General features: G+C 49.8%; 3 protein-coding genes across 3 annotated transcripts; 2 read left to right on the plus strand and 1 right to left on the minus strand.

Moving 5' to 3' along the window:
* The first annotated feature begins 8468 nt into the window (after positions 1-8468).
* On the plus strand, positions 8469-21533 carry LOC127225871 (serine hydrolase-like protein). Its single transcript, XM_051189495.1, has 12 exons — positions 8469-8532; positions 9440-9589; positions 9670-9783; positions 10145-10186; positions 10542-10561; positions 10872-10946; positions 12281-12390; positions 13365-13444; positions 16505-16539; positions 19208-19290; positions 20461-20554; positions 21189-21533. The coding sequence occupies exons 1-12, from the start codon at positions 8529-8531 to the stop codon at positions 21306-21308; spliced, it is 927 nt and encodes a 308-aa protein (XP_051045452.1). The 5' UTR covers positions 8469-8528; the 3' UTR covers positions 21309-21533.
* Positions 21534-21869: 336 nt separating this feature from the next.
* On the minus strand, positions 21870-23452 carry LOC127225627 (putative ribosomal RNA-processing protein 7 homolog B). Its single transcript, XM_051189109.1, has 3 exons — positions 23351-23452; positions 22838-23036; positions 21870-21955 (listed from the first exon to the last, which is right to left on the minus strand). The coding sequence occupies exons 1-3, from the start codon at positions 23450-23452 to the stop codon at positions 21870-21872; spliced, it is 387 nt and encodes a 128-aa protein (XP_051045066.1).
* A 13753-nt stretch (positions 23453-37205) lies between these two features.
* On the plus strand, positions 37206-57628 carry LOC127225870 (serine hydrolase-like protein). The gene is made up of 11 exons (XM_051189494.1): positions 37206-37401; positions 37482-37595; positions 37960-38001; positions 38357-38376; positions 38687-38761; positions 40126-40235; positions 41197-41276; positions 52599-52633; positions 55300-55382; positions 56554-56647; positions 57282-57628. The coding sequence occupies exons 1-11, from the start codon at positions 37215-37217 to the stop codon at positions 57399-57401; spliced, it is 960 nt and encodes a 319-aa protein (XP_051045451.1). The 5' UTR covers positions 37206-37214; the 3' UTR covers positions 57402-57628.
* Positions 57629-60948: the final 3320 nt, after the last annotated feature.

Consider the following 60948-nt stretch of genomic DNA (forward strand, 5'->3'; position numbering starts at 1 on the left):
CTGACCTGAGTAGGCCCAGCTGGAGTCCGGGAATCATGCCTTCTGCTTCTAATTTTCTGAATGAGTTTGGCTTCTAAACCTCCCTGTGCCTATGTTTTGTGGTCTGTGTACTGAGAATGGCAATAGTCCAACTACTGCGACTCCCCTGGCCCGGCTCTGAAGACTTAGAAAATACTGGCCAGGGTAATCTCCCCAGTTTCTGTTTCCAAGGGTTCAGGTCCCAAATGCCCAAAATATTTACTGCAAAGTCCAGTTTTGAGTTGCATGCTACTCTGGTGTCCTAAGACCCCGAGCCATCTTAAAGACTGTCTTCCAGGACCTCTCATTATCTCATTGAATGTAGCTTTAGTGAGTCTGGAATTCCCTATATCAGCCTGTCCTGAACTAATTGCAAATCACCTGCCTCTGCCTCCATAGGGTTAGGATTACAAATACACATTGTTGTACTTTGTTCTTATGCAATATATCTAGAGTCAGAAACCACTGCACAAATTTTCATTACAATGTTTGTTTCTGTGATTTATGGTTTATGAGACAAGGTCTCATGTAGTCAAAGCTGACATCGAATTCCTGATCCTTCCTATTTCTACCTCGTTGAGTAGAGCATGTAGCACCACAACTCTTATATCATAATCTATTGTTTTATATGTATATATGTATAGATGACATTCAAGGTATGAGGTTCATTAATGCTTGAAGTTTCAGGCACTTGGGATTATTAAAAAGGGTGCCATAGTGAAGAGGTATGGTAATCTCTTTACTCCAGTTTAACAGAAAGGGACTGATGATGGAGAGGAGTGAAGAACACAGTCCTAGGGCATACAGCCCCAAGTGGCAGGGGTCAACCAACTCCTTCCTGTTCTGGTCCAACACCAATTGGTACATCCAAAAACCCTACTCAGCTATATCTGTCACACAAGGGACCCGGTTGTCTTTCCTTCCACAGGGCATCTGGCAGTCTGTCTGTCTGTCCAGAGCCAGGACATAGGCCGGTAGCACGAACGCCCATGCATGCTGGAGCATACACAGATGAGGGTCTGAGGAAGTCCTGGGTTCATGGATGCAGGGGCAAATGTCTGCTTCTACCTTACAGGTCTGTTCTCAGAGTTGAGGCTGGCTGTGCCTTGGGGCCACATTGCTGTCAAAGTCTGGGGCTCCCAGAAGAACCCTCCAGTCCTCTGCCTGCATGGCTGGCTGGACAATGCCAACTCCTTTGACAGACTCATTCCTCTTCTTCCACAAGGTGGGGCTATGGGCTGAGGGACAGTGGAGGGGGTGGAAGCTGCCATGCAGCCCCTGCCTCTCCCTCCTCTCTCTGCTGCAGACTTTCATTATGTGGCCATGGATTTCGGAGGTCACGGGCTCTCCTCCCATTACAGCCCAGGGCTCCCGTATTACCACCTACATTTTGTGAGTGAGGTCCGAAGGGTAGCAGCAGGTGAGCGAGAGACAGAGTGGGAGTCATGTAGGAGTGAGTGTGTGTGTGTGTGTGTGTGTGTGTGTGTGTGTGTGTGTATCCTCTGCCACAACCCTCTCATCCAAGGAGGTAAGATGCAGTGTCTGGGAGACAGGAGTGCTGGGCAGTGGATACCTGGGGTCTGGCTCCAGATCTCCCAGCAACTGAGAAGAGCTTGCTTCCTCCACTAGGAGCTTCCCACAGTGGAGCTGAGCCCCTCAGCTGGTCTCCTGGGTGGGGTGCTGCAGGTACTTGGAGGGAGTCCAAGCCAGGAACAGGAAAAAGTTCAGAGTAAGGCAGGACTGTGCAAACATTCTCTTTGAATTTGTGTCTTTCAGCATTTAAATGGACTCGGTTCTCCCTCTTGGGCCACAGTTTTGGTGAGTCAGCTTTACACTGGCCCTGGGTTCTCTGGAGGGCTATAGGAGAGAGAGAAAATTTGACACAGTGGTACCTGGTACCTTTCCCTGCCCTTCTAAGGAGGAAGGGAGTCCTCAAGCACTTACCTTAGGGACTGGGCCTCTGGTCTCAGAGGAGTGTGCAGGGTGGCCTTACAAGGTTTTCAGGTGGAGGGACCTTTGTGGCCCAGGTAGAGGCTCCTAGTTGAATATGCTGAGTCCCAACCCCATGGTGGGAGAGGCGCTGGGGAGGGACAGAGCACAGGAAAGAGCTGGGGGAGGATTTGGAGCTGGAGAGGGGACACACAGACTTCAGTACTGTTCTCTTGCCTGGCAGGTGGCACTGTGGCCGGCATGGTGAGTACCTGGCTCTTCTGGGGTCACCTGGGACCTTTCTGGGGGCATGGGGAGGAGACTAGCAGGAGGTAAGATAGGAAGAACCCCTTCATGCAGTGGATGCAGTAGCCAGCACCCCTTAGTCAGAGGCAACTTCACGTGTCCACTGTGTCCTGGGCATGGCTCCCTATGGAGTTTCTGCGTGTCTCATCCAAGCTGGCTGCGGTCTGCAGCTAGGTCAGGGAGAAGCGCACCTGGGAGCAGCAGGCTCCAGCTCTGCTGAGGCCTCTGCCTTCACACACTCACTTGTGGCTCTCTTGTCACTTTCTAGTTTGCCTGCATCTTCCCCGAGATGGTGGACAAACTGATCTTGCTGGAATCAACGCCACTTGTCCTGGACTGTAATGTAGGGAGAGGCTTCCTGGAGACTGTCATGGGGTCCCCAGACTTTGGGGGGGTTGCCTTCAGCTCTGTCTCCTGTGGACATTAAGGAAGCATGAGAGTGTGGCAGAAGGGGACAATTAGAGGGCAGCATTCTGAAGCTTGTGACCCTGAGATTGTCAGGGGCAGGGCATGGGAACTCTTGGAAGGCCTGCTCTGTGGCCTGCATTCTGGAGAAGGCGGGTGGATCCAGCATAGACTGTGAAACTCAGAATGAGGATGAAGGGGCAGCCATGGGTGGAGGAAGTTCTGGGCCACAGGAAGCTCCTTGCCCTAACATCTAATCCATTCCTTTGTGCTGTGCACACGGAACCCACTGTGAGTGTGGCTGATAGAAAAATACCACCACCAGCATTCACAACAGCCAGTACTGACTCTGTATGTGAGACTAGGCTCTGTCCTTTACTTACTGTGTGACCCTAAGGGAGTTAGTTTCCTCCAGAGGACTTCAGTGTGTCCACTTCCATCTTCACTTTTCTTACTTACAAAATGGCCACACGTTCCTAGAGAACAACTCATTCTGTCTTTTTTGATGTAGGATTTTATTCTGTAGTCAAGTCTGGCCATGAACTTCTGGCAATCCTCTTGCCCCAACCACATAACTGTGTGGATTACTGTTCTTGTTTTTTGGTTGGGGTGTGTGTGTGTGTGTGTGTGTGTGTGTGTGTGTGTGTGTGTGTGTGTGTGTTTTCTGTTTTACTTAGAAAGGGTTGGTCTGTATGGCTGTATTGGAATAATGTCTGTAGATGATACTGGCCTCAAACTCATAGATATCCTCCTCCTGGTGCCTGACAAGTGCTGGAATTAAAGGTATGATAGAGCTGGCTGGCTGGACATCGTATTTTATCCCCATGTCTCCCATCCCTGTACATTGTAAACACTTAGTAATTTTCCATTGCAAGAAACATTAATGCATGGATTAGTGTGGAACCCTATACCCAGGCTTTGCCCTTTGGTCTCTGTAGTGTCCCACAGATGAAACAAGTACTTCGCCTTGGGACATCCTCCTGAGTGCTGCTGGGTGGCAGTGAGCCACCAAAAACAAGAACCTATGGTCTTCGCCACTGGGGACATGTGGAATGACAGATGGAATCTCAGACCCATCTACCTCAACTAGCAATGACAACATTGTTGAAGTCAAAGAAATACTCTACCCTTAGTGGAAACGTAGTATCACTTCTACAAAGCACTACCCTGTCTTTGTGCCGTGCAAGCCTGTGCTGGATGAGAAAGCACAATGAGCAGGATGACTACCAGGGTCTGATTCCCCTCAGAGGGACACCGAGGACAGGGGCAGGACCCAGGAAGGGGCTGGGACACCAGGTTTAGGGGGTCCGTATTCATCAGTTCTGCTAAATCCGTAGGAAAAACAGAACATGCTGACCTACAAACAGAGGAACATAGAACACATGTTGCAAGTGGAAGCTTCTCAGAATTCCTGGAGGGTGTCCAGCCCTGAGGAAATGTTACAGAGGTGGGTGCTGGCAGCAGGGGCAGGGCAGAGGAGGGCTGGGACAGCTGTGCCCTGGGTGGAAACTCTCCAAGTCAGGGAGAAGGTAGAGCCTTGTCCACTCCCCTGCTGCTTCCTCCCCTCCTTACAATGTCATTCACCCACTCCTACCCCTCTCCCCAGTCTTCCTTCCCTCTGGTTTGCACTCAGCACTGGCCTCCAGGACACTCCTCAGAAGCCCCTTGCTGTCACCGCCCCTCCGTACCATGCTTTACAGGGGTCTCTTTCTTGCCCCTCAGGTTCATGCTCTGTTGGCTCACCTCTGCCCTCTGGCTACCAACCTTAGCCTACTGAACAATTACCTGCAGTTCTCTCCCATCTCCTGCTGGAGCTGTCTGGTGGCTTCTACCGTGGACAATCCACACTGCCCTGTGTTAATGTCAGCCTCTAAATTCTGCACCCCTGGCCTGACTGGGAATGCCCTGGTCATCTTTGTAACCACTGCATCTTGCACTCTGCACAGTAGCACACGGATTCACTCCTTTGTTGTTGTCTAGAGGAAAGAACACACACACACACACACACACACACACACACACACACACACACACACAGAATACCAGGCAGACACGCTGATGCAGCAAATACCCCACTGGTTCAGAAGGACACACAGTTCATGTAGCCTCCCTTCCCTCCATCTCCCCTTCCTCCTCACTTCCATACTTCCTGGAGTTTGAACCAAAGCCCTCAAGCACTTTACCCCTGAGCCACATCCCTAGCCGTTTCTGTTGTTTGTTTGTTCTTTTTCCAGGGATTTAGGTATAATTCAGGCTGGCCTTGAACTCATAATATACCCATGACTGGCCTTGAATTCAGATCTTTCTGCCTCAGCCTCCTTAAGCTCTGGAATTAAAGATGGGCACACCACATCCAGCTGCCTGGTTTCCTTTCTTCCAAAACCCCCGGGCTTGATCAGGGCATGGTTCCCTTAGTGTCTTTCTGTCTCCCCAGGCTCCTGAATAAAAACAGCCACTTGAATAAAGAGTGTGGGGAACTCCTGCTACAGAGAGGAACCAGGAAGATGAGCACAGGTAAGGACTCACTGACGTTATTACTGAGGGAAGACATGGGGGGCTTCATGGGCCAAGCTGGTTCTTTGTGCCTGAAGTGTTTCCTTAACTCTTCCATTGCCTCTCACACGCCCTGTGAGAGCAGGGGAAACTGAGGCTGCACATTGCCGAGTGCCTCGTACAAGGTCACATAAGCGTTGTAGAAAACCACACTCTGTGTGAAGGCTGGCAGCCATTGGCACTAAACTTGGTGATCGTCATGGCCAGGGTTGAGAGCTGTGCCCATCGCTACCCACCACACTTGTTGTCAGCGAGGTCACAGAAGCTGCCCTCCCTGGGAGGCAGCTTTGCCACAGATCTCAGGCAGATGCTCTGTGTGAGAACAGATGAGACACTGGAGGCTCAGAGCTGATGTGGAAACCTTTGTTTAGAGAAGGTACCCATGGTGCTCTTAATCTGAGGAGCAGGACAAGGAGTGACTTTGCTGTGTGTGTCTGTGTGAGCACGTGCAATGGGCATGTGCAGGTCAGAGGTCAACATCAGGTGTAGTTCCCCAGCCACACTCCTCACAGCCATTTAGTATCTATTTTTTGAGATGGTCTCTAACTTTCCAGAGAGGCTAAGCTGGTGGCCAGCACACTCCAAAAATCCTCCAAGCCCTCTCTGCCTCTTGAGGGTGACATTGTAGGAATGTCACAACATGCCCAGTTGTTTGAAATGAGAAGTCTTAGGATTGGTTCAAGTCTTGTCACGAGGACTCTACAGAGACATTTGTCCACGCCAGGAGTGAATGTTTCATGATGTGTATTAGACTGGGTATCAGATACTCCCCCAGGGCCCAGTACAGAACATCCAGGCCCTCTGCCACTGACTGCCAGCTGTACTGACATCATTATGTACCTTTATTAACTGTATCATTTCTCCTAGGGAGGCTCCTGATCCTAGCATGCATATCACACCTGCCATGCATGTGACCTACAGTGTTCATCAGTAGCTGCCCACTCTTCTTATGAGTTATCATTGTTGTTTTGATGCAGCTATGGGAGATGAAACTTGGTTCACCTTTTTTAAGATACCCACATGGAGTATATTTGGGAAATATAATTAGCAATAGAGGTGAGGGAGTAGTAGCACACACCTTTAATCCAAGCACTCAGTAGACACAGGCAGAACAATTTTTGTGAGTTCAAGGCCACCCTGGGCTAAAAGAGATTGAATCAGTCAGTCTAAAAGAGAAAAAGAGCTAAAACCTTTGATCCCAGTATTTGGGATCACACACCTTTTAAAAATATTATTTATTGTCCTTTGGGTTTTGCTTGCTTGTATATCTACATGCAAATGTCATTTGCCCCACAACTGAAGCTACAGACTGCTGTGAACTACCATGTGTTATTGGTAATTGAGTCCTGGTCCTTTAGAAGAGCAGCCAGTACTCTTAACCAGTGATTCAACTCTCCAGCCTGGGATCACACACCTTTAATCCTAGCACTAGCAGGTGAGACAGGAGTGATATGGCTGGGAAGAGAAAGGAATACAAAATGGGAGGAGACAGGAGTTCAGGGCATTCAGTCTGAGGATTCATAGGGACAGGATTGCCCCTTTGGTCTAAGGATTTAGTAGAGATAAGACCTAGTTCTTGGCTGCTCTGCACTCTGATCTTTAGGCGAGCTCTATTTCTTACATGACAAACAAAATATCAGCACAGAAGGGCATGGCAGGAAGTGGTTTGTGTTATAGGGCCATAAGTACTGAATCCAAGGGGATCACAGGAATGGAAAGGGGAGAGGCAGGCAAGAAAAAAGACTGGATAATAATGGAATGTGAGGAAGAGCTGAGGATGAGGATGAAGCTGGAAGGAGGGAGGGAGGGTGACTGAGGTCTTGGCCATCAGGACAGACAGCAGCCAGCTGAGGCCATGGCTGTTGAAGGATCTGGTTGGCCCGAGGCAGTTTTGAGGTCAAAGGTACAGGAGATGCCAACCCAGGAGTCAGGCAGCTGGAGACTGGTGCCCAAGTGCAAGTGTCTGTGGCAAAGACACCAGCCTGCCTGGCAGGCACCACGACGATCTGTGCTCCTGCATAACTCAGTAAAGATCCATTTCCACAGGGAATGAAACCATTTCCTCAACTCATAGGTAGCACTGCTTGTACAGCACAGAAAAGCTCTCATGGGGCTGGGGGTGTAGCTCGATTGCTAGCCTGTGTGCCTGGCATGCATTAACCCTGGGTTTGATCCCCTGCTTTGCATAAACCAAGCAAGCCTGGGACCCCAGTATTGTGGAGGAAGAGGCAGAAGGCTCACAGTCATTCCCAGCTACATAGCAAGTTCCAACCCTGTCTCAAAGAACAAACAGAACAGAAAATTGTCATTGTCCCAGCTCCTAACTTCCCCAGGCTCAACTCACTCAGAAAAGTCCAGGCTCAAGTGCTGTGACTCCCTACTTCCCAGTCTCAACCTTCTCTACATAGTGCTCTGCCCAGCCGCCCTTACTCCTGCAGCCTGTGGTCCTCTATCCACAGGGTCTGTCCTGTCACCCCTTTGGGGAACTCCACACAATGATTTCCGTCAGTGTCTGGGTCTGTGGCTCACTGGTTAGGACAGTGAGCCCCTCTGTGCCTGGGATCACCTCCTGTTCCCTCCAGAGGTTGGCCTGAAAATTTTCAAGGGAGCACGAGGTGCGGATTTCTTCTTTACTGTAAAATGTGATGCTTGCATTTGCTCATTTGGGAGTGTTTTGTGGTTTGGGTTCCTAGGGTTTTCTTTCAGGGTGGATATGTCAGGGTTGAATCTTTCCTTACCTGGGAGTAAATTCCAAAGAGCCCACAATTACAATACATTCATTAATTCATTCAATACACTGTCAGGTGAAATTGAGGGGCTGCAGACACAGCAGACATGGATCACATAAAACACCATGGAAACACAGTCACTACACTTCTGGAAGGCAGAGGGGGATCCTCATGGCTCATTGATCTTCACGGGGCCACTTGGGACTGTTTTAACACCTGGTACTGTGTGGACCTGCCCAGGGAGATGTCCTGCCACCTAAGTGTCCTTCAGAGCCCTGTCTACTCTATCTAGCACAGCTCTGTCACAACACCCACCTTAGCAGGTCAGCCTGAGCCAGGAGCTGGGCTGTGCCAGAGTCCTTGGGAATCTCCTTGGCCAGAGACCTCAGGAAGGTGGGGCCTGGGTGGAGTAGGGCCAACCTGAAGGGCTGGCACAAATAGGTGGTGATGTGGGGGTGGAAATGGGACTACAAAGGAGTCACCTGCAGGGCTGGCCAAACCTGGAAGAAAAGTCAATGAGAAAGGATCCAGCCTCAAGTCCTTCCTGCGACCATCTGGACGTGGAGTGACAGCCACAGGGACACAGCAATGGGTGAAAATGCCCCTCAGGGCCTCCTAGATTGGAGTTGGAAGGGGGAGGCCCAGCGAGATCCCCCAAGCACCCACTCACTTTCTCTAGCCGGTGGAGCTGACACTCACCGCCCTCCCCACTGCCTGACCAGGGCCGGTCATCAGTGCCTGGATTCAGGAGAGCCAGTCCGTGGGATCCAAATGAGCCACAAGGCTGCTGTGTTCAGATAGCCCTTAGATGGGAGAAGGGAGCATATCACTATTGGGGGTAGCACTTTGGAGCCAGCAGAATGAAAAGGTCAGCTCTGGGACACACCTGACTTGAGTAGGCCAAGCTAGAGTCTGGGAATCACGCTGTCTAACTTAAATCATCTCTGAAAGAATTTGGTCATCTTCTGTATCTCCTTGTTTCTCAGGCAGGATGTGGGCAGTTAGTTTGTATGAAGACAGAGATAAAAAAAAAAAAAAAAAAAAAAAAAAAAAAAAAAAGCATTGGTCCCATTCATTGTATGGGGTTCATTAATACTTGAAGTTTCTCAGACACCAATGGTTGTTCTTAAAAGGATACCATAGTAAAGAGGTACTGTAAAATATTACTCCAGGTTAACAGAAAAGGATTGAGGATGGAGAGGTTTGAGGCAACCAGTCCAAGATCATACAGCCCCAAGTGGCAGGGTTCAACCAACTCCTTCCTGTTCTGGTCCAACACCAATTGGTACATCCAAAAACCCTACTCAGCTATATCTGTCACACAAGGGACCCGGTTGTCTTTCCTTCCACAGGGCATCTGGCAGTCTGTCTGTCTGTCCAGAGCCAGGACATAGGCTGGTAGCACGAACGCCCATGCATGCTGGAGCATACACAGATGAGGGTCTGAGGAAGTCCTCGGTTCATGGATGCAGGGGCAAATGTCTGCTTCTACCTTACAGGTCTGTTCTCAGAGTTGAGGCTGGCTGTGCCTTGGGGCCACATTGCTGTCAAAGTCTGGGGCTCCCAGAAGAACCCTCCAGTCCTCTGCCTGCATGGCTGGCTGGACAATGCCAACTCCTTTGACAGACTCATTCCTCTTCTTCCACAAGGTGGGGCTATGGGCTGAGGGACTGTGGAGGGGTGGAAGCTGCCATTCAGCCCCTGCCTCTCCCTCCTCTCTCTGCTGCAGACTTTCATTATGTGGCCATGGATTTCGGAGGTCACGGGCTCTCCTCCCATTACAGCCCAGGGCTCCCGTATTACCACCTACATTTTGTGAGTGAGGTCCGAAGGGTAGCAGCAGGTGAGCGAGAGACAGAGTGGGAGTCATGCAGGAGTTAGTGTGTGTGTGTGTGTGTGTGTGTGTGTGTGTGTGTGTGTGTGTGTGACTCTGCCACAACCCTCTCATCCTAGGAGGTAAGATGCAGTGTCTGGGAGACAGGAGTGCTGGGCAGTGGATACCTGGGGTCTGGCTCCAGTTCTCCCAGCAACTGAGAAGAGCTTGCTTCCTCCACTAGGAGCTTCCCACAGTGGAGCTGAGCCCCTCAGCTGGTCTCCTGGGTGGGGTGCTGCAGGTACTTGGAGGGAGTCCAAGCCAGGAACAGGAAAAAGTTTAGAGTAAGGCTGGACTGTGCAAACTTTCTCTTTGAATTTGTGTTTTCCAGCATTTAAATGGAATCGGTTTTCCTTCATGGGCCACAGTTTTGGTGAGTCAGCTTTACACTGGCCCTGGGTTCTCTGGAGGGCTATAGGAGAGAGAGAAAATTTGACACAGTGGTACCTGGTACCTTTCCCTGCCCTTCTAAGGAGGAAGGGAGTCCTCAAGCGCTTACCTTAGGGACTGGGCCTCTGGTCTCAGAGGAGTGTGCAGGGTGGCCTTACAAGGTTTTCAGGTGGAGGGACCTTTGTGGCCCAGGTAGAGGCTCCTAGTTGAATATGCTGAGTCCCAACCCCATGGTGGGAGAGGCGCTGGGGTAGGACAGAGCACAGGAAAGAGCTGGGGGAGGATTTGGAGCTGGAGAGGGGACACACAGACTTCAGTACTGTTCTCTTGCCTGGCAGGTGGCACTGTGGCCGGCATGGTGAGTACCTGGCTCTTCTGGGGTCACCTGGGACCTTTCAGGGGGCATGGGGAGGAGACCAGCAGGAGGTAAGATAGGAAGAACCCCTTCATGCAGTGGATGCAGTAGCCAGCACCCCTTAGTCAGAGGCAACTTCACGTGTCCACTGTGTCCTGGGCATGGCTCCCTATGGAGTTTCTGCGTGTCTCATCCAAGCTGGCTGCGGTCTGCAGCTAGGTCAGGGAGAAGCGCACCTGGGAGCAGCAGGCTCCAGCTCTGCTGAGGCCTCTGCCTTCACACACTCACTTGTGGCTCTCTTGTCACTTTCTAGTTTGCCTGCATCTTCCCCGAGATGGTGGACAAACTGATCTTGCTGGAATCAACGCCACTTGTCCTGGACTGTAATGTAGGGAGAGGCTTCCTGGAGACTGTCATGGGGTCCCCAGACTTTGGGGGGGTTGCCTTCAGCTCTGTCTCCTGTGGACATTAAGGAAGCATGAGAGTGTGGCAGAAGGGGACAATTAGAGGGCAGCATTCTGAAGCTTGTGACCCTGAGATTGTCAGGGGCAGGGCATGGGAACTCTTGGAAGCCCTGCTCTGTGGCCTGCATTCTGGAGAATGCGGGTGGATCCAGCATAGACTGTGAAACTCAGAATGAGGATGAAGGGGCAGCCATGGGTAGAGGAAGTTCTGGGCCACAGGAAGCTCCCTGCCCTAACATCTAATCCATTCCTTTGTGCTGTGCACACGGAACCCACTGTGAGTGTGGCTGATAGAAAAATACCACCACCAGCATTCACAACAGCCAGTACTGACTCTGTATGTGAGACTAGGCTCTGTCCTTTACCTACTGTGTGACCCTAAGGGAGTTAGTTTCCTCCAGAGGACTTCACTGTCCATTTACATCTTCTCGTTTACAGTGTGGCCACACCTTCCTGAAGGACAAGAACTCTATCTGTCTTTTTTGAGACAGGAGCTCATTCTGTAAACAAGTCTAGCCATGAAGTCCTGGCAATCCTCCTGCCCCAACCACTTAACCTCTTAACTAGAATTTATTTTTTGTTTGTTTTTTGAGACAGATTTTTCTGTGTGGCCTTTGCTCTCTTGGAACTAGTTCTGTAGAACAGAGTGGCCTCAATCTCATAGATATGCTCCTGCAGCTGCCTCCCAAGTGCTGGGTTTAAAAGTGTGCTACCGTTACCTGGCTGGAAATAGTTTTTACCCCCATGTCTCCAGTCCCTGTACATTGGAAGCACTCAGTAATTTTCCATTGCAAGAACCATTAGCTCATAGGTTAGTGTGGAACCCAGTAACCAGGCTTTGCCCTTTTGTCTCTGTAGTTTCCCACTGATGAAACAAGTATAGATCTTAGGGACATTATCCTGGGTGGTGCTGGGCGGCAGTGAGCCCGCAAGGGCCTGAACCTGTGGTCTTCTGGCATGGGGACATGGTATATCGCAGATGAATCTCAGGCCCATCTACTTTGCCTAGCAATGACAACATTGATTGAAGTCAGTGAAAAAGTCTGCCCTGAGTGGAAACGTAGTATCACTTCAACAAAGCACTGCCCTGTCTTTGTGCCATGCAAGCCTGTGCTGGATGAGAAAGCACCATGAGCAGGATGACTACCAGGGTCTGATTCCCCTCAGAGGGACACCGAGGACAGGGGGCAGGACACAGGAAGGGGCTGGGACCCCTGGTTTAGGGGGTCCGTATTCATCAGTTCTGCTAAATCCATAGGAACCAGAGAATATCCTGACCTACAAACAGAGGAACATAGAACACATGTTGCAAGTGGAAGCTTCCCAGAATTCCTTGAGGGTGTCCAACATGGAAGACTTGTTACAGAGGTGGGTGCTGGCAGCAGGGGCAGGGCAGAGGAGGGCTGGGACAGCTGTGCCCTGGGTGGAAACTCTCCAAGTCAGGGAGAAGGTAGAGCCTTGTCCACTCCCCATGCTGCTTCCTCCCCTCCTTACAATGTCATTCACCCACTCCTACCCCTCTCCCCAGTCTTCCTTCCCTCTGGTTTGCACTCAGCACCGGCCTCCAGGACACTCCTCAGAAGCCCCTTGCTGTCACCGCCCCTCCGTACCATGCTTTACAGGGGTCTCTTTCTTGCCCCTCAGGTTCATGCTCTGTTGGCTCACCTCTGCCCTCTGGCTACCAACCTTAGCCTACTGAACAATTACCTGCAGTTCTCTCCCATCTCCTGCTGGAGCTGTCTGGTGGCTTCTACCGTGGACAATCCACACTGCCCTGTGTTAATGTCAGCCTCTAAATTCTGCACCCCTGGCCTGACTGGGAATGCCCTGGTCATCTTTGTAACCACTGCATCTGGCACTCTGCACAGTAGCACAGGGATTCACTCCTTTGTTCTTGTCTAGAGGAAAGAACACACACACACACACACACACACACACACACACAGAATACCAGGCAGACACGCTGATGCAGCAAATACCCCACTGGTTCAGAAGGACACACAGTTCATGTAGCCTCCCTTCCCTCCATCTCCCCTTCCTCCTCACTTCCATACTTCCTGGAGTTTGAACCAAAGCCCGCAAGCACTTTACCCCTGAGCCACATCCCTAGCCGTTTCTGTTGTTTGTTTGTTCTTTTTCCAGGGATTTAGGTATAATTCAGGCTGGCCTTGAACTCATAATATACCCATGACTGGCCTTGAATTCAGATCTTTCTGCCTCAGCCTCCTTAAGCTCTGGAATTAAAGATGGGCACACCACATCCAGCTGCCTGGTTTCCTTTCTTCCAAAACCCCCGGGCTTGATCAAGGCATGGTTCCCTTAGTGTCTTTCTGTCTCCCCAGGCTCCTGAATAAAAATAGCCACTTGAATAAAGAGTGTGGGGAACTCCTGCTACAGAGAGGAACCAGGAAGATGGGCACAGGTAAGGACTCACTGACTTTATTACTGAGGGAAGACATGGGGGGCTTCATGGGCCAAGCTGGTTCTTTGTGCCTGAAGTGTTTCCTTGACTCTTCCATTGCCTCTCACACGCCCTGTGAGAGCAGGGGAAACTGAGGCTGCACATTGCCGAGTGCCTCGTACAAGGTCACATAAGCGTTGTAGAAAACCACACTCTGTGTGAAGGCTGGCAGCCATTGGCACTAAACTTGGTGGCCGTCATGGCGGTGCCCTGCTGGGCCTTTGGGAGTAGGTGCCGTGGCCCTGGCAGCCTCTCAGGTGATAGTCTCTTCTGCATTACTTCTCCCATGTTTTGTCAAGAAACCCTCACCAAGCTGGGAGTTGCATTCCCCATGAAGGCCAGTGTCCAGTGTCCAGTGAGCCAGTGTCCCCGTCTCAATGGAGCTGCCATCTGTAGAGGTGGCACAGCTCCCGAGGGCAGCACTTACAAATGCCTCTGTGGAGCAGACACCTCCTGGGCCTGGGCACGGAGGAGCCTTCAGAAAAAGTAAACTTAGGAGGAAAACAGGGGATAACAAAGCATTAGGCACATGTCTGTTGCTGAAGCAGAGAGGATGTAAGGGTTTGTTTTGGCTCTCAGTCACAGGGAACTGTCCACCTGGAAGGGATGGGTATGGCGGCAGGAGCAGGGGGCAGCTGGTCATATTGTGAGCACAGCAAGGAAGCAGGGAGAGATTAGTGCTGATTCCCAGTTCACAGTTGTTCAGTCACTGAACCCAGGCCACAGGGTAGAATTACCCAGAGTCAGGGTGGACCTCCCCACCTCAGTCTCATCTAGAAACTCCTCAGAGACAAGCCAGAGGTTTGTTTCCATGGAGATTGCAAAGCCTGTCAAGTTCACATTAACCAAACTCAGAAGTAAACCATGAGTGAGTGAGGAAAGCCCTGGAGCAGGGGCTTGGAGACTCTCTCAGGTGAGGTAAAAGCTTGTGTGGGGTGGTGTGATGAGACACATAGGGCCCCAGATTGGCACAAAAACCAGGATTCAGTTCCTGTTGGTGCTCTCTTAGTCACAATGGGACTCCCCGCAGTGTGTTAGGAAACAGACAAGTTCAATAGGATGTTGCTCTCACAGCCTGTCCAGCTCAATTGGGCTTGTGAAAATTAATTTCCGCAGAACCAAAAGAAGTATGTATCCCTTAACCTACCTGGGGCAAGTTGTGGAACCCTGTTGGCCAAGAGGAGGGCAGTAGGGAGTGCTGAGCACTTTAGCCAAGATACCCCCTGGCAGAGACAGGTTGTCATGTGGCAAACCGGTCCTGTGTTGCTAGAATTCCAAATGCTGAAAGAGGCCATCTGGCCTACACATTGCCCCTGTAGGTTAGGATATAAGAGCACAGTGTGGCCCACAGGGAGCAGGCCTGGAGAGTTCAGGTGCAGACTGCCTTTCAGATCTATCAGAGTTTACCCTGATCCTGTCCCTTCCCTACACACTTATGAAGGTGAGGGTCTAGGCTCTTGTGCCCCACAAAGATGGCTTGTACAGAAATGGCATTATCCCATGCAGACCAGGGAATCTGACAGTCCTGAGTTGCCTGAAATGTGGGCACAGATGCTGAGTGGTCACTAAGGAGACAGTGGCCATTGCTGAGAAGGTGATCCTCTGTGCTGGGGAGCAGGCAAGGGGTGGGAGCACTGTTGTGGGAGCACCCCTCTGTAGCATAATTAGCTTAGGAGAAGGTAGATTCAGATCCTGCTGGCTCTCTGGATACAGTGTTTGGAATGCATTGTTTTGGGCCTCTAGCTCCTGCTCTCTGTCTCCTTACCCCTCCCTCTCTCCATTCTCCTCCATTCTCACACAGATAAACAAGGACAAGGGCCTTCTGGAACTTCTGAATCCAGGAGGCAGGTTTAACTAGTCTGACAGGAGCGATCTCTGTGGGGAACTGTATTCAGGCTGTATATACCAGGGGCAAAGTGGGAGTTATGGTGAGCAGTTCCTGCACATACTGTCAATATCCACAGTGAGACCAGAGCAAGGCTGTGCCATTTCCCTTGAGTCTTAGGGGAACTTGGTGCGGACACTGTGCCTTTCCTCCATGGGTCTGAGGCTCTGGCTCCTTGAAAAATGGTCATGCCCCTGTCAACAGCACACATTTACTCAGGACCTCATCCACTCAGGCTTCCCTCTGCTCCCTACATGTGTGTGTGCATGCTTGGACACGTGAGCAAGCCATGAACCAATGTGGAGCTCAGAAGATAATCTATAGGGTTCAGTTCTCTGACCTCAACTCCACTTGTAGGCAGGTCTCTCCCAACCCTGAGTCTTGTAACCCTTCCATTTTACCTTGTTGGAGCAGGTCCCCACAGTTGGCTTTTCCATTCCCTGACAGCTCGTGGAAACTTCCAAGGCTTGTGAGTTCCTACATGACAGCTGAGGCTGCTCTGCCCACCACACACACTCCTGAACACAGTTCTCTGGAAATCATGGATGTGGCAGAGGGTAGGGCATGGCTAAACCTTTCTAGTTGGGTAGAGTTATCCATCAAACATGGTAGGGACCAAGTCTGACAAGGATACCAGGGGTCTCCATTACTCCCTGTTTTCTAGTGTTTAAACAACCAAATGAACAGTCTCTTTCTCTGAGATGAGAGTTGGAGACTAGAGTGCAGCCAGTGTCTTTAATCTTGGAGGCAGAGACAGGCAGATCTCTGTGAGTTGAGGCAAGCCTGGTGTACAGAGTGAGTTCCGGGCCATCAAGGGGCACATAGTGAGATGCTGTCTACAAACAACAGAAAGAGAGGGAAGGATGAGAGAACCTGATTGTCTCCATCATCATCCTTCGCTGTCCCTTGGGGTCTGAGCAGATGCCCATGTGCTGTGGTCAGATAGCCTTGACCATGCTATGCTGTGCTCTAGAAGAATCCCAGGACAGAAGGACAGGGCTGCCTGATGACAGGGTGGCTTTTGCCAGCCCAGATGGGAGCACTGTGTGAAAAGACTGGGACTTCCCTGGGAAGCCAGGTGAGTCCCTTCCTGTAACAGTTGTCACTGAAGCCACCATGCTTTGTGCTTTCCCCAGGTGTGGTGCTGAACAGGGACCGGAGGCTGGCTATGGTAAGTGCCACTGTCTTCCAGCTTCCTTCAGGATACATAGCAGAGATACAGAAGAGAGAGCCCCCATTGTAGATGCCGGGGTAGTATTAAATATATTGTTTTGTGGAACTGTCCCCAACACCTATAACCCAGCCTCTGTCACCCTCAGTAAACACTGAACCCATTAAAACACTAAGTCCTGCCCAGTCTCTCCAGCAACTCCTAATTTACTTTTCTATAACTGTGAAATCCACTGTTTGATTCTACTCTCATGAGGTACCTATGCTTATCCTTCTGTGCCTGGCTTCTTCTCCCTAGCATCATGCTTTCCAGATCCTTCCATGTGAAACACACATGCACTTTCACACCCGTGTGACACTAAAGACTAGCTGTTCCAACCTGGGGACTGTAATCCCCTGATGCTGAGAAAGAAGCAAGGAAGTCTCTGGGAGGATTTTTTTTTTAAAACATCTATTTGACATCTATTTATCATTTATTTAATATTATTTGTCTGTGTGTGTGAGTGTATGAGCAAGGGCCAGGTATGTCACTGTAGAAGTCAGGACAACTCTTGGGAGTGTGTCCTCCCTTCATATGAGTGTCATGGCTCACACTCAGTCAGCTTGGAGCATGCGTTTATCCACTGAGCCATCTTTCTGGCCCCACACCACCTTTTCCATGTCTAGCCCTCTGACGATAGACATTGGGGTTTCGTTTTGGCAATTGAAAACAAAGTTACTGTAGTATAAGTTAGAAGTGTCTGAGTCCTTGTTTCCTGAACTTGGATATGCTGGAAAAGAATTGCTGGGGCCCAGGGTAACTTGTGACTGATCTTTTAGAAGTTGCTAAACTGTTGTCTCCAGAGGCTGCACTGCTTTATCTTCCCACCAATGATGCACAAGTGTTCTATGTCTTCCCCAATCTGTCTGTCAAGTACAGGGAAGACAGGTGTACAGAATAGACCTTGTACACACGAGGCATGTGTTATACCAATGAGCTACATCCACAGATCCCTTTCTCCCATTTATGTCTGTCATCCATTTGTGCATGCATTCACACAGTTGCAGTGAAGGAAGCTGGTACTGGAGCAACAGGGTTAGAGAACATAGCCAGTCTCCCCTTGAAGAGGACTCCAGTGGGATCAGGATCAGCAGAGCACATTGACCTGGGTCCAGTTCTCACATCCTGTGTCCTATGCAAAATGCCTCAGAGCTCTGAGTTCCTTGGACTTTCCTCTTGGCTTAATCTTATTACAAAAAAAAAAAAAAAAAACCAGCTATATGGTTAGGAAATAAAATTGGCAGAAGTTAAATTTAAAAACAAAGAAAAAAGGAAAGAAAGGAAAGAAGGAGAAAACCGTGCCATGGTTTCACGCACCTATACTCCCAGCGCTTAGGAGGAGGAGTCAGGTGGATTTCTGTGAGTTTCAGGCCAGCCTGGCCTCCAAAGTGAGTTCCAGCACAGACAGGATTCTTACACAAAGAACCCCTGTTTTGAAAAACCACAAAATCAATAAACAAACAAATAATTAAAACCAGAAGTTAGGACACATTTAGCGGGACAGGCAGCTGACTAAAGGGGACAGGCAGGGGGCCTCACCGTGGTCAGCACACAGAAGACATAAGCTGCCATAGACACTCAGAAAAGCTTCAGGTCTCCAAGCATGGGCAAACACAGCATCCCCTACTCCTTGCCTGGCACAACTTTAAGTTAAGGTTCAGGCCTCATTGTAGCCTTGAGCCAGACAGTTCCAGTTCATGAGGAAAAGGAGGGAGATTAGAGGCCAAGGCCCGAGTCCCCTCCCTGACTGAGCGTGATGCCACCTCCTGTTAGCTGCTGGCTGTGGCCAGGGTTGAGAGCTGTGCCCATCGCTGCCCACCACACTTGTTGTCAGTGAGGTCACAGAAGCTGCCCTCCCTGGGAGGCAGCTTTGCCACAGATCTCAGGCAGATGCTCTGTGTGAGAATAGATGAGACACTGGAGGCTCAGAGCTGATGTGGAAACCTTTGTTTAGAGAAGGTACCCATGGTGCTCTTAATCTGAGGAGCAGGACAAGGAGTGACTTTGCTGTGTGTGTCTGTGTGAGCACGTGCAATGGGCATGTGCAGGTCAGAGGTCAACGTCAGGTGTAGTTCCCAGCCACACTCCTCACAGCCATTTAGTATCTATTTTTTGAGATGGTCTCTAACTTTCCAGAGAGGCTAAGCTGGTGGCCAGCACACTCCAAAGATCCTCCAAGCCCCCTCTGCCTCTTGAGGGTGACATTGTAGGAATGTCACAACATGCCCAGTTGTTTGAAATGAGAAGTCTTAGGATTGGTTCAAGTCTTGTCACGAGGACTCTACAGAGACATTTGTCCACGCCAGGAGTGAATGTTTCATGATGTGTATTAGACTGGGTATCAGATACTCCCCAGGGCCCAGTGCAGAACATCCAGGCCCTCTGCCACTGACCGCCAGCTGTACTGACATCATTATGTACCTTTATTAACTGTATCATTTCTCCTAGGGAGGCTGCAGTGTCCATCAGTAGCTGCCCAGGGCTGCAACCTCCGTTTTGGGCACTGCAGCATAGCCATGCTAAACAGCAAGGACAGCAGGGAGGGCTGGGTGGAGGCACAGTATGGAGGACTCACTCAGGTGCACATGGGACTTGGTAGCAAGGATTTCCCCTGGTTTTGTTTCTGCAGCCAGAACACAGCTTGGACTTCGTGAACAAGGAGATGCTTGTGCACTTTATCAGACACCTGCGGGCCAATGTGCTGATGATCATGTGAGTCTAGAACAATCACCCTTAATGACCCAGAGACCAGGAACAGTCGAGGGAATGTGGCACAAGGTGTCAGATCTCCCAGGGTGACACCACACCATAGTCCACTCAACCTTTCTCAGGAAGAATCTATGTCAACCGGAGCTGGGAGGAGGAAAGCAAAGCAAGGGGAAGCCTGGGGACAGGGGAAAGGCATGAGGATTGCAGGGCAACAGGGGGCAGGGGTGAGGACTGCAGGGAAGAAGGGTGAAGGAGTGAGGATTGTTGCACAGATCATCAGATCTTTCGGGAAAGTGCTTATGATTCCAGTTTCTCATGCTGATGAAGCAGAATGCACATCACAGAAAGGGCACAGGCAATCTTGGGAGCTTGTTAAGTCCCACTCTATTAAGGAAGATTGTCCTGTTTGAGGACACAGCATCAAGAAGGATGCAATTGGAGAGATGCAGGAGGGTTCATGCCCCAACCAGATCAGCCAAATTATGCCTGAAGACCAATGGGGTGACAGACATCACATGATTGTGTTCACATTGGGAAATGTGAAGTTTTCCTCACCTAGCAACACACAGTTAGAGTCTATCCTTATCCTTCCCTTGATGCTTGGTGGTGGGACAACAGCAGGAAAATAGGAGGAAATTTGAGACTCTACTATTGGCTGGTACTAGAAAGTTTCAAAGTTTAACTAATACCTTTTTTAAGTAAAATTTTTAACCTGTTGTGGAGTTGAGCATGTTAAAACTGTTAGAAGTTTTGGCAAATGGGAACTAAAAGGAGCTGGCTGGGCATGGTGTCTCACACCGGCAATTCAGAACTAGGGAGAGCATGGCAAGGCTGTGACAAGTTTGAGGCCAACCCAGGCTACACTGTGCTTCAAACAGGGGGGAGGGTTGTGATATGTACATTACTCCTCCAGAGGTTGTATTTTAAAGAAAAGCCTGGCCTTGAGAGCCAGTTCAGCTCTGAGCTCAGCTTGTGGGCCCCCACTTTGCACAGTACTGGAAGCTACTTCCCAGCAGGAACTCTGATTGTGCTCCCCTGGTACCAGCACTAAGAAGAAGCTGGCACTAAATGACTGAACTTCAGCGTCAATCTAGGCTCACAAAAGGGAGGCAGCCCAGGCTTGGGCTCTGTTGAGATTCAGCAATGAGAGACACCCCAACTTCTTGCTTCCAGCGCAACACAGGGGTACTATGATCTGAGAGAAGCCAACGATGAGATGAAGCCCCTGCTCATCATGGTGGACACACTAAGAACCATCCTAAAAGAGGTAAGGTGTGTGCCATGGGAAGATGACAGGATGGGCATGTCTTCTCCTTTGAACCCTATGTCATCGGAATTGGATTTTCATTCCCAAGTTAGAACCAAACCACTCCATAACCACTACCCACACCTGGGACACACAGAGTTCATGAACCTAACCCCTGGCCAGGCCTTCTGTGGGGCCCACCTCTTACAGGCAGCCCTGCACTTGCCTTCACTCATCCTGGAACCAGCACATTAGCAAGTGTGATGGCCATGGGGAAGGGGAGGCCAGTCCTGGAATTAGAGGTGTGTGTAGTCATCATCCACTTAAATCACCTGGGCCTGTGTCCTTTGCACACAGCCCGGGCATGCTACCAGGAAGGGGGTCACCTATTCAGGGCCTTCTGCAGTGGGAGCTGTCCTGAACCCTGGCTTTCATGGCGATGACAATGCTTCATCTCCATCAAAACTGCCAGAGACCCTGACTGTGACTCCTCTGTTCAGCACTGTAGTCACAGCTCAGATGCCTACATTCCTGGAAGGGCCTCCATATCCCCAGGCTGCTGGGAACAGAGGTTGTCCCTGACCCACTTGGAGGCAGTCATCTTTGGGAGAGTGTGCTGAGTGGGCAGCATCTCACCTCCTGCCCCTTTCAACAGCGGTTCCAGTATGTGGAAGTCCCAGGCAATCACTACATCCACATGAACGATCACCACCTTGTGGCTGGACTTGTCAGCTCCTTCCTCCAGAGCCAACCCAGGACAGCTTTGATGCTGTAGCTCTGTCTTTGGAGCTTGGTCACACTTTCTCTCCAGCCCCCTCAGCCCACACAAAGGTGGGTGGGTCTCACTGGGCTTGAAGACCAAGAGAGGCAGCAGAGAATCCTGTGTCAGAGCTTGGGGCAGGGGTAAATGTTTCTGATCTTTAATATCTGACTTCAAGAAGGGGACAGGTGAGCTGGTGACAATCACGGCCAGGACTGGGGAGGGGTCCCTGGAGCTGGTCCTGGTACCACTCAGTGTGGCAATAAAATCCTCTCCCATCTTCACTGCATTCCAAATGGCTCTGTTTCGGGGAGGGGCTTTATAGAGGGCAAAGTGTGGGAGCAGATGCTCAGTCAGCTTTCCCAGGTGTGTCTTTACAGGCTGGAGGAGGAAGGGCCAGCTCTCTGAAGGCCAAGTCCTGCTATGGCCTGCATCTCAGCCTGTGGGTACAGGGACAGAGCTGGGGACACAGAGGCAGTTCCTTGGCCTGTGATCTGCTTCCCAAAGCACAGTCCCTAGGGAGAAGTCCTGCTGGTAGTTGTGTTCTCAAAGCCTGCTCTCCAGAGACAAAACAGCTCAGTAGGGCCGGAATTTGCGTTGGGCACGCATTGGTTCAATCCTCTGCTTGTCCTCCTCAAACTTATTGTGCAGCTGTGCTAGATCTGGGGGTTGAAGGGACACAGGAGGGGTCACACAGAGTACCTGTGCATTAACTGCCTGGTACCCACTGAAGGGGACTCCATCCCTCATGTCTCAGGGCAGCTCTGCACATGCTCCTTCCCCACCCCATACCCCCTCTACTCCTGCTGTGCTCTGGGTCAATTAGGATCTTCCCAGGACACAGAACTGCACCCTTAACTGCAGCCACTCTACAGGCTGAGCAGGGAGGATAAAGTGTGAGGTTTTGAGAAGAAAATGTACCAGGGAGAAGAGAGGCCCAGAGAAAGCCGGACTCCTAACCATTCTTCTGCTCCCTGAGAAGCAGCAGTCCCAGGGACCCCTTCCCCTAGATGAAGCCTTGTCCTGGGGGCCCCAGAATCAGCAGGTAAACAATCGCCAAGTGCCCCAAGTCCAAGGTGGCACCTGCATCTGTAAGGTCGGCTTGGGATCTAGGACAGGGCAGGAGCGTGTGAGGTGTGGGGGACAGTGAGGCAGGTGTCAGTGCCAACAAAACTGGGGTCTGAAGGCAGCTGCTGAGTGCACCCCATGCTCGGGGGAGGACAGGGGCCCACAGAAGAGTCCAGTGAGCAGCATGCGTGCTGACAGCAGCAAGAGCATGTCCTCCCATGTGGGACACTCAAGCAGGCTGCCCTAATCCCCCCAACCCCACTATCCTGCCCTCTTCCTCTGTAGTCAGACACCTCTGGTTGGGAGCTGACAGATCTCTGCCCCAAGTGCTTCTGCCCCTGGGCAAATACTGTCTATGTCTGGGGAACAGTAGGGGCACTGTGGACAGGGACACAGACCTGAGCCTGTAGAGGATGTGCCTGAGGACACCCTACTCCCTGCCCCAGGCCTGTGGGGTGCCCTCAGCTGTGCCTTACGTTCCATCTTGGTCTCTCGGTGCTGCCAGGCATAGAAGTTGAGCAGCTCCTTGCGGGCACGCTTCCTCTTCTCCCTCTCCAGAACACGCAGGCTGGCCGCTTCTGTTCGAGGGAGCACAGGCCTGCGGCCCCTGCGGGTCACCTTCACCCAGCCCTCCTCATCAGGAACACCTTCCTCCTCCTTGGCCTTGGTCTCCTCCTGCATGGAAGAGACTTTGATGGGCAGGCTCAGCAGCAGCAGGATGCCTGACTGGCTAGAGGCCCACTGCCCCCCTCCTGCGGTCAACCACCTTGGGCACACACACTCTGCTGGCCCGGATGCCACACTGTAAGTGTTGAAGAACACACATATCAATGACACTTCCTCCACATGCAGACCATTTAGAGTCACGTCACACAGCCTGGTGGCCCAGGTTTCAGCTGAGCTAAAATAGGAGCCTGCACTCCCTATGGTAACCAAGGAAAGGCTGCCACCACCATTCTCTCACAGGCACCACAACCACCACAGAATACTTGTGGTGCCAGCTCCTCGTGGCCACGCACACTGATAAGCGGGGGCCCTACTACAGCCCCTACCTTGAGATCAGAGGGTAGAGCTAGCCACTTATTAACCATAGTGGTATAAATGTCTGTACAGACAGGAGACAGGAAGTTGAAGCTGGGCAGAGACAGGAGCTTGGCTCTTTTCAGTCTGGGGAGTCTGAGAGTTAAGAGGTGACTGTGCCTGGCCCTTTACTTCTGATCTTTCAGCTCTGCCCTAGATTTCTGACCCCACGTTTTTATTATTGGGACCAATTAGGGTCTTGCATGCTTCATCAAGTTTCAGTTCCAAGCTCCAACACAGTGGCTCACAATCACCCATAACACCAGATCCAGAGATGCACCCTTTTCTGACTTCCTTGGATATGAGACACACAAGTGGTGCTCAAACACACAAACGTAAAATCTTTAAAAATTGAATGGAAGGTCCCTGGTCAGAAGCAGTGAATAAATTTTAAATGGAAAAAGAAAGAAGAGAAAGAAAGAGCCTTTATATGTCTCCTCTAAAACCTCTCTGGCTCTGTAGCCTGGTGAGGGAAAAACAGCAAGCAGCTAAGTACCTGAAAACAACAGGAAAACTAGTTCCAGCTAATGGCGCTGCTTTTTTATACTTAGCCTAGGAACAAAGCAAAAACAAACACACAAAAACCACCACCAACCAGTGTGGGTACAACCCTGGCTGTCATGGATCCGGAGCTAGTAGCCCAGGCTGGTTTCAGGGCCTGTGCCTGCCTCTGCCTCCCCAGTGAGGGGTTAAAGGTATGCACCAGCATGCCTGCCCTGGAATTTTAAATTTTTACAAATTGTAGGGAGCTCAAATATACTTTTCCCAGATGGGCATGGCTGTAATCTCAGCCGAAGCAGGAGGATACCTGGGTGTTCCAGACCATGTAAGGTTACAGTGAGACCCTGTGTCAAACCTTTTACTTTGAGCCAGAAGTCTCACTTAGCCTAAAGGGGCCTGAACACCGATACTCCTGCCTCCATTTCCCCGAGTGCTGGGATAAATGTGTGCACCACCAGGTGATTTATGTACTTTGCTTCATGCTGCTAGATAAGCACCTTAACCAGTGAGCTTATCTCAGCCCAGTTTCTAGTGTTCAACCTCCAGGTTCACTGCCCTGTTCCTCTTTTCCCTCCTTTGCCTGTCATCTTTTCTCATCTGTTTGTTTATTTTCTAGCAGGGTATTGTGTGTGTTTGGTATGTGTGTGTTGTTTGGAGTCTGTTCTGGAACTCACTGTAGACCAGGCTGGCCTGGAACTCACAAAGAGCTGCCTGCCTCTGCCTCCCACCAGCTTTGTTATCTTAATTCTAAAGGGCTTTACTGGTTAAAACTTCCAAATTCCATTCAAGTGTTACAAATGGATGTTCCTCTCTTGCCTGCCACTTCCCAAATGACCACTCAGAGGCTTAATATGAATGATAATGTTTGGCCGATGGTTGGGGAATATCGCTAACTAACTCCTATATTTAAATTAACCCATTTTCATTAATCTAAGTATTGCCATGTGGTTGTGGTGTTACCAGGGGGTTGGCATGTTGTTCCTTGGGTGACTGGATGGTATGTCCAGGCTCCCCCCTTCTGCTACTCTATCTCTGCTTGCATTTCCTGCCTGGCTTTTTCCTGTCTTGCCACAGGCCAAAGCAGCTTTATTCATCCACCAATGAGATCCACACATGCTCACAGCACACACAGAGGCATCCCACATTTCCCCCTTTTTATGTCTAACCAAAAAGGAGAAAGGTTTAACTTTAACATAGTAAAATTACAAAACAAAACAGTTACCAATGGAAATTACAGTTACTATATTTAGTCTATTTGTAATTCACAAAATTAGGGAAAATATTCCATCATTCCTTCTATCTTTGTGAGTCTACAGTTTCACATCTAATTTATCATTTGTCAAAACTGAGGAAAACTATAATTATACTTATATAGCCTTCAACTCCATCAGAGACTCCAGAAGTATATACTATTACTACAGTAAACAGGAAATGCATTACAAACACCTTCCAGAATACTGGAGAGGACAGAGACATCTGGCTGCCAGGACAGTCACCCAAAGTCCTTCTGCAACACTGGGGCATCCGTCTTTAGCCTATAGTCCTTGAGTATTAGCAGACTTTTCAGTGGAGCAGGAAATTTGAAGGACTGTCCCACCTATATTGGCAATGTTCATCGAACACTTTCCTCTGTGTCCTGCAGAATGTCTGGCAATTTGTTCTGTGAAGCAGGAACCTGAAGGACCACCATGCCCTGTTTTGGCAATGTTTAGTGGCCATTTTTCTGTGGGTCCCGCTTGTCTCTCAAGCAGTCCAGGCGAGAGCTGTTTCTTGCCCAAATGGCTAGCTTTGCCACACTGACAGTAAACTCTATAACGAGTTTCTCTGATGCTCATCATCCTCTGTTGTAGGGAGCCGTTAGATGTAGGGAGCCATTACAAGATGGCGCCTGCATCTGGCAGGCACCAAATGGTGAACAAGCTAGTGGGCAGGCGCTGTGTAACCTTCCATCCCTTGGGCTCCGCCTCTCCCGTGGCATCATATGTTCCAAGGAGCTGCAGCCAGTCAGGGGGTGACACGTCCAAGGCGGCGGTTGCCATCCTATATAAGGGATGGGTTTTTGAGAGTTTGGGGTCTTCGTTCTGTAAGCTTATGCTCTCCCTCTCAAGAGGCATTAAAGCTTTACTGCAGAAGGATCCTGAGTGTGCTGCATCGTTCTTGCTGGCAAGACAGTAGCGCGGGACAACTGGTGCCAAAACCTGGGAATCTGAGACCTCGCCATCGTCAGCACCATCGGAGACCCCTTGACTACAAGGAGGATTCAGAACTGCAGGCAGATACGCTCGGAGAGATATGTCTTTTCTGGACCTTGGTTTGGGAATATCTCCACCGTGGGAAGGTAGTGTTGAGGCTTTTGTGATTTTACTAGGGACCCTTTTGTGCATTCTTGCCATTATGTTTTGTTATCACTGTTACCGTAAACTAGGCAAAGATCTTGACTGCAAATGGGCAGACGGAGACTTGAGACTAGGGACAAAGGCGATTTGGAAGCTTGTTAAGAATTGCCTCGAAGATGAAGCCTGTAAGGGTGCCATAGCAGAAGGTAGGAGCACCCTTGAAGAGGTTCAGGATAGCATGTCAGAAACAGAGCGTAGTGAGAGGTTGGGCACGCGCAAGAAAAAATCCGTCCCTAAGAAGGAAAAAGGTCCCCCCCCCCGTAAGTCTGAAGACAAGGGGGTGTATTTGCCAGACCACAGGGATCCTCCCCCTGTTGTTACATCAAAGGGAGGAGCTAGCTTATACCCTGTACGTGAGCTTGAAGCCTTAAATTTAGATAGCTCCGATGACTCCAAGGAGTCAGGAGATGAGGTTTTAGATACTGAGGAAGAGGCCGAATTTGAAGAAGAGGCTGCTAGATATGAGGAAGAAAGATACCACCCGGATGGTTATGGACAAAACAGCAAAAGGTCTCAGGGACCGCGGCGTCAACCAGTCCTCTCGCAGGCTGTCCCTTCGGCGCCCCCTGCCTATGAGATGCGTCCGAACTCGTACTCTTTTCTCCCAGATAGGGTAAAAAGAAAGTTGCACCTCACTTACCCTGTCTTTGAAGGCGCTGAAGGAGGACGGGTTCATGCACCGGTGGAATATAATCAGATAAGAGCTGGCAGAATCAGTTAGAAAATATGGGGTTACAGCTAACTTTACTCTTGCACAACTAGATAGACTGGCCATGACAGCTATGACGCCAGCCTACTGGCAGACGGTCGCAAAGGCGGCACTTGTCAGCATGGGTCAATACTTGGAATAGAAAGCACTCTGGCATGAGGCCGCCCAAGAGCAGGCCAGATCTAATGTGATGGCCTTGACTCCTGAACAGCAACAATGGACATTTGACCTACTAACAGGCCAGGGTCATTTTGCAACTGATCAAACAAACTACCATTGGGGCACCTATCAACAAATCGCCAGTTCGGCCATTAGGGCCTGGAAGATGCTCTCCAAGAAAGGAGGGATTGATAAACAGCTCACTAAAATTATTCAAGGGACCCAAGAGCCATTTTCTGACTTTGTGGCCAGAATGACCGAGGCTGCCGGTCGTATTTTTGGTGATTCAGAACAAGCCATGCTTCTAATTGAACAGCTAATTTTTGAACAGGCCACCCAAGAATGTCGTGCAGCTATAGCCCCGAGGAAGAATAAGGGATTACAAGATTGGCTTAGGGTCTGTAGAGAACTTGGAGGACCCTCACTAATGCAGGGTTAGCTGCTGCCATCCTACAGTCTCAGAAGCGCCCCCTTAAGGGGCCTGACAAAAGAACTTGCTTTAGATGTGGAAAAGCAGGACACCTAAGAAAAGACTAAAATGTCAGAGAGGGAGAGAGATCCACCGACTCTTTGCACTCGTTGTGGCAAAGGCTATCATAAGGCCACCCAGTGCCGCTCGGTGAGAGATATAAAGGGCAGGATTCTCCCTCCCATGGAAACACCAACAAGCGAGATTCCAAAAACAGAGCAATGGGCCCTCGGTCCCGGGGCCCACTAAAATACGGGAACAGATCCGCCAGGGTGATGGACGAGCCCCCCCCCACCCAAGACAGAACAAGAATGGACCTGCGTGCTGCCTCTGACTTCTTATTAATGCCTCAGATGGGTATACAGCCCGTCCCTGTCCAAACCCCCGAACCATTGCCGAAAGGGAGTATAGGTCTCCTTCTCGGTAGAGGGTCGCTCACATTACGAGGTCTGATTGTTCACCCAGGCATCATTGACAGCCAGCACTCTCCTGAGATCCAGGTGTTATGCTCTAGTCCAAATGGGGTCTTTTCTATCAGTCAATGAGATAGAATAGCTCAATTACTACTCCTCCCAGGCAGCCCCTATCAAGGGTTGAGGAATAGGCGGATGGGCTCTTCAGGACAGGACTCAGCCTACCTAGTTGTTCAACTCCATGATTGGCCAAAATTGTCTCTATGGGTTAATGGCAAGAAATTTGAAGGTATTTTGGATACAGGGGCAGATAAGAGTATAATTTCCTCTCACTGGTGGCCAAAATCTTGGCCTGTTATAGAATCATCACATTCTTTACAGGGATTGGGCTACCGTTCTCACCCCACTATTAGCTCTTCTACACTCACCTGGAAATCAATGGAGGGCCATCAAGGACAGTTTGCCCCATATGTGCTCCCTCTCCCTGTTAACTTATGGGGACGAGACATAATGCAAGGTATGGGGCTTATTTTATCTAATAAATATTCACCACAAACTATTAACATCATGAAGAAAATGGGATATGAGTCAGGAAAAGGATTAGGACGTCTAGAACAAGGGCAGATAGACCCCATTTCCCCAGATCCAAATCAAGGAAGACAAGGCCTGGGTTTTTCCTAGGCACCATTGGGGCAGCACGGCCTATACCATGGAAGACAGAGGATCTGGTATGGGTTCTCCAATGGCCATTAACCTCTGAAAAACTAGAGGCTGTAACCAATCTTGTTGCAGAACAATTGGCCTTAGGGCACATAGAACCATCAACCTCCCCTTGGAATACTCCAATTTTTGTTATTAAAAAGAAATCAGGGAAATGGTGTTTGCTCCATGATTTAAGAGCCATTAATGAGCAAATGTATCCTTTTGGTGCGGTGCAGCGAGGCCTTCCCGTGCTTTCTGCTTTACCCAGGAATTGGAATTTGATAATACTAGATATCAAAGACTGTTTTTTCTCTATTCCCCTGTATCTTCCTGACAGGTCGTGTTTCACGCTCACTGTCCCCTCCATTAATCATATGGAACCTGACAGATGGTTCCAATGGAAGGTGTTACCTCAAGGCATGGCAAATAGCCCTACCATATGTCAATTATATGTACAGGAGGCTCTTAGACCTATCAGAGAACAATATCCAAGTTTAATTGTGATTCATCATATGGACGATGTGCTCATGTGCCATAAGGATTTAAGGATTCTTCGAGAGGCTTACCCTTTGCTGCTTAAAACATTACAAGTTTGGGGTCTCCAGATTGCCACGGAAAAGGTCCAGATTGCGGATATCGGACATTTCCTAGGTTCTGTGGTTCTCCCAGACAAGATTCTTCTGCAAAAATTAGAGATTTATAGGGAGAACCTGCACACCTTAAATGATTTCCAAAAATTATTGGGAGACATAAATTGGCTGCCGCCGTTTTTAAAGATTCCCTCTGCCGAATTAAAGCCTCTATTTGATGTTTTGGAAGGGGACACCCATATCACCTCCCCTAGATCATTGACACCCGCAGCGGAGACGGCCCTCCGTTTAATGGAGGAAGCCATTAAAGAAGCACAGTTGAGTTGCATTGATTTACTTTATCCATTCTCCCTTTGTGTGTTTAAAACAAAAAGATTACCTACCGCAGTATTATGGCAAAATGGGCCTTTGTTATGGATCCACCCACATGCATCTCCTCAGAAGATTATTGATTGGTACCCTGCAGCGATAGCTCAGCTTGCCCTTAGGGGCTTGAAGGCCGCTGTCAGCCATTTTGGCAGACATTGTTCCCTACAATTCTTTTCAAGTGCAGACATTGGCCGCTACCTCTGATGATTGGGCCATATTAGTTACCACCTTTTTAGGAAAGATTGATACCCCTAAACACCCTCTGTTGCAATTTGCTGCATCTCACCCTGTTGTGTTTCCCTGGGTAACCTCTCCCATTCTGTTAAAAAAAATAGGCCAGTGGTATTCACAGATGGCTCCAAGACTGGCCTGGGAGCTTATGTTGTGGGCTCCCAGGTGGTCTCACGGCAATATGCCGAGACTTCCCCTCAGGTAGTAGAATGTTTAGTAGTTTTAGATGTTTTTGAAAAATTTCCAGGTCCTCTTAATATTGTTTCTGATTCCTCCTATGTGGTTAATGCTGTAAACTTATTGGAGACGACTGGTGTCATTAGACCCACTAGCAGAGTGACATCTTTATTCCAGAAATTACAAGATTGCTTGCTAACCAGACAGGCTCCCATGTATATTACACATATTAGGGCTCATTCGGGACTTCCTGGCCCGATGAGCCAAGGCAATGATTTGGCAGATAAAGCCACAAGACTGGCTGCAGCGGTTTTTGTCCCCCCCCCTCCCCCGCTACAGGCCGCTAAAGCTTTCCATGACAATTTTCATGTTACCTCTGAGACTCTATGCAGGCGCTTCTCTCTCACCAGGAAAGAGGCACGTGATATTGTTTCTCAATGTCATAATTGTTGTCAGTTTCTCCCTGTACGCCATACTGGTGTAAATCCAAGAGGGATTTTGCCATTACAAGTATGGCAGATGGATGTCACTCATGTTTCTTTCTTTGGGAAACTTCAATACGGGCATGTGTCAATAGACACCCGCTCCGGCGTTCTCCATGCAACACCACTCACTGGAGAAAAGACCTCCCATGTAATTCAACATTGTCTTGAGGCATGGAGTGCCTGGGGAAAGCCTAAATGCTTAAAAACTGACAATGGACCTGCTTATACTTCTCAGAAATTTAAACAATTTTGTGCACAAATGCAAGTCACACATATTACAGGCTTGCCATACAACCCTCAAGGGCAGGGCATCATTGAGCGAGCACATCGCACGCTCAAATCATATTTAATTAAACAAAGAGGGGGAATAATAAAGGATTTGCCCCCCGTACCACGAGTCGCCATAGCAGTGGTACTCTTCACCATAAATTTTTTGAATTCAGATGAGCATGATCAGACCGCAGCAGAACGGCATTGCTCAGACCCACATCAACCTAAGGAATTGGTGAAATGGAAAGATGTGTTAACCAATGAATGGAAAGGCCCGGATCCTATTCTAATAAGATCCAGGGGAGCTGTTTGTGTTTTCCCACAGAATGAAGAAAATCCCTTCTGGGTTCCTGAAAGACTCGCCAGGACAGTCCTGGAGCAGAAGGATACAGCAGACCAGACATATGAAAGGGGGGAGCGAGCTGCTCCTCCTAATGTCACTGATGATGATCGAGATCTCAGCTGTCCAGGGGGAACCACGTTGGGGAATCATGTCAACGTTTCCACTTCCGATGCCGGTGATGTATAATGCACAAGTTTTTCCCCGATTCTTTGCCACCAATAAAGAGCTGGGCTTAGCTTTCCTGCCTAAGGATGAACAAATTCAGGAGCTTTGTGAAGGGCTTGTTCTCTTTCTCCCCCAATATGGGTATGGGAACTAATTTCACATCCTTGGATCCCATGCGATCCAACCTTAACCCTTTTGACCAATGGCTGCTCTGTGGCATTAATGGAAGCTGCACGGATCTTACATCTACGGCAATGCTTAAAGGGGGCAAAAGTGAAAAGGGGCAGTTGGAGTTTGACTGGAAAGGGTCTCTTGGGAGCAGCCTCCAGTCGGGTCACAACTCTGGGTCATTTAGTTGGACTGCCTCTGATATAAAGTATCATTCCTTCAAACATACAGATTATGATGCTACACCAGTGTGTGTCTGGCCTTCTTTTATTTGGATTGTGAGCAATAATACTATTAATAATACTGAGCTTGATTTAGATTGCAAATTAGGGGGCTGTTACTATACTTTGTGCTGGGATGCTGATAAATTTCCTTTAGCTGTAATAACTCGCATGCCACGCTTTGTGCCCGTCCCGGTGGATACACCTAGCAGTATGAAGCTTTTTAGAGAAAAAAGAGATTTTGGGATCTCTGCAATTATTGTTGGTATAGTGGCCGCCACAGCAGTTACTGCAGCCATTACGGCTTCTGCCCTTGCATTGTCCACTTCAGTACAAACTGCACAGACCATTAATGGTCTGTCGGCCACTGTCTCTGAAGCCTTGGATAGACAGGCCTCGGCAAACACTCAGATATAGGGAGGCCTGATGTTGGTGAACCAACGTATTGACCTCGTACAGGAGCAATTAGATACTAGGCTGCGAGCACAAGCTCCCTGGCCTGTGCGTCACCTCCATCCAATATGAGAATTTCACCAAAGCGGCTAATTTGTCTAAAAGCCTTTCTCAGTTTATGTTGCAGAATTGGATCTTTGAATTTGAGCAGACGCTACGTGAATTGAGAGCCGCTATTATTCAGATTAATTCCACGCGCCTGGATCTGTCATTGACGGAGGGATTGTCATCATGGATTGCTTCAGCTGTCTCCTATTTTAAGGAATGGGTGGGGGTGGGATTGTTTGGTGCAGCCATCTGCTGCGGATTGGTGTTGCTTCTCTGGCTGGTCTGTAGGCTCAGGGCTCAAACTAAGAGAGACAAGGTGGTTATCGCCCAGGCACTTGTGGCTTTAGAATAAGGGGCTTCCACTGACATTTGGCTAACTATGCTTAAGCAATAGGCCGCCGGCCAAACAGCTCTTGCACACCCGGAGCCTAGGCTCATTGCACAGGATAGAGTGTCTGGCTTGAGCAGCCCATGAGGGATGTCGAGCAGGGCATCGCACAGAGAGTTGCCCTGTATGCAGGCTTCTCTGGGAGGCACGTTGTCCTGCATAAGGGTTGCCTGCCCTAGTCTCCCTTTCCCAGAAAAACGGCAGAGGACAGGTCGAGAGTGCTTTGAGTCAAGCTAACAGCCTAATGGCGACTCTCGTACACAGTCTTAATGTTTGATTGGGAAGGTACAACCTCTGCCTCTATCCCTCAATATATGGGTGACCTATTTGCTTGTAAATTTGAAGCCTTTTCATTAATTAATAAAAAAGGGGGAGATGTAGGGAGCCGTTAGATGTAGGGAGCCGTTACAAGATGGCGCCTGCATCCGGCAGGCACCAAATGGTGAACAAGCTAGTGGGCAGGCGCTGGGTAACTTTCCATCCCTTGGGCTCCGCCTCTCCCGTGGCATCATATGTTCCGAGGAGCTGCAGCCAGTCAGGGGGTGACACGTCCAAGGCGGCGGTTGCCATCCTATATAAGGGATGGGTTTTTGAGAGTTTGGGGTCTTCGTTCTATAAGCTTATGCTCTCCCTCTCAAGAGGCATTAAAGCTTTACTGCAGAAGGATCCTGAGTGTGCTGCATCGTTCTTGCTGGCAAGACAATAGCGCAGGACACTCTGTGAAGTAATTGGTGCTGCCAGGAACCAATGTGTCTCGCTTCAAGAAAAGTCTAAGTTATTAACACATTTGTAATGCCATATGCTCTATGTTTTGAAGCATTTGAAGATTACATGTCTATCTGAAATATACCTCCGTATTACCTTAAAAACATGACTAACATGACTATAAGTTTGATAGATATGAGTGACTATTAGCTGGTACTTCTTAATTATCCTGAATAGCTTTTAAGGACTAAAAATTCACATTGCATAATTAAGCAAGAATTTAAGCTAAAATAGAAATAGATGTGCTGTATAAGGACAATAACCTTAAATTTGCATCAATATACAAAAATCCTTTAAACAAGAATAGAAACATATATACAGTATGAGAAAATTAACTTTAAATTTTTATCATTGTATCAAAATTCATGCCAGGGCAAAAATATGAGATATGTGTGTGTGTGTGTGTGTGTGTGTGTGTGTGTGTGTGTGTGTGTGTCTATTTCTCCTTTATTCCTATATTCCCCTGAATATACCAAACATCCATGACTCACCAAAAAACCAACAACCATCCATGCCACCCAACTCTTGGGAATGTGGGCATCATTTTCTCCAGGCTGCTTCCTGTTGTCTGCGAGCAAAGGCATTTTTAGGGTCCCTGAGAAAATTGAGATAATGACCACGCCCTAAAAGACCAGTTTTAACCCTTGTTGATGGATATCACCTATCAAGGTTCAGGACGTCTCTCTTGGTCAAATTTGATCCATCTTAACCTGGAAGGAAGGAATCCACCCCCTTGTTTCCTTGGAAACAAAAGGAAAACCACTTCTGCAAAGCAATGCATATTTTACATTCCATTTTACAAATACCATTTTCACTTATATTTTGAAGTGAAGGCATTTTAAAAATATTTAAGTGGGTATATTTTAGTAGTCTTTCTTTTAATCCTATGTCTCTCAGCAGCTGTTGTTCGCTTGTCAGCAGTCAAATAATTCAAGACCATAATACTACACAGGGTCTGCACTCCCTGTGCATTTCCCATTTCTGTGTTGCTTATTTATTTAATTTCTCCCAGTAAAGGCTTTATTATATTATTTTAACTATATATTTATTTCTATGGCTGTCTATAGCAATATTCTTTCTTTCTTAAGCCTGCACATATTATAAAACACTGGAATCTGTTTAGAGGTTCTTCTGTTAATCTTTTAGGCTTTTTGTTTGTATGAGCAAAAGCTAAATTCACCACAAACCTTAAAGCTGATTAGTTATTCCATTCCCCTGAAGCTTAAGCACCAGGTGAGAACATTCACCACACCCCCTGCACAGTTGCTACTGCTTGTGTGAGTCCCTAGAGAGAGTCTGAGGCAGCCTGACCTTAACCTTTCTCAGCCAATCCCTCCTGTGTGCAAGGCCCTCTGGTAAACGGTAGGGGAAAATAGTTTTTGAACAACCATCCTAGTTTTAAGAAGCTGGTATGTGGTGGTGGTGCATGCCTGTAATTCTAGCACTAGGCAGACAGAGAGAGATCTCTGGGAGTTGAGGTCAGCCTGGTCAACACAGAGAAACCCTGACCCAAAAAACAGATCCACCTCTCCCCAGTCGACATCGAGAAGTACCCTGATTCTCACACAGAGGTGAAATCAGAACTAGGGCAGAGAGACATGTCAGAGCTTGTGGTAGTAATGGGGTGGAAAGGAGGATGTGATGATGCTTTGGTTTATTTTGTTGTTGTTGTTGTTTTGTTTTGTTTTAATTAACGTGCATTAGTCTTTTGCCTGAAGCAGTCCCCTGGAACTGGAGTTATAGACATTTGTGAGCTGCCCTGTGGGTGCTGGGAGTTGAACCAGGGTCCTGTGGAGGAAAGTACTTTTTACTGCTGAGCCATTTTCCCAGCCCCTTATGATGATACTTTGTTTATGATTTAACAAATAAAGCTTGCCTGAAGATCAGAGTGTGGAGCTAGCCACACCAGTTGGCCATAGAGGACAGGCAGTGGTGGCACACACCTTTAATCTCAGCACTAGGGAGACAGAGGCAGACAAATCTCTGTCAGTTCAATGTCACCCTTTGCTACAGGATATTGAATCAGTGTAAAAGAGCTTTGATGCCAGCACGAGGGGTGGAGACAGGAGTGATATGGCTGGGCAGAGAAAGGAATACAAGGTGGGAGGAGACAGGAGCTCGGGGCATTCAGTCAGAGGTTTCATAGAGACAGCACTTAGTCTGAGGATCCCTAGGAAAAGGAGCACCATAATCCCTATGGTTCTCTCTAGGCCAAGGTGGAGAGGCCCTAGGTGATGGGCATGGCTTAGAGATGCTGCTTGTCCTGGGCTAAACTGGGACTATGGTGGAGGCCAGAAGGGGTGGGGCTGGACGACTGTCAGTGGACCTGGAGTTTCTGAGTCCTTCCTGTTCCTGTGACCTCCTGGACGAGGAATGACAGACGCACCAACAGAGCAATGGGTGAAAATGCCCCTCAGAGCCATCGTAGATCGGTGTGGGAAGGGGGAGGCCCAGCGAGATCCCCCAAGCACCCACTCACTTTCTCTAGCCGGTGGAGCTGACACTCACCGCCCTCCCCACTGCCTGACCAGGCCCAGGCATCAGAGCCTGGATTCAGGAGAGCCAGTCCGTGGGATCCAAATGAGTCACAAGGCTGCTGTGTTCAGATAGCCCATAGATTAGAGGAATGTGCTTATTGCTATTTGGGGTTGCACTTCGGGGCCAGCAGCATGAGAAGGTCAGCTCTGGGACACACCTGACCTGAGTAGGCCCAGCTGGAGTCCGGGAATCATGCCTTCTGCTTCTAATTTTCTGAATGAGTTTGGCTTCTAAACCTCCCTGTGCCTATGTTTTGTGGTCTGTGTACTGAGAATGGCAATAGTCCAACTACTGCGACTCCCCTGGCCCGGCTCTGAAGACTTAGAAAATACTGGCCAGGGTAATCTCCCCAGTTTCTGTTTCCAAGGGTTCAGGTCCCAAATGCCCAAAATATTTACTGCAAAGTCCAGTTTTGAGTTGCATGCTACTCTGGTGTCCTAAGACCCCGAGCCATCTTAAAGACTGTCTTCCAGGACCTCTCATTATCTCATTGAATGTAGCTTTAGTGAGTCTGGAATTCCCTATATCAGCCTGTCCTGAACTGATTGCAAATCACCTGCCTCTGCCTCCATAGGGTTAGGATTACAAATACACATTGTTGTACTTTGTTCTTATGCAATATATCTAGAGTCAGAAACCACTGCACAAATTTTCATTACAATGTTTGTTTCTGTGATTTATGGTTTATGAGACAAGGTCTCATGTAGTCAAAGCTGACATCGAATTCCTGATCCTTCCTATTTCTACCTCGTTGAGTAGAGCATGTAGCACCACAACTCTTATATCATAATCTATTGTTTTATATGTATATATGTATAGATGACATTCAAGGTATGAGGTTCATTAATGCTTGAAGTTTCAGGCACTTGGGATTATTAAAAAGGGTGCCATAGTGAAGAGGTATGGTAATCTCTTTATTCCAGTTTAACAGAAAGGGACTGATGATGGAGAGGAGTGAAGAACACAGTCCTAGGGCATACAGCCCCAAGTGGCAGGGGTCAACCAACTCCTTCCTGTTCTGGTCCAACACCAATTGGTACATCCAAAAACCCTACTCAGCTATATCTGTCACCAAAGGGACCCGGTTGTCTTTCCTTCCACAGGGCATCTGGCAGTCTATCTGTCTGTCCAGAGCCAGGACATAGGCCGGTAGCACGAACGCCCATGCATGCTGGAGCATACACAGATGAGGGTCTGAGGAAGTCCTGGGTTCATGGATGCAGGGGCAAATGTCTGCTTCTACCTTACAGGTCTGTTCTCAGAGTTGAGGCTGGCTGTGCCTTGGGGCCACATTGCTGTCAAAGTCTGGGGCTCCCAGAAGAACCCTCCAGTCCTCTGCCTGCATGGCTGGCTGGACAATGCCAACTCCTTTGACAGACTCATTCCTCTTCTTCCACAAGGTGGGGCTATGGGCTGAGGGACTGTGGAGGGGTGGAAGCTGCCATGCAGCCCCTGCCTCTCCCTCCTCTCTCTGCTGCAGACTTTCATTATGTGGCCATGGATTTCGGAGGTCACGGGCTCTCCTCCCATTACAGCCCAGGGCTCCCGTATTACCACCTACATTTTGTGAGTGAGGTCCGAAGGGTAGCAGCAGGTGAGCGAGAGACAGAGTGGGAGTCATGTAGGAGTGAGTGTGTGTGTGTGTGTGTGTGTGTGTGTGTGTGTGTGTGTGTGTGTGTATCCTCTGCCACAACCCTCTCATCCAAGGAGGTAAGATGCAGTGTCTGGGAGACAGGAGTGCTGGGCAGTGGATACCTGGGGTCTGGCTCCAGATCTCCCAGCAACTGAGAAGAGCTTGCTTCCTCCACTAGGAGCTTCCCACAGTGGAGCTGAGCCCCTCAGCTGGTCTCCTGGGTGGGGTGCTGCAGGTACTTGGAGGGAGTCCAAGCCAGGAACAGGAAAAAGTTCAGAGTAAGGCAGGACTGTGCAAACATTCTCTTTGAATTTGTGTCTTTCAGCAGTTAAATGGACTCGGTTCTCCCTCTTGGGCCACAGTTTTGGTGAGTCAGCTTTACACTGGCCCTGGGTTCTCTGGAGGGCTATAGGAGAGAGAGAAAATTTGACACAGTGGTACCTGGTACCTTTCCCTGCCCTTCTAAGGAGGAAGGGAGTCCTCAAGCACTTACCTTAGGGACTGGGCCTCTGGTCTCAGAGGAGTGTGCAGGGTGGCCTTACAAGGTTTTCAGGTGGAGGGACCTTTGTGGCCCAGGTAGGGGCTCCTAGTTGAATATGCTGAGTCCCAACCCCATGGTGGGAGAGGCGCTGGGGAGGGACAGAGCACAGGAAAGAGCTGGGGGAGGATTTGGAGCTGGAGAGGGGACACACAGACTTCAGTACTGTTCTCTTGCCTGGCAGGTGGCACTGTGGCCGGCATGGTGAGTACCTGGCTCTTCTGGGGTCACCTGGGACCTTTCTGGGGGCATGGGGAGGAGACCAGCAGGAGGTAAGATAGGAAGAACCCCTTCATGCAGTGGATGCAGTAGCCAGCACCCCTTAGTCAGAGGCAACTTCACGTGTCCACTGTGTCCTGGGCATGGCTCCCTATGGAGTTTCTGCGTGTCTCATCCAAGCTGGCTGCGGTCTGCAGCTAGGTCAGGGAGAAGCGCACCTGGGAGCAGCAGGCTCCAGCTCTGCTGAGGCCTCTGCCTTCACACACTCACTTGTGGCTCTCTTGTCACTTTCTAGTTTGCCTGCATCTTCCCCGAGATGGTGGACAAACTGATCTTGCTGGAATCAACGCCACTTGTCCTGGACTGTAATGTAGGGAGAGGCTTCCTGGAGACTGTCATGGGGTCCCCAGACTTTGGGGGGTTGCCTTCAGCTCTGTCTCCTGTGGACATTAAGGAAGCATGAGAGTGTGGCAGAAGGGGACAATTAGAGGGCAGCATTCTGAAGCTTGTGACCCTGAGATTGTCAGGGGCAGGGCATGGGAACTCTTGGAAGGCCTGCTCTGTGGCCTGCATTCTGGAGAATGCGGGTGGATCCAGCATAGACTGTGAAACTCAGAATGAGGATGAAGGGGCAGCCATGGGTGGAGGAAGTTCTGGGCCACAGGAAGCTCCCTGCCCTAACATCTAATCCATTCCTTTGTGCTGTGCACACGGAACCCACTGTGAGTGTGGCTGATAGAAAAATACCACCACCAGCATTCACAACAGCCAGTACTGACTCTGTATGTGAATCTAGGCTCTGTCCTTTACCTACTGTGTGACCCTAAGGGAGTTAGTTTCCTCCAGAGGACTTCAGTGTGTCAACTTCCATCTTCACTTTTCTATCTTACAAAATGGCCACACCTTCCTAGAGAACAACTCATTCTGTCTTTTTTGATGTAGGATTTCATTCTGTAGTCAAGTCTGGCCATGAACTTCTGGCAATCCTCTTGCCCCAACCACATAACTGTGTGGATTACTGTTCTTGTTTTTTGGTTGGTGTGTGTGTGTGTGTGTGTTTTCTGTTTTACTTAGAAAGGGTTGGTCTGTATGGCTGTATTGGAATAATGTCTGTAGATGATACTGGCCTCAAACTCATAGATATCCTCCTCCTGATGCCTGCCAAGTGCTGGAATTAAAGGTATGATAGAGCTGGCTGGCTGGACATCGTATTTTATCCCCATGTCTCCAATCCCTGTACATTGTAAACACTTAGTAATTTTCCATTGCAAGAAACATTAATGCATGGATTAGTGTGGAACCCTATACCCAGGCTTTGCCCTTTGGTCTCTGTAGTGTCCCACAGATGAAACAAGTACTTCGCCTTGGGACATCCTCCTGAGTGCTGCTGGGTGGCAGTGAGCCACCAAAAACAAGAACCTATGGTCTTCGCCACTGGGGACATGTGGTATGACAGATGGAATTTCAGACCCATCTACCTCAACTAGCAATGACAACATTGTTGAAGTCAAATAAATACTCTACCCTTAGTGGAAACGTAGTATCACTTCTACAAAGCACTACCCTGTCTTTGTGCCGTGCAAGCCTGTGCTGGATGAGAAAGCACAATGAGCAGGATGACTACCAGGGTCTGATTCCCCTCAGAGGGGCACCGAGGGCAGGGGCAGGACCCAGGAAGGGGCTGGGACCCCTGGTTTAGGGGGTCCGTATTCATCAGTTCTGCTAAATCCGTAGGAAAAACAGAACATGCTGACCTACAAACAGAGGAACATAGAACACATGTTGCAAGTGGAAGCTTCTCAGAATTCCTGGAGGGTGTCCAACATGGAAGACTTGTTACAGAGGTGGGTGCTGGCAGCAGGGGCAGGGCAGAGGAGGGCTGGGACAGCTGTGCCCTGGGTGGAAACTCTCCAAGTCAGGGAGAAGGTAGAGCCTTGTCCACTCCCCCATGCTGCTTCCTCCCCTCCTTACAATGTCATTCACCCACTCCTACCCCTCTCCCCAGTCTTCCTTCCCTCTGGTTTGCACTCAGCACCGGCCTCCAGGACACTCCTCAGAAGCCCCTTGCTGTCACCGCCCCTCTGTACCATGCTTTACAGGGGTCTCTTTCTTGCCCCTCAGGTTCATGCTCTGTTGGCTCACCTCTGCCCTCTGGCTACCAACCTTAGCCTACTGAACAATTACCTGCAGTTCTCTCCCATCTCCTGCTGGAGCTGTCTGGTGGCTTCTACCGTGGACAACCCACACTGCCCTGTGTTAATGTCAGCCTCTAAATTCTGCACCCCTGGCCTGACTGGGAATGCCCTGGTCATCTTTGTAACCACTGCATCTGGCACTCTGCACAGTAGCACAGGGATTCACTCCTTTGTTGTTGTCTAGAGGAAAGAACACACACACACACACACACAGAATACCAGGCAGACACGCTGATGCAGCAAAAACCCCACTGGTTCAGAAGGACACACAGTTCATGTAGCCTCCCTTCCCTCCATCTCCCCTTCCTCCTCACTTCCATACTTCCTGGAGTTTGAACCAAAGCCCTCAAGCACTTTACCCCTGAGCCACATCCCTAGCCGTTTCTGTTGTTTGTTTGTTCTTTTTCCAGGGATTTAGGTATAATTCAGGCTGGCCTTGAACTCATAATATACCCATGACTGGCCTTGAATTCAGATCTTTCTGCCTCAGCCTCCTTAAGCTCTGGAATTAAAGATGGGCACACCACATCCAGCTGCCTGGTTTCCTTTCTTCCAAAACCCCCGGGCTTGATCAAGGCATGGTTCCCTTAGTGTCTTTCTGTCTCCCCAGGCTCCTGAATAAAAATAGCCACTTGAATAAAGAGTGTGGGGAACTCCTGCTACAGAGAGGAACCAGGAAGATGGGCACAGGTAAGGACTCACTGACTTTATTACTGAGGGAAGACATGGGGGGCTTCATGGGCCAAGCTGGTTCTTTGTGCCTGAAGTGTTTCCTTAACTCTTCCATTGCCTCTCACACGCCCTGTGAGAGCAGGGGAAACTGAGGCTGCACATTGCCGAGTGCCTCGTACAAGGTCACATAAGCGTTGTAGAAAACCACACTCTGTGTGAAGGCTGGCAGCCATTGGCACTAAACTTGGTGATCGTCATGGCCAGGGTTGAGAGCTGTGCCCATCGCTGCCCACCACACTTGTTGTCAGCGAGGTCACAGAAGCTGCCCTCCCTGGGAGGCAGCTTTGCCACAGATCTCAGGCAGATGCTCTGTGTGAGAACAGATGAGACACTGGAGGCTCAGAGCTGATGTGGAAACCTTTGTTTAGAGAAGGTACCCATGGTGCTCTTAATCTGAGGAGCAGGACAAGGAGTGACTTTGCTGTGTGTGTCTGTGTGAGCACGTGCAATGGGCATGTGCAGGTCAGAGGTCAACGTCAGGTGTAGTTCCCAGCCACACTCCTCACAGCCATTTAGTATCTATTTTTTGAGATGGTCTCTAACTTTCCAGAGAGGCTAAGCTGGTGGCCAGCACACTCCAAAGATCCTCCAAGCCCTCTCTGCCTCTTGAGGGTGACATTGTAGGAATGTCACAACATGCCCAGTTGTTTGAAATGAGAAGTCTTAGGATTGGTTCAAGTCTTGTCACGAGGACTCTACAGAGACATTTGTCCACGCCAGGAGTGAATGTTTCATGATGTGTATTAGACTGGGTATCAGATACTCCCCAGGGCCCAGTACAGAACATCCAGGCCCTCTGCCACTGACTGCCAGCTGTACTGACATCATTATGTACCTTTATTAACTGTATCATTTCTCCTAGGGAGGCTCCTGATCCTAGCATGCATATCACACCTGCCATGCATGTGACCTACAGTGTTCATCAGTAGCTGCCCACTCTTCTTATGAGTTATCATTGTTGTTTTGATGCAGCTATGGGAGATGAAACTTGGTTCACCTTTTTTAAGATACCCACATGGAGTATATTTGGGAAATATAATTAGCAATAGAGGTGAGGGAGTAGTAGCACACACCTTTAATCCAAGCACTCAGTAGACACAGGCAGAACAATTTTTGTGAGTTCAAGGCCACCCTGGGCTAAAAGAGATTGAATCAGTCAGTCTAAAAGAGAAAAAGAGCTAAAACCTTTGATCCCAGTATTTGGGATCACACACCTTTTAAAAATATTATTTATTGTCCTCTGGGTTTTGCTTGCTTGTATATCTACATGCAAATGTCATTTGCCCCACAACTGAAGCTACAGACTGCTGTGAACTACCATGTGTTATTGGTAATTGAGTCCTGGTCCTTTAGAAGAGCAGCCAGTACTCTTAACCAGTGATTCAACTCTCCAGCCTGGGATCACACACCTTTAATCCTAGCACTAGCAGGTGAGACAGGAGTGATATGGCTGGGCAGAGAAAGGAATACAAAATGGGAGGAGACAGGAGTTCAGGGCATTCAGTCTGAGGATTCATAGGGACAGGATTGCCCCTTTGGTCTAAGGATTTAGTAGAGATAAGACCTAGTTCTTGGCTGCTCTGCACTCTGATCTTTAGGCGAGTTCTATTTCTTACATGACAAACAAAATATCAGCACAGAAGGGCATGGCAGGAAGTGGTTTGTGCTATAGGGCCATAAGTACTGAATCCAAGGGGATCACAGGAATGGAAAGGGGAGAGGCAGGCAAGAAAAAAGACTGGATAATAATGGAATGTGAGGAAGAGCTGAGGATGAGGATGAGGCTGGAAGGAGCGAGGGAGGGTGACTGACGTCTTGGCCATCAGGACAGACAGCAGCCGGCTGAGGCCATGTCTGTTGAAGGATCTGGTTGGCCCGAGGCAGTTTTGAGGTCAAAGGTACAGGAGATGCCAACCCAGGAGTCAGGCAGCTGGAGACTGGTGCCCAAGTGCAAGTGTCTGTGGCAAAGACACCAGCCTGCCTGGCAGGCACCACGACGATCTGTGCTCCTGTATAACTCAGTAAAGATCCATTTCCACAGGGAATGAAACCATTTCCTCAACTCATAGGTAGCACTGCTTGTACAGCACAGAAAAGCTCTCATGGGGCTGGGGGTGTAGCTCGATTGCTAGCCTGTGTGCCTGGCATGCATTAACCCTGGGTTTGATCCCCTGCTTTGCATAAACCAAGCAAGCCTGGGACCCCAGTATTGTGGAGGAAGAGGCAGAAGGCTCACAGTCATTTCCAGCTACATAGCAAGTTCCAACCCTGTCTCAAAGAACAAACAGAACAGAAAATTGTCATTGTCCCAGCTCCTAACTTTCCCAGGCTCAACTCACTCAGAAAAGTCCAGGCTCAAGTGCTGTGACTCCCTACTTCCCAGTCTCAACCTTCTCTACACAGTGCTCTGCCCAGCCGCCCTTATCTCCTGCAGCCTGTGGTCCTCTATCCACAGGGTCTGTCCTGTCACCCCTTTGGGGAACTCCACACAATGATTTCCCTCAGTGTCTGGGTCTGTGGCTCACTGGTTAGGACAGTGAGCCCCTCTGTGCCAGGGATCACCTCCTGTTCCCTCCAGAGGTTGGCCTGAAAATTTTCAAGGGAGCACGAGGTGCGGATTTCTTATTTACTGTAAATTGTGATGCTTGCATTTGCTCATTTGGGAGTGTTTTGTGGTTTGGGTTCCTAGGGTTTTCTTTCAGGGTGGATATGTCAGGGTTGAATCTTTCCTTACCTGGGAGTAAATTCCACAGAGCCCACAATTACAATACATTCATTAATTCATTCAATACACTGTCAGGTGAAATTGAGGGGCTGCAGACACAGCAGACATGGATCACATAAAACACCATGGAAACACAGTCACTACACTTCTGGAAGGCAGAGGGGGATCCTCAGGGCTCATTGATCTTCACGGGGCCACTTGGGACTGTTTTAACACCTGGTACTGTGTGGACCTGCCCAGGGAGATGTCCTGCCACCTAAGTGTCCTTCAGAGCCCTGTCTACTCTATCTAGCACAGCTCTGTCACAACACCCACCTTAGCAGGTCAGCCTGAGCCAGGAGCTGGGCTGTGCCAGAGTCCTTGGGGATCTCCTTGGCCAGAGACCTCAGGAAGGTGGGGCCTGGGTGGAGTAGGGCCAACCTGAAGGGCTGGCACAAGTAGGTGGGATGTGGGGGTGGAAATGGGACTACAAAGGAGTCACCTGCAGGGCTGGCCAAACCTGGAAGAAAAGTCAATGAGAAAGGATCCAGCCTCAAGTCCTTCCTGCGACCATCTGGACGTGGAGTGACAGCCACAGGGACACAGCAATGGGTGAAAATGCCCCTCAGGGCCTCCTAGATCGGAGTGGGAAGGGGGAGGCCCAGCGAGATCCCCCAAGCACCCACTCACTTTCTCTAGCCGGTGGAGCTGACACTCACCGCCCTCCCCACTGCCTGACCAGGGCCGGTCATCAGTGCCTGGATTCAGGAGAGCCAGTCCGTGGGATCCAAATGAGCCACAAGGCTGCTGTGTTCAGATAGCCCTTAGATGGGAGAAGTGAGCATATCACTATTGGGGGTAGCACTTTGGAGCCAGCAGAATGAAAAGGTCAGCTCTGGGACACACCTGACTTGAGTAGGCCAAGCTAGAGTCTGGGAATCACGCTGTCTAACTTAAATCATCTCTGAAAGAATTTGGTCATCTTCTGTATCTCCTTGTTTCTCAGGCAGGATGTGGGCAGTTAGTTTGTATGAAGACAGAGATAAAAAAAAAAAAAAAAAAAGCATTGGTCCCATTCATTGTATGGGGTTCATTAATACTTGAAGTTTCTCAGACACCAATGGTTGTTCCTAAAAGGATACCATAGTAAAGAGGTACTGTAAAATATTACTCCAGGTTAACAGAAAAGGATTGAGGATGGAGAGGTTTGAGGCAACCAGTCCAAGATCATACAGCCCCAAGTGGCAGGGTTCAACCTTCTCCTTCCTGTTCTGGTCCAACACCAATTGGTACATCCAAAAACCCTACTCAGCTATATCTGTCACCCAAGGGACCCGGTTGTCTTTCCTTCCACAGGGCATCTGGCAGTCTGTCTGTCTGTCCAGAGCCAGGACATAGGCCGGTAGCATGAACGCCCATGCATGCTGGAGCATACACAGATGAGGGTCTGAGGAAGTCCTGGGTTCATGGATGCAGGGGCAAATGTCTGCTTCTACCTTACAGGTCTGTTCTCAGAGTTGAGGCTGGCCGTGCCTTGGGGCCACATTGCTGTCAAAGTCTGGGGCTCCCAGAAGAACCCTCCAGTCCTCTGCCTGCATGGCTGGCTGGACAATGCCAACTCCTTTGACAGACTCATTCCTCTTCTTCCACAAGGTGGGGCTATGGGCTGAGGGACTGTGGAGGGGTGGAAGCTGCCATGCAGCCCCTGCCTCTCCCTCCTCTCTCTGCTGCAGACTTTCATTATGTGGCCATGGATTTCGGAGGTCACGGGCTCTCCTCCCATTACAGCCCAGGGCTCCCGTATTACCACCTACATTTTGTGAGTGAGGTCAGAAGGGTAGCAGCAGGTGAGCAAGAGACAGAGTGGGAGTCATGCAGGAGTTAGTGTGTGTGTGTGTGTGTGTGTGTGTGTGTGTGTGTGTGTGACTCTGCCACAACCCTCTCATCCTAGGAGGTAAGATGCAGTGTCTGGGAGACAGGAGTGCTGGGCAGTGGATACCTGGGGTCTGGCTCCAGTTCTCCCAGCAACTGAGAAGAGCTTGCTTCCTCCACTAGGAGCTTCCCACAGTGGAGCTGAGCCCCTCAGCTGGTCTCCTGGGTGGGGTGCTGCAGGTACTTGGAGGGAGTCCAAGCCAGGAACAGGAAAAAGTTTAGAGTAAGGCTGGACTGTGCAAACTTTCTCTTTGAATTTGTGTTTTCCAGCATTTAAATGGAATCGGTTTTCCTTCATGGGCCACAGTTTTGGTGAGTCAGCTTTACACTGGCCCTGGGTTCTCTGGAGGGCTATAGGAGAGAGAGAAAATTTGACACAGTGGTACCTGGTACCTTTCCCTGCCCTTCTAAGGAGGAAGGGAGTCCTCAAGCACTTACCTTAGGGACTGGGCCTCTGGTCTCAGAGGAGTGTGCAGGGTGGCCTTACAAGGTTTTCAGGTGGAGGGACCTTTGTGGCCCAGGTAGGGGCTCCTAGTTGAATATGCTGAGTCCCAACCCCATGGTGGGAGAGGCGCTGGGGAGGGACAGAGCACAGGAAAGAGCTGGGGGAGGATTTGGAGCTGGAGAGGGGACACACAGACTTCAGTACTGTTCTCTTGCCTGGCAGGTGGCACTGTGGCCGGCATGGTGAGTACCTGGCTCTTCTGGGGTCACCTGGGACCTTTCTGGGGGCATGGGGAGGAGACCAGCAGGAGGTAAGATAGGAAGAACCCCTTCATGCAGTGGATGCAGTAGCCAGCACCCCTTAGTCAGAGGCAACTTCACGTGTCCACTGTGTCCTGGGCATGGCTCCCTATGGAGTTTCTGCGTGTCTCATCCAAGCTGGCTGCGGTCTGCAGCTAGGTCAGGGAGAAGCGCACCTGGGAGCAGCAGGCTCCAGCTCTGCTGAGGCCTCTGCCTTCACACACTCACTTGTGGCTCTCTTGTCACTTTCTAGTTTGCCTGCATCTTCCCGAGATGGTGGACAAACTGATCTTGCTGGAATCAACGCCACTTGTCCTGGACTGTAATGTAGGGAGAGGCTTCCTGGAGACTGTCATGGGGTCCCCAGACTTTGGGGGGTTGCCTTCAGCTCTGTCTCCTGTGGACATTAAGGAAGCATGAGAGTGTGGCAGAAGGGGACAATTAGAGGGCAGCATTCTGAAGCTTGTGACCCTGAGATTGTCAGGGGCAGGGCATGGGAACTCTTGGAAGCCCTGCTCTGTGGCCTGCATTCTGGAGAATGCGGCTGGATCCAGCATAGACTGTGAAACTCAGAATGAGGATGAAGGGGCAGCCATGGGTGGAGGAAGTTCTGGGCCACAGGAAGCTCCCTGCCCTAACATCTAATCCATTCCTTTGTGCTGTGCACACGGAACCCACTGTGAGTGTGGCTGATAGAAAAATACCACCACCAGCATTCACAACAGCCAGTACTGACTCTGTATGTGAGACTAGGCTCTGTCCTTTACCTACTGTGTGACCCTAAGGGAGTTAGTTTCCTCCAGAGGACTTCACTGTCCATTTACATCTTCTCGTTTACAGTGTGGCCACACCTTCCTGAAGGACAAGAACTCTATCTGTCTTTTTTGAGACAGGAGCTCATTCTGTAAACAAGTCTAGCCATGAAGTCCTGGCAATCCTCCTGCCCCAACCTCTTAACCTCTTAACTAGAATTTGTTTTTTGTTTGTTTGTTTTTTGAGACAGGTTTTTCTGTGTGGCCTTTGCTCTCTTGGAACTAGTTCTGTAGAACAGAGTGGCCTCAATCTCATAGATATGCTCCTGCAGCTGCCTCCCAAGTGCTGGGTTTAAAAGTGTGCTTCCGTTACCTGGCTGGAAATAGTTTTTACCCCCATGTCTCCAGTCCCTGTACATTGGAAGCACTCAGTAATTTTCCATTGCAAGAAACATTAGCTCATAGGTTATTGTGGAACCCAGTAACCAGGCTTTGCCCTTTTGTCTCTGTAGTTTCCCACTGATGAAACAAGTATAGATCTTTGGGACATTCTCCTGGGTGGTGCTGGGCGGCAGTGAGCCCGCAAGGGCCTGAACCTGTGGTCTTCTGGCATGGGGACATGGTGTATCGCAGATGAATCTCAGGCCCATCTACTTTGCCTAGCAATGACAACATTGATTGAAGTCAGTGAAAAAGTCTGCCCTGAGTGGAAACGTAGTATCACTTCAACAAAGCACTGCCCTGTCTTTGTGCCATGCAAGCCTGTGCTGGATGAGAAAGCACCATGAGCAGGATGACTACCAGGGTCTGATTCCCCTCAGAGGGACACCGAGGACAGGGGGCAGGACCCAGGAAGGGGCTGGGACCCCTGGTTTAGGGGGTCCGTATTCATCAGTTCTGCTAAATCCATAGGAACCAGAGAATATCCTGACCTACAAACAGAGGAACATAGAACACATGTTGCAAGTGGAAGCTTCCCAGAATTCCTTGAGGGTGTCCAACATGGAAGACTTGTTACAGAGGTGGGTGCTGGCAGCAGGGGCAGGGCAGAGGAGGGCTGGGACAGCTGTGCCCTGGGTGGAAACTCTCCAAGTCAGGGAGAAGGTAGAGCCTTGTCCACTCCCCCTGCTGCTTCCTCCCCTCCTTACAATGTCATTCACCCACTCCTACCCCTCTCCCCAGTCTTCCTTCCCTCTGGTTTGCACTCAGCACCGGCCTCCAGGACACTCCTCAGAAGCCCCTTGCTGTCACCGCCCCCTCCGTACCATGCTTTACAGGGGTCTCTTTCTTGCCCCTCAGGTTCATGCTCTGTTGGCTCACCTCTGCCCTCTGGCTACCAACCTTAGCCTACTGAACAATTACCTGCAGTTCTCTCCCATCTCCTGCTGGAGCTGTCTGGTGGCTTCTACCGTGGACAACCCACACTGCCCTGTGTTAATGTCAGCCTCTAAATTCTGCACCCCTGGCCTGACTGGGAATGCCCTGGTCATCTTTGTAACCACTGCATCTGGCACTCTGCACAGTAGCACAGGGATTCACTCCTTTGTTGTTGTCTAGAGGAAAGAACACACACACACACACACACACACACACACACACACACACACACACAATACCAGGCAGACACGCTGATGCAGCAAATACCCCACTGGTTCAGAAGGACACACAGTTCATGTAGCCTCCCTTCCCTCCATCTCCCCTTCCTCCTCACTTCCATACTTCCTGGAGTTTGAACCAAAGCCCTCAAGCACTTTACCCCTGAGCCACATCCCTAGCCGTTTCTGTTGTTTGTTTGTTCTTTTTCCAGGGATTTAGGTATAATTCAGGCTGGCCTTGAACTCATAATATACCCATGACTGGCCTTGAATTCAGATCTTTCTGCCTCAGCCTCCTTAAGCTCTGGAATTAAAGATGGGCACACCACATCCAGCTGCCTGGTTTCCTTTCTTCCAAAACCCCCGGGCTTGATCAAGGCATGGTTCCCTTAGTGTCTTTCTGTCTCCCCAGGCTCCTGAATAAAAATAGCCACTTGAATAAAGAGTGTGGGGAACTCCTGCTACAGAGAGGAACCAGGAAGATGGGCACAGGTAAGGACTCACTGACTTTATTACTGAGGGAAGACATGGGGGGCTTCATGGGCCAAGCTGGTTCTTTGTGCCTGAAGTGTTTCCTTGACTCTTCCATTGCCTCTCACACGCCCTGTGAGAGCAGGGGAAACTGAGGCTGCACATTGCCGAGTGCCTCGTACAAGGTCACATAAGCGTTGTAGAAAACCACACTCTGTGTGAAGGCTGGCAGCCATTGGCACTAAACTTGGTGGCCGTCATGGCGGTGCCCTGCTGGGCCTTTGGGAGTAGGTGCCGTGGCCCTGGCAGCCTCTCAGGTGATAGTCTCTTCTGCATTACTTCTCCCATGTTTTGTCAAGAAACCCTCACCAAGCTGGGAGTTGCATTCCCCATGAAGGCCAGTGTCCAGTGTCCAGTGAGCCAGTGTCCCCGTCTCAATGGAGCTGCCATCTGTAGAGGTGGCACAGCTCCCGAGGGCAGCACTTACAAATGCCTCTGTGGAGCAGACACCTCCTGGGCCTGGGCACGGAGGAGCCTTCAGAAAAAGTAAACTTAGGAAGAAAACAGGGGATAACAAAGCATTAGGCACATGTCTGTTGCTGAAGCAGAGAGGATGTAAGGGTTTGTTTTGGCTCTCAGTCACAGGGAACTGTCCACCTGGAAGGGATGGGTATGGCGGCAGGAGCAGGGGGCAGCTGGTCATATTGTGAGCACAGCAAGGAAGCAGGGAGAGATTAGTGCTGATTCCCAGTTCACAGTTGTTCAGTCACTGAACCCAGGCCACAGGGTAGAATTGCCCAGAGTCAGGGTGGACCTCCCCCACCTCAGTCTCATCTAGAAACTCCTCAGAGACAAGCCAGAGGTTTGTTTCCATGGAGATTGCAAAGCCTGTCAAGTTCACATTAACCAAACTCAGAAGTAAACCATGAGTGAGTGAGGAAAGCCCTGGAGCAGGGGCTTGGAGACTCTCTCAGGTGAGGTAAAAGCTTGTGTGGGGTGGTGTGATGAGACACATAGGGCCCCAGATTGGCACAAAAACCAGGATTCAGTTCCTGTTGGTGCTCTCTTAGTCACAATGGGACTCCCCGCAGTGTGTTAGGAAACAGACAAGTTCAATAGGATGTTGCTCTCACAGCCTGTCCAGCTCAATTGGGCTTGTGAAAATTAATTTCCGCAGAACCAAAAGAAGTATGTATCCCTTAACCTACCTGGGGCAAGTTGTGGAACCCTGTTGGCCAAGAGGAGGGCAGTAGGGAGTGCTGAGCACTTTAGCCAAGATACCCCCTGGCAGAGACAGGTTGTCATGTGGCAAACCGGTCCTGTGTTGCTAGAATTCCAAATGCTGAAAGAGGCCATCTGGCCTACACATTGCCCCTGTAGGTTAGGATATAAGAGCACAGTGTGGCCCACAGGGAGCAGGCCTGGAGAGTTCAGGTGCAGACTGCCTTTCAGATCTATCAGAGTTTACCCTGATCCTGTCCCTTCCCTACACACTTATGAAGGTGAGGGTCTAGGCTCTTGTGCCCCACAAAGATGGCTTGTACAGAAATGGCATTATCCCATGCAGACCAGGGAATCTGACAGTCCTGAGTTGCCTGAAATGTGGGCACAGATGCTGAGTGGTCACTAAGGAGACAGTGGCCATTGCTGAGAAGGTGATCCTCTGTGCTGGGGAGCAGGCAAGGGGTGGGAGCACTGTTGTGGGAGCACCCCTCTGTAGCATAATTAGCTTAGGAGAAGGTAGATTCAGATCCTGCTGGCTCTCTGGATACAGTGTTTGGAATGCATTGTTTTGGGCCTCTAGCTCCTGCTCTCTGTCTCCTTACCCCTCCCTCTCTCCATTCTCCTCCATTCTCACACAGATAAACAAGGACAAGGGCCTTCTGGAACTTCTGAATCCAGGAGGCAGGTTTAACTAGTCTGACAGGAGCGATCTCTGTGGGGAACTGTATTCAGGCTGTATATACCAGGGGCAAAGTGGGAGTTATGGTGAGCAGTTCCTGCACATACTGTCAATATCCACAGTGAGACCAGAGCAAGGCTGTGCCATTTCCCTTGAGTCTTAGGGGAACTTGGTGCGGACACTGTGCCTTTCCTCCATGGGTCTGAGGCTCTGGCTCCTTGAAAAATGGTCATGCCCCTGTCAACAGCACACATTTACTCAGGACCTCATCCACTCAGGCTTCCCTCTGCTCCCTACATGTGTGTGTGCATGCTTGGACACGTGAGCAAGCCATGAACCAATGTGGAGCTCAGAAGATAATCTATAGGGTTCAGTTCTCTGACCTCAACTCCACTTGTAGGCAGGTCTCTCCCAACCCTGAGTCTTGTAACCCTTCCATTTTACCTTGTTGGAGCAGGTCCCCACAGTTGGCTTTTCCATTCCCTGACAGCTCGTGGAAACTTCCAAGGCTTGTGAGTTCCTACATGACAGCTGAGGCTGCTCTGCCCACCACACACACTCCTGAACACAGTTCTCTGGAAATCATGGATGTGGCAGAGGGTAGGGCATGGCTAAACCTTTCTAGTTGGGTAGAGTTATCCATCAAACATGGTAGGGACCAAGTCTGACAAGGATACCAGGGGTCTCCATTACTCCCTGTTTTCTAGTGTTTAAACAACCAAATGAACAGTCTCTTTCTCTGAGATGAGAGTTGGAGACTAGAGTGCAGCCAGTGTCTTTAATCTTGGAGGCAGAGACAGGCAGATCTCTGTGAGTTGAGGCAAGCCTGGTGTACAGAGTGAGTTCCGGGCCATCAAGGGGCACATAGTGAGATGCTGTCTACAAACAACAGAAAGAGAGGGAAGGATGAGAGAACCTGATTGTCTCCATCATCATCCTTCGCTGTCCCTTGGGGTCTGAGCAGATGCCCATGTGCTGTGGTCAGATAGCCTTGACCATGCTATGCTGTGCTCTAGAAGAATCCCAGGACAGAAGGACAGGGCTGCCTGATGACAGGGTGGCTTTTGCCAGCCCAGATGGGAGCACTGTGTGAAAAGACTGGGACTTCCCTGGGAAGCCAGGTGAGTCCCTTCCTGTAACAGTTGTCACTGAAGCCACCATGCTTTGTGCTTTCCCCAGGTGTGGTGCTGAACAGGGACCGGAGGCTGGCTATGGTAAGTGCCACTGTCTTCCAGCTTCCTTCAGGATACATAGCAGAGATACAGAAGAGAGAGCCCCCATTGTAGATGCCGGGGTAGTATTAAATATATTGTTTTGTGGAACTGTCCCCAACACCTATAACCCAGCCTCTGTCACCCTCAGTAAACACTGAACCCATTAAAACACTAAGTCCTGCCCAGTCTCTCCAGCAACTCCTAATTTACTTTTCTATAACTGTGAAATCCACTGTTTGATTCTACTCTCATGAGGTACCTATGCTTATCCTTCTGTGCCTGGCTTCTTCTCCCTAGCATCATGCTTTCCAGATCCTTCCATGTGAAACACACATGCACTTTCACACCCGTGTGACACTAAAGACTAGCTGTTCCAACCTGGGGACTGTAATCCCCTGATGCTGAGAAAGAAGCAAGGAAGTCTCTGGGAGGATTTTTTTTTTAAAACATCTATTTGACATCTATTTATCATTTATTTAATATTATTTGTCTGTGTGTGTGAGTGTATGAGCAAGGGCCAGGTATGTCACTGTAGAAGTCAGGACAACTCTTGGGAGTGTGTCCTCCCTTCATATGAGTGTCATGGCTCACACTCAGTCAGCTTGGAGCATGCGTTTATCCACTGAGCCATCTTTCTGGCCCCACACCACCTTTTCCATGTCTAGCCCTCTGACGATAGACATTGGGGTTTCGTTTTGGCAATTGAAAACAAAGTTACTGTAGTATAAGTTAGAAGTGTCTGAGTCCTTGTTTCCTGAACTTGGATATGCTGGAAAAGAATTGCTGGGGCCCAGGGTAACTTGTGACTGATCTTTTAGAAGTTGCTAAACTGTTGTCTCCAGAGGCTGCACTGCTTTATCTTCCCACCAATGATGCACAAGTGTTCTATGTCTTCCCCAATCTGTCTGTCAAGTACAGGGAAGACAGGTGTACAGAATAGACCTTGTACACACGAGGCATGTGTTATACCAATGAGCTACATCCACAGATCCCTTTCTCCCATTTATGTCTGTCATCCATTTGTGCATGCATTCACACAGTTGCAGTGAAGGAAGCTGGTACTGGAGCAACAGGGTTAGAGAACATAGCCAGTCTCCCCTTGAAGAGGACTCCAGTGGGATCAGGATCAGCAGAGCACATTGACCTGGGTCCAGTTCTCACATCCTGTGTCCTATGCAAAATGCCTCAGAGCTCTGAGTTCCTTGGACTTTCCTCTTGGCTTAATCTTATTACAAAAAAAAAAAAAAAAACCAGCTATATGGTTAGGAAATAAAATTGGCAGAAGTTAAATTTAAAAACAAAGAAAAAAGGAAAGAAAGGAAAGAAGGAGAAAACCGTGCCATGGTTTCACGCACCTATACTCCCAGCGCTTAGGAGGAGGAGTCAGGTGGATTTCTGTGAGTTTCAGGCCAGCCTGGCCTCCAAAGTGAGTTCCAGCACAGACAGGATTCTTACACAAAGAACCCCTGTTTTGAAAAACCACAAAATCAATAAACAAACAAATAATTAAAACCAGAAGTTAGGACACATTTAGCGGGACAGGCAGCTGACTAAAGGGGACAGGCAGGGGGCCTCACCGTGGTCAGCACACAGAAGACATAAGCTGCCATAGACACTCAGAAAAGCTTCAGGTCTCCAAGCATGGGCAAACACAGCATCCCCTACTCCTTGCCTGGCACAACTTTAAGTTAAGGTTCAGGCCTCATTGTAGCCTTGAGCCAGACAGTTCCAGTTCATGAGGAAAAGGAGGGAGATTAGAGGCCAAGGCCCGAGTCCCCTCCTGACTGAGCGTGATGCCACCTCCTGTTAGCTGCTGGCTGTGGCCAGGGTTGAGAGCTGTGCCCATCGCTGCCCACCACACTTGTTGTCAGTGAGGTCACAGAAGCTGCCCTCCCTGGGAGGCAGCTTTGCCACAGATCTCAGGCAGATGCTCTGTGTGAGAATAGATGAGACACTGGAGGCTCAGAGCTGATGTGGAAACCTTTGTTTAGAGAAGGTACCCATGGTGCTCTTAATCTGAGGAGCAGGACAAGGAGTGACTTTGCTGTGTGTGTCTGTGTGAGCACGTGCAATGGGCATGTGCAGGTCAGAGGTCAACGTCAGGTGTAGTTCCCAGCCACACTCCTCACAGCCATTTAGTATCTATTTTTTGAGATGGTCTCTAACTTTCCAGAGAGGCTAAGCTGGTGGCCAGCACACTCCAAAGATCCTCCAAGCCCCCTCTGCCTCTTGAGGGTGACATTGTAGGAATGTCACAACATGCCCAGTTGTTTGAAATGAGAAGTCTTAGGATTGGTTCAAGTCTTGTCACGAGGACTCTACAGAGACATTTGTCCACGCCAGGAGTGAATGTTTCATGATGTGTATTAGACTGGGTATCAGATACTCCCCAGGGCCCAGTGCAGAACATCCAGGCCCTCTGCCACTGACCGCCAGCTGTACTGACATCATTATGTACCTTTATTAACTGTATCATTTCTCCTAGGGAGGCTGCAGTGTCCATCAGTAGCTGCCCAGGGCTGCAACCTCCGTTTTGGGCACTGCAGCATAGCCATGCTAAACAGCAAGGACAGCAGGGAGGGCTGGGTGGAGGCACAGTATGGAGGACTCACTCAGGTGCACATGGGACTTGGTAGCAAGGATTTCCCCTGGTTTTGTTTCTGCAGCCAGAACACAGCTTGGACTTCGTGAACAAGGAGATGCTTGTGCACTTTATCAGACACCTGCGGGCCAATGTGCTGATGATCATGTGAGTCTAGAACAATCACCCTTAATGACCCAGAGACCAGGAACAGTCGAGGGAATGTGGCACAAGGTGTCAGATCTCCCAGGGTGACACCACACCATAGTCCACTCAACCTTTCTCAGGAAGAATCTATGTCAACCGGAGCTGGGAGGAGGAAAGCAAAGCAAGGGGAAGCCTGGGGACAGGGGAAAGGCATGAGGATTGCAGGGCAACAGGGGGCAGGGGTGAGGACTGCAGGGAAGAAGGGTGAAGGAGTGAGGATTGTTGCACAGATCATCAGATCTTTCGGGAAAGTGCTTATGATTCCAGTTTCTCATGCTGATGAAGCAGAATGCACATCACAGAAAGGGCACAGGCAATCTTGGGAGCTTGTTAAGTCCCACTCTATTAAGGAAGATTGTCCTGTTTGAGGACACAGCATCAAGAAGGATGCAATTGGAGAGATGCAGGAGGGTTCATGCCCCAACCAGATCAGCCAAATTATGCCTGAAGACCAATGGGGTGACAGACATCACATGATTGTGTTCACATTGGGAAATGTGAAGTTTTCCTCACCTAGCAACACACAGTTAGAGTCTATCCTTATCCTTCCCTTGATGCTTGGTGGTGGGACAACAGCAGGAAAATAGGAGGAAATTTGAGACTCTACTATTGGCTGGTACTAGAAAGTTTCAAAGTTTAACTAATACCTTTTTTAAGTAAAATTTTTAACCTGTTGTGGAGTTGAGCATGTTAAAACTGTTAGAAGTTTTGGCAAATGGGAACTAAAAGGAGCTGGCTGGGCATGGTGTCTCACACCGGCAATTCAGAACTAGGGAGAGCATGGCAAGGCTGTGACAAGTTTGAGGCCAACCCAGGCTACACTGTGCTTCAAACAGGGGGGAGGGTTGTGATATGTACATTACTCCTCCAGAGGTTGTATTTTAAAGAAAAGCCTGGCCTTGAGAGCCAGTTCAGCTCTGAGCTCAGCTTGTGGGCCCCCACTTTGCACAGTACTGGAAGCTACTTCCCAGCAGGAACTCTGATTGTGCTCCCCTGGTACCAGCACTAAGAAGAAGCTGGCACTAAATGACTGAACTTCAGCGTCAATCTAGGCTCACAAAAAGGGAGGCAGCCCAGGCTTGGGCTCTGTTGAGATTCAGCAATGAGAGACACCCCAACTTCTTGCTTCCAGCGCAACACAGGGGTACTATGATCTGAGAGAAGCCAACGATGAGATGAAGCCCCTGCTCATCATGGTGGACACACTAAGAACCATCCTAAAAGAGGTAAGGTGTGTGCCATGGGAAGATGACAGGATGGGCATGTCTTCTCCTTTGAACCCTATGTCATCGGAATTGGATTTTCATTCCCAAGTTAGAACCAAACCACTCCATAACCACTACCCACACCTGGGACACACAGAGTTCATGAACCTAACCCCTGGCCAGGCCTTCTGTGGGGCCCACCTCTTACAGGCAGCCCTGCACTTGCCTTCACTCATCCTGGAACCAGCACATTAGCAAGTGTGATGGCCATGGGGAAGGGGAGGCCAGTCCTGGAATTAGAGGTGTGTGTAGTCATCATCCACTTAAATCACCTGGGCCTGTGTCCTTTGCACACAGCCCGGGCATGCTACCAGGAAGGGGGTCACCTATTCAGGGCCTTCTGCAGTGGGAGCTGTCCTGAACCCTGGCTTTCATGGCGATGACAATGCTTCATCTCCATCAAAACTGCCAGAGACCCTGACTGTGACTCCTCTGTTCAGCACTGTAGTCACAGCTCAGATGCCTACATTCCTGGAAGGGCCTCCATATCCCCAGGCTGCTGGGAACAGAGGTTGTCCCTGACCCACTTGGAGGCAGTCATCTTTGGGAGAGTGTGCTGAGTGGGCAGCATCTCACCTCCTGCCCCTTTCAACAGCGGTTCCAGTATGTGGAAGTCCCAGGCAATCACTACATCCACATGAACGATCACCACCTTGTGGCTGGACTTGTCAGCTCCTTCCTCCAGAGCCAACCCAGGACAGCTTTGATGCTGTAGCTCTGTCTTTGGAGCTTGGTCACACTTTCTCTCCAGCCCCCTCAGCCCACACAAAGGTGGGTGGGTCTCACTGGGCTTGAAGACCAAGAGAGGCAGCAGAGAATCCTGTGTCAGAGCTTGGGGCAGGGGTAAATGTTTCTGATCTTTAATATCTGACTTCAAGAAGGGGACAGGTGAGCTGGTGACAATCACGGCCAGGACTGGGGAGGGGTCCCTGGAGCTGGTCCTGGTACCACTCAGTGTGGCAATAAAATCCTCTCCCATCTTCACTGCATTCCAAATGGCTCTGTTTCGGGGAGGGGCTTTATAGAGGGCAAAGTGTGGGAGCAGATGCTCAGTCAGCTTTCCCAGGTGTGTCTTTACAGGCTGGAGGAGGAAGGGCCAGCTCTCTGAAGGCCAAGTCCTGCTATGGCCTGCATCTCAGCCTGTGGGTACAGGGACAGAGCTGGGGACACAGAGGCAGTTCCTTGGCCTGTGATCTGCTTCCCAAAGCACAGTCCCTAGGGAGAAGTCCTGCTGGTAGTTGTGTTCTCAAAGCCTGCTCTCCAGAGACAAAACAGCTCAGTAGGGCCGGAATTTGCGTTGGGCACGCATTGGTTCAATCCTCTGCTTGTCCTCCTCATACTTATTGTGCAGCTGTGCTAGATCTGGGGGTTGAAGGGACACAGGAGGGGTCACACAGAGTACCTGTGCATTAACTGCCTGGTACCCACTGAAGGGGACTCCATCCCTCATGTCTCAGGGCAGCTCTGCACATGCTCCTTCCCCACCCCATACCCCCTCTACTCCTGCTGTGCTCTGGGTCAATTAGGATCTTCCCAGGACACAGAACTGCACCCTTAACTGCAGCCACTCTACAGGCTGAGCAGGGAGGATAAAGTGTGAGGTTTTGAGAAGAAAATGTACCAGGGAGAAGAGAGGCCCAGAGAAAGCCGGACTCCTAACCATTCTTCTGCTCCCTGAGAAGCAGCAGTCCCAGGGACCCCTTCCCCTAGATGAAGCCTTGTCCTGGGGGCCCCAGAATCAGCAGGTAAACAATCGCCAAGTGCCCCAAGTCCAAGGTGGCACCTGCATCTGTAAGGTCGGCTTGGGATCTAGGACAGGGCAGGAGCGTGTGAGGTGTGGGGGACAGTGAGGCAGGTGTCAGTGCCAACAAAACTGGGGTCTGAAGGCAGCTGCTGAGTGCACCCCATGCTCGGGGGGAGGACAGGGGCCCACAGAAGAGTCCAGTGAGCAGCATGCGTGCTGACAGCAGCAAGAGCATGTCCTCCCATGTGGGACACTCAAGCAGGCTGCCCTAATCCCCCCAACCCCACTATCCTGCCCTCTTCCTCTGTAGTCAGACACCTCTGGTTGGGAGCTGACAGATCTCTGCCCCAAGTGCTTCTGCCCCTGGGCAAATACTGTCTATGTCTGGGGAACAGTAGGGGCACTGTGGACAGGGACACAGACCTGAGCCTGTAGAGGATGTGCCTGAGGACACCCTACTCCCTGCCCCAGGCCTGTGGGGTGCCCTCAGCTGTGCCTTACGTTCCATCTTGGTCTCTCGGTGCTGCCAGGCATAGAAGTTGAGCAGCTCCTTGCGGGCACGCTTCCTCTTCTCCCTCTCCAGAACACGCAGGCTGGCCGCTTCTGTTCGAGGGAGCACAGGCCTGCGGCCCCTGCGGGTCACCTTCACCCAGCCCTCCTCATCAGGAACACCTTCCTCCTCCTTGGCCTTGGTCTCCTCCTGCATGGAAGAGACTTTGATGGGCAGGCTCAGCAGCAGCAGGATGCCTGACTGGCTAGAGGCCCACTGCCCCCTCCTGCGGTCAACCACCTTGGGCACACACACTCTGCTGGCCCGGATGCCACACTGTAAGTGTTGAAGAACACACATATCAATGACACTTCCTCCACATGCAGACCATTTAGAGTCACGTCACACAGCCTGGTGGCCCAGGTTTCAGCTGAGCTAAAATAGGAGCCTGCACTCCCTATGGTAACCAAGGAAAGGCTGCCACCACCATTCTCTCACAGGCACCACAACCACCACAGAATACTTGTGGTGCCAGCTCCTCGTGGCCACGCACACTGATAAGCGGGGGCCCTACTACAGCCCCTACCTTGAGATCAGAGGGTAGAGCTAGCCACTTATTAACCATAGTGGTATAAATGTCTGTACAGACAGGAGACAGGAAGTTGAAGCTGGGCAGAGACAGGAGCTTGGCTCTTTTCAGTCTGGGGAGTCTGAGAGTTAAGAGGTGACTGTGCCTGGCCCTTTACTTCTGATCTTTCAGCTCTGCCCTAGATTTCTGACCCCACGTTTTTATTATTGGGACCAATTAGGGTCTTGCATGCTTCATCAAGTTTCAGTTCCAAGCTCCAACACAGTGGCTCACAATCACCCATAACACCAGATCCAGAGATGCACCCTTTTCTGACTTCCTTGGATATGAGACACACAAGTGGTGCTCAAACACACAAACGTAAAATCTTTAAAAATTGAATGGAAGGTCCCTGGTCAGAAGCAGTGAATAAATTTTAAATGGAAAAAGAAAGAAGAGAAAGAAAGAGCCTTTATATGTCTCCTCTAAAACCTCTCTGGCTCTGTAGCCTGGTGAGGGAAAAACAGCAAGCAGCTAAGTACCTGAAAACAACAGGAAAACTAGTTCCAGCTAATGGCGCTGCTTTTTTATACTTAGCCTAGGAACAAAGCAAAAACAAACACACAAAAACCACCACCAACCAGTGTGGGTACAACCCTGGCTGTCATGGATCCGGAGCTAGTAGCCCAGGCTGGTTTCAGGGCCTGTGCCTGCCTCTGCCTCCCCAGTGAGGGGTTAAAGGTATGCACCAGCATGCCTGCCCTGGAATTTTAAATTTTTACAAATTGTAGGGAGCTCAAATATACTTTTCCCAGATGGGCATGGCTGTAATCTCAGCCGAAGCAGGAGGATACCTGGGTGTTCCAGACCATGTAAGGTTACAGTGAGACCCTGTGTCAAACCTTTTACTTTGAGCCAGAAGTCTCACTTAGCCTAAAGGGGCCTGAACACCGATACTCCTGCCTCCATTTCCCCGAGTGCTGGGATAAATGTGTGCACCACCAGGTGATTTATGTACTTTGCTTCATGCTGCTAGATAAGCACCTTAACCAGTGAGCTTATCTCAGCCCAGTTTCTAGTGTTCAACCTCCAGGTTCACTGCCCTGTTCCTCTTTTCCCTCCTTTGCCTGTCATCTTTTCTCATCTGTTTGTTTATTTTCTAGCAGGGTATTGTGTGTGTTTGGTATGTGTGTGTTGTTTGGAGTCTGTTCTGGAACTCACTGTAGACCAGGCTGGCCTGGAACTCACAAAGAGCTGCCTGCCTCTGCCTCCCACCAGCTTTGTTATCTTAATTCTAAAGGGCTTTACTGGTTAAAACTTCCAAATTCCATTCAAGTGTTACAAATGGATGTTCCTCTCTTGCCTGCCACTTCCCAAATGACCACTCAGAGGCTTAATATGAATGATAATGTTTGGCCGATGGTTGGGGAATATCGCTAACTAACTCCTATATTTAAATT

Source organism: Phodopus roborovskii, unplaced genomic scaffold (genome assembly GCF_943737965.1).
Source record: "Phodopus roborovskii unplaced genomic scaffold, PHOROB, whole genome shotgun sequence".
NCBI lineage: Eukaryota > Metazoa > Chordata > Mammalia > Rodentia > Cricetidae > Phodopus > Phodopus roborovskii.

Excerpts from the sequence above, each read along its gene's own strand:
- LOC127225871 (XM_051189495.1), top strand. Across the intron at positions 13,445-16,504 it reads AACCAGGAAGATGGGCACAG|GTGTGGTGCTGAACAGGGAC; the intron begins GTAAGGACTCAC and ends TGCTTTCCCCAG. Across the intron at positions 19,291-20,460 it reads GCCAATGTGCTGATGATCAT|CGCAACACAGGGGTACTATG; the intron begins GTGAGTCTAGAA and ends TCTTGCTTCCAG.
- LOC127225627 (XM_051189109.1), bottom strand. The coding sequence starts at position 23,452 with ATGGTTAATAAGTGGCTAGCTCTACCCTCTGATCTCAAGGTAGGGGCT. Across the intron at positions 23,037-23,350 it reads ACGAGGAGCTGGCACCACAA|GAGGAGACCAAGGCCAAGGA; the intron begins GTATTCTGTGGT and ends TCTTCCATGCAG. Across the intron at positions 21,956-22,837 it reads CCGAGAGACCAAGATGGAAC|ATCTAGCACAGCTGCACAAT; the intron begins GTAAGGCACAGC and ends TTCAACCCCCAG.
- LOC127225870 (XM_051189494.1), top strand. The coding sequence starts at position 37,215 with ATGGATGCAGGGGCAAATGTCTGCTTCTACCTTACAGGTCTGTTCTCA. Across the intron at positions 37,402-37,481 it reads CATTCCTCTTCTTCCACAAG|ACTTTCATTATGTGGCCATG; the intron begins GTGGGGCTATGG and ends TCTCTGCTGCAG. Across the intron at positions 38,002-38,356 it reads CCTCTTGGGCCACAGTTTTG|GTGGCACTGTGGCCGGCATG; the intron begins GTGAGTCAGCTT and ends CTTGCCTGGCAG.